The sequence below is a fragment of the Drosophila miranda genome, assembly GCF_003369915.1.
Source record: "Drosophila miranda strain MSH22 chromosome Y unlocalized genomic scaffold, D.miranda_PacBio2.1 Contig_Y1_pilon, whole genome shotgun sequence".
NCBI classification, from domain to species: domain Eukaryota; kingdom Metazoa; phylum Arthropoda; class Insecta; order Diptera; family Drosophilidae; genus Drosophila; species Drosophila miranda.
Window position 1 is genome coordinate 12153925 of NW_022881603.1, and position 69901 is coordinate 12223825.

General features: G+C 49.0%; 3 protein-coding genes, 6 long non-coding RNA genes and 2 pseudogenes across 12 annotated transcripts; 4 read left to right on the forward strand and 7 right to left on the reverse strand.

Annotated features, from left to right (window-relative positions):
* Window positions 1-2077, forward strand: part of LOC117191064 — a 2611-nt pseudogene extending 534 nt beyond the window's left edge.
* Window positions 2078-2100: 23 nt separating this feature from the next.
* Window positions 2101-3495, reverse strand: LOC117191065 (retinol dehydrogenase 13-like). Of its 4 annotated transcripts, none has more exons than XM_033396031.1 (4): window positions 3385-3495; window positions 2993-3256; window positions 2484-2936; window positions 2101-2437 (listed from the first exon to the last, which is right to left on the reverse strand). In XM_033396031.1, the coding sequence occupies exons 1-4, from the start codon at window positions 3462-3464 to the stop codon at window positions 2215-2217; spliced, it is 1020 nt and encodes a 339-aa protein (XP_033251922.1). In that variant the 5' UTR covers window positions 3465-3495; the 3' UTR covers window positions 2101-2214. The 4 variants fall into 4 exon arrangements, with proteins under 4 accessions (XP_033251922.1, XP_033251920.1, XP_033251919.1 ...); XM_033396029.1 differs by having other exon boundaries at window positions 2251-2437; window positions 2780-2936; XM_033396028.1 differs by having other exon boundaries at window positions 2251-2437; window positions 2489-2936.
* A 408-nt stretch (window positions 3496-3903) lies between these two features.
* On the forward strand, window positions 3904-6116 carry LOC117191419 (annotated as a pseudogene).
* A 25-nt stretch (window positions 6117-6141) lies between these two features.
* LOC117191420 (leukocyte elastase inhibitor-like) lies at window positions 6142-7179 on the forward strand (the record flags this gene model as incomplete). Its single annotated transcript, XM_033396292.1, is given in 2 exon segments — window positions 6142-6459; window positions 6834-7179. Coding segments are annotated over 2 exon segments (591 nt in total), but the record flags the coding sequence as incomplete, so codon positions are not given.
* Window positions 7180-32236: 25057 nt separating this feature from the next.
* LOC117190893 lies at window positions 32237-34197 on the reverse strand. Its single transcript, XR_004473869.1, has 2 exons — window positions 33946-34197; window positions 32237-33879 (listed from the first exon to the last, which is right to left on the reverse strand). It is a non-coding gene; the product is annotated as an uncharacterized LOC117190893 (long non-coding RNA).
* Window positions 34198-36588: 2391 nt separating this feature from the next.
* LOC117192032 lies at window positions 36589-37723 on the reverse strand. Its single transcript, XR_004474159.1, has 3 exons — window positions 37714-37723; window positions 36988-37354; window positions 36589-36931 (listed from the first exon to the last, which is right to left on the reverse strand). It is a non-coding gene; the product is annotated as an uncharacterized LOC117192032 (long non-coding RNA).
* Window positions 37724-38974: 1251 nt separating this feature from the next.
* Window positions 38975-39295, reverse strand: LOC117189331. The gene is made up of 3 exons (XR_004473353.1): window positions 39279-39295; window positions 39062-39219; window positions 38975-39010 (listed from the first exon to the last, which is right to left on the reverse strand). It is a non-coding gene; the product is annotated as an uncharacterized LOC117189331 (long non-coding RNA).
* Window positions 39296-39369: 74 nt separating this feature from the next.
* LOC117190780 lies at window positions 39370-41472 on the reverse strand. Its single transcript, XR_004473823.1, has 3 exons — window positions 41458-41472; window positions 39479-39828; window positions 39370-39407 (listed from the first exon to the last, which is right to left on the reverse strand). It is a non-coding gene; the product is annotated as an uncharacterized LOC117190780 (long non-coding RNA).
* A 1221-nt stretch (window positions 41473-42693) lies between these two features.
* On the reverse strand, window positions 42694-42979 carry LOC117190975. Its single transcript, XR_004473904.1, has 2 exons — window positions 42889-42979; window positions 42694-42760 (listed from the first exon to the last, which is right to left on the reverse strand). It is a non-coding gene; the product is annotated as an uncharacterized LOC117190975 (long non-coding RNA).
* A 932-nt stretch (window positions 42980-43911) lies between these two features.
* On the reverse strand, window positions 43912-44585 carry LOC117190781. Its single transcript, XR_004473824.1, has 3 exons — window positions 44548-44585; window positions 44033-44493; window positions 43912-43952 (listed from the first exon to the last, which is right to left on the reverse strand). It is a non-coding gene; the product is annotated as an uncharacterized LOC117190781 (long non-coding RNA).
* Window positions 44586-47361: 2776 nt separating this feature from the next.
* Window positions 47362-53316, forward strand: LOC117190392 (maternal effect protein staufen-like). Its single transcript, XM_033395467.1, has 6 exons — window positions 47362-47636; window positions 48348-48611; window positions 50084-52233; window positions 52288-52497; window positions 52561-52850; window positions 52916-53316. The coding sequence occupies exons 2-6, from the start codon at window positions 48421-48423 to the stop codon at window positions 53096-53098; spliced, it is 3024 nt and encodes a 1007-aa protein (XP_033251358.1). The 5' UTR covers window positions 47362-47636; window positions 48348-48420; the 3' UTR covers window positions 53099-53316.
* Window positions 53317-69901: the final 16585 nt, after the last annotated feature.

The window sequence follows — 69901 nt, forward strand, 5'->3', positions numbered from 1 at the left end:
CGATAGTACTGCAGGAGAAGCAGGAAAAGATGGAGTTTATGCGACGCAAAGCGCCCAAGCAGCACAAATACCCCAGCCTGACCGATCGCACTGGCCTCACGGTGTCCCTGATTCGTCGCCAGATCGGGTGGCACGAAAAAAGCATTCCCAAGACGAAGGCAATTAGCATCCCGCCGGCCGAGGTCACTGCAGATGTGGGTGGCCTTCCAGAGGACATCTTTACTGAACCTCTGAATCTTCGCAGCATAACAACGATTGCGCAGCGACACGGCCAGCCGGGAGATCAGCCGACTGCTGTCAGCAATCTTTATCCGCAACGACGTTCGCTCTGGATCAAGCGATCGCTGCGTTGCCGCCAGTTGTAGTGGCGCCTGTCCAACCAAAAATATCGATAACCTGTGAACGTCTGCTATATGTGAATTCAAAATTTTTCGCAAGTCGAAGCTGCATTAAAGATTCTATGCCTCGACCGTAAACTTCCCAGCCGTACTGTAACGCTGACCAATCCAAGTGTTCACGTGTTTGTTTTGTTCTGCTCTTTCGCAAGCCATGTAACTTTCTGCAATTCCGAAGCTATCGACAACCGAACTTATGATTGGGATTACCCCACAAGCAATTGCTGTGCACTTTAAAGATGCACCCATCCGTCCCTTGTTTTTGCATTTAAACTGAAAACCATTCGAATATATTTCTATTTGTGTAACGTAATTACCATTATTCCTGAATATACTCTTTATAATTAGTTGACTCTAGTCTAATAAGATCTTTCATCATGATCTTTTTATATATATATAATTAATCTTAATTGCAGCTTCTTTGAACATATTAACCTTATTACTTTAGTAGCCTTTATACATATATATCTACCCTCTTAGCGGCCATGAGAGCTTGTAGGAAAGTTTAATGAATAAACTGTTTGTAATGAATTTCCGTTAATTGTTGCCGTTATTAAGGATCATGTGGCGCCGAGATGACGTAACCTAGCAGAAGTAGAGCGTTTATTTTAGGGATCGTTACCCATTACTCAGCCTATTTGGACCGGTGCGATCAAGGAAGGGTGGGCATACCGAGTTGCAATGACACCGCAAGCAACTCCCGCTCGAATTAGTTCCGCTGACTCATCTCCCTACACTGTCATTTCTCTGTAAATTTCTTCCGTCTGAACCTTGAACCGCACGCGAAACTTATTTTTATTGTCTTTGCTCCTAATGCTCGACCTCGTGACGCGATCTCTCCCTACCCCACCCCCACTCTACCCGACTAACCATGAGACCGGCAGCAAGGTGTGTTTGGATCTCGATCATACCCTCCATCTGCTCGTCTACCGTTTCAGATCCTAGCCTCCTGCTTCGTTATCTGTTACACAGTGCGAGCATAATTTGATAAAGCCGGAGTATCATCCGACATCGATCAAGTACCGCATACAGCTGTTCGCCAGCTACCATGTTCCCGAGGTGCTAATGGTGCGTTGTGAGCAGCCGCTTCAGCCGGGCAAGAGCAATGCCATACTCTTGAAGTTCTCTAATCCGACTATGTACGACATGACCATACGAATTCTGAGAGCACTTCCCCCAGAGGAGGAACTTATTTCATCTGAGGCCTACCAGCAGGCCTGCAAAACTAACGAGGAAGCGGTCACATCGTCTCCACTGGTGCGGGCCATCGGACTAACTTTGTCCCGACAAAATTCGACCCGAGAAGTGAAGCGCGATGTGGAGGATGTGAGCAATGCTGAGATTGTGCCGCTCGAGAGCGAGTTTGTGCTCAGTCAACGCGACGATTCAAAGGAGTTCGACGAGGATGTGCAACGGCCCAAGTTTATCGTCTGGCGCAAGGGAAACAAGGTCTTGATTAGGCTGAAGTTCACACTGGCAGCTGAGCTACCACCGAACACTGACGTCGTGATGGGTTTCTTCATGCAGTACACGTATGTCAACACAGTGTCCAATGCGTCCGAAAAGAAGGAGCCCACAACAAACGCCCTCCACTCCAGGATATTTATCAATGCGGGCGCCACTGAAAAGGCAGACTGAAATTGCTTACAATATTTACATATATGGCATATTAATTGAACTTATCTGCACTAACACGCTTTAAGAATGCTGAGCAAATCTGTATTTATTGAACTAATATAATCGTTAGGAGAGCAACTAGTATTACAGTTGGAAAGTTTGAAAATACTGCGCGTGTCTGAATAAACTGCTTGTTCTAATCCTACTTAGACGACACTAGACCCGTCCATTTCTCGCTCTCTTTCCACAGGAATTTCGCAGTTTTGTCGTCTTTGCCAGCAGGGGCCACATCCTTTGGCTTACAGTCACTAAAGTACAGGCCAGTAACGCCATCCAAGTCACGGTCCAATGATGCATAAATAGAAGTCTGTGCTCCACTCTTGGGAGTCTTCAGGAGCGGCCATATTATATGCTTCAGGAAGTACCTAAAAGTAATTTTGATTAACGGCAGCCTTATTAATTAGTCAAGGCGTCACATAATTAACAAAATTGGTCTGAAGGAAGGCCCAGTTCCTCGCCAGCTCGGTATCCACAACACCAGGATGCAGGGAATTAACAGTGACTCCAGTTCCCTTCGAACGGCTGGCCAGCTCGCGGGTGAAAAGGACGTTGGCAAATTTGCTCTGGCTATCGGCATCGGCCTCACTGTACGACTTTTCGCTATTCAAGTCGTCTACGTTGATGGCACGTGTGTGCCAAGCTAGAAACGATGACAATGCGACTAGGGGCCGAGAAATCTTTGAGAAATCTATTGGACCCGTTAATACCTTCAGGACGTCCAGCAGCAAATTTGTGAGCAGAAAGTGGCCCATGTGATTCACGCCCAATTGCATTTCAAAGCCATCCTTCGTCAATGCTTTGGGACAGCGCATAACTCCGGCATTGTTGATGAGGACATGGAGTTTATCCTGCTCCTTCTTGAATCTAATGGGGAGGAGACTTATAAGACATCGTTTTGATTTGTTTCCAAATGAGCTCACCCAGCAACGAATTCCCGGACGGAGTCCAGCGAACTCAAATCTAACACTCTAGAGAAAATGTTCCTATTGTTGGTCTCCTTAACGATTTCCAGACGCGCCTGTTCGCATCTGTTCATATCCCGACATGCCATGTAAACCGTTCCCCCCCGCTTGGCTATCTCCCGCACCGTCTCCTTGCCGATGCCGGTATTGGCTCCTGTCACAATGAATACCTTGCCCGTCTCATCGGTGTCCTTCTTGAATTGCCCACCTTGCATGTAATCCCTGAAGGTCAAACATTATCAATATAAATCCAGACATATGGTATCAACAGGTGGCATTCCACACAGTCATAACCAAATTTCATAATTTCATGCAAACCTCTTGTGGGAAATGATAGTTGATGGACTTACTTTAGGAAATAGATGGCACCGCCGATTAGGGCCGCCCACAGTACACTTGGGCACAACAAACAATCTATGAGACAGCACATTTTGTTTTAATAATGAATTTTCTTGTGCTGTTAGCTGTGAAATAATTTGTAGAATGCGAGCAAAGCAGGAGAAACATATGTATACATATATACTGAGACATAAAACGCAAACTAACGATGATAATATTACGAATGTGCGAGAACGTCAAACACGCTATAAAACCCAAAGCCGAATTTTATATACCCTTAAATTTTTACGAGCAATAAGCCTATCGCCATCATCCACCCAGCACATCCTCTATAGTTCGTTACTATATTATATAATAGGCTGATCCGGTAATTAATCTGCGAATCTGTGCGTTACAAACAACTGACCTATTTTAATATACATATCGTCTGAAAGGGTATCAAAAGAAACGATGCGTGTACGCCCAGTGGTGGACCTTTTGAAATCGAATCGTACAAAGCTGTAGGATTGGGGACGTGTGTAGAAGAAGCAATGAATTTCGAAGTACGTGCTGCCATATTGCCATCTCTAGATTTTATTTCACGACAGAACAGCTGTTTATTTATTTATTTTCAATTTTACGGGCAAGGTATTCATTGTGACTGGAGCCAATACCGGCATCGGCAAGGAGACGGTGCGGGAGATAGCCAAGCGGGGGGGAACGGTTTACATGGCATGTCGGGATATGAACAGATGCGAACAGGCGCGTCTGGAAATCGTTAAGGAGACCAACAATAGGAACATTTTCTCTAGAGTGTTAGATTTGAGTTCGCTGGACTCCGTCCGGGAATTCGTTGCTGGGTGAGCTCATTTGGAAACAAATCAAAACGATGTCTTATAAGTCTCCTCCCCATTAGATTCAAGAAGGAGCAGGATAAACTCCATGTCCTCATCAACAATGCCGGAGTTATGCGCTGTCCCAAAGCATTGACGAAGGATGGCTTTGAAATGCAATTGGGCGTGAATCACATGGGCCACTTTCTGCTCACAAATTTGCTGCTGGACGTCCTGAAGGTATTAACGGGTCCAATAGATTTCTCAAAGATTTCTCGGCCCCTAGTTCTTTTTTCCTACAACCTGATGCATCCTATGCCAATGGTTTTTTTGGGGTTTCCTAAATTTCCTGGCCCTTATTTTAAGTTGGGCATTACTAAGGGCATCCGAAAAAAACAACCTTTAAATACAAAATGATCAACTAGTGGCAGGTGACGCCGCCGCCCCTTCAGTTATGATGCGGATTTTAGGCAGAGCCGGATGGCTGTTTGTTTTCACTTTTCTTGCGCCCCCAAACGGCTTTAATGGCATTCCAGTGTAGACAGCGGTAAGTGTTGGACGCAAACGTTGGAAGAGAAAACAAGTAGAAATAATCTATTTCGTGATTACGCAGCACGTACACCCACAAATAGACAGCAATCATTAGACAATATGTTCGACTTCATCAAGGCGGTTCGGCGGCCATCAAGGAGCACTACCACTCCGAGGCGGAGTCCATCAACTTTGCTCTCAGCGATGCAGCTGCTCAGGCCATTAACAGTTGGGTCAATGCCAAGACACAGGGCAAAATAACGGAGCTGGTTAACGCAGACAGTTTCTCGGACAATACACGCCTTGTTCTTCTGAACGCCCTCCAATTCAAGGGCAGCTGGACACACAAATTCAACGAGCAATGCACCGCGGAGGACGATTTCTTTGTGGGCGAAGAGGAGGCCGTTAAAGTCAATTACATGAATCAGAGGGCCAAATTCGGCTACGGCTTCTTTGAGGACTTGGGCTGCACAGCCTTGGATATGCCGTACAAGGACTGCGATTTGTCCATATTTGTGCTGTTGCCACAGGAACGCACTGGACTGAAGGCCTTGTCCGAAAAACTAAAGTAAGTGAAGCTGGTCGATTTGACCGACAAACTGGACGTCGAGGAGGTGCAAGTCAAGTTCCCAAAGTTCAAAGTTGACTACTCTCTCGAGCTGGGTGACAAGTTGAAAGAGGTGAGTGCAGAGGAAGTAAAGTAACTAAAATAGAACCTGCTTTATGACACGTTGCATACCATACCACCGCCCCCGATAAATGGAATACTTTTGAAGTATTGTATTTATGGGAGTCTTATCTCGAGAGAATATTTTTAGTAGCTTATCGGTCTAAAAACGTCGCAGATAACCTTCGATATTGTGGTGATCAATACATATTGACACAGCCTGCGGTTCGTGTCTAAGATCATGTATCATGACTCCATTCCACGGTTATATAATTAGATGTAGTTGCAATCGGTTGGGTCTATCTTAGCGATCGCATACCCTTAGCGGAAGATGACCTCATTTATTATTTATTCAACATATGCTTCATACTTCTCTGTACTTTTCAGCTTGGCATCAAGAAAATGTTTACGGAAAGCGCCGAGTTCAACAATTTGCTGGAATCTCCCGAAGGTGTGTTTGTGTCAAAGGTATTGCACAAGGCCACAATTGAAGTCAATGAGGAGGGCACGGAGGCTGCTGCAGCCACTGGAATGATCATGATGACTCGCATGATGACATTCCCATTGCAGTTCCAAGCTGATCGCCCGTTCCTGTACGTCATCTGGAACAAGAAGAACATCCTCTTCGCGGGTGCTTTTGTAAATGCACCAACTTCTTAGAACGTCATCTCTCATTATTAATTTATGTTTTTATATTGAAAGTATTTTTGAAATAAACGATTCGCACAACGACTGTTCAATGTTTTCAAATATACAACTGTTCGGAGCAGAACGATTTCTTTGTGGGCGAAGAGGAGGCCGTTAAAGTCAATTACATGAATCAGAAGGCCAAATTCGGCTACGGCTTCTTTGAGGACTTGGGCTGCACAGCCTTGGATATGCCGTACAAGGACTGCGATTTGTCCATATTTGTGCTGTTGCCACAGGAACGCACTGGACTGAAGGCCTTGGCCGAAAAACTAAAGTAAGTGAAGCTGGTCGATTTGGCCGACAAACTGGACGTCGAGGAGGTGCAAGTCAAGTTCCCAAAGTTCAAAGTTGACTACTCTCTCGAGCTGGGTGACAAGTTGAAAGAGGTGAGTGCAGAGGAAGTAAAGTAACTAAAATAGAAACTGCTTTATGACACGTTGCATACCATACCACCGCCCCCGATAAATGGAATACTTTTGAAGTATTGTATTTATGGGAGTCTTATCTCGAGAGAATATTTTTAGTAGCTTATCGGTCTAAAAACGTCGCAGATAACCTTCGATATTGTGGTGATCAATACATATTGACACAGCCTGCGGTTCGTGTCTAAGATCATGTATCATGACTCCATTCCACGGTTATATAATTAGATGTAGTTGCAATCGGTTGGGTCTATCTTAGCGATCGCATATCCTTAGCGGAAGATGACCTCATTTATTATTTATTCAACATAAGCTTCATACTTCTCTGTACTTTTCAGCTTGGCATCAAGAAAATGTTTACGGAAAGCGCCGAGTTCAACAATTTGCTGGAATCTCCCGAAGGAGTGTTTGTGTCAAAGGTATTGCACAAGGCCACAATTGAAGTCAATGAGGAGGGCACGGAGGCTGCTGCAGCCACTGGAATGATCATGATGACTCGCATGATGACATTCCCATTGCAGTTCCAAGCTGATCGCCCGTTCCTGTACGTCATCTGGAACAAGAAGAACATCTTCTTCGCGGGTGCTTTTGTAAATGCACCAACTTCTTAGAACGTCATCTCTCATTATTAATTTATGTTTTTATATTGAAAGTATTTTTGAAATAAACGATTCGCACAACGACTGTTCAATGTTTTCAAATATACAACTGTTCGGAGCAGAACCCAGCCGATTAGCTGCTTGCCAAATAGCACCTAATTCTTGGCCCTCAGCCGCTTATTTTGTTTGTTACTTATGTCTATGTCACTCATTTGTTTGTTAAAGCTCTGCTTGCCCTGCTAAACGCTCTCTGCCAGCTCGCTCTTCGCTATCTCCGCTTTGCGTCTGCCTACCGACGTCTGCCGAGCGAAGCTGCGCTTAGCGATCGGAGCGGCAATGTAAAGGGCAGGCAAGCCACACTTACAATTTGGATGTCACGCATTAAAGAACATTCTATCGCATTCTATCGTAATTTTATTTCTGCGCCGAGTTATATTTAATTCGAAATAATTAGTCGGCCGATTGGGGATAAAAAACATTATCTCCACATAAAATTTGGTGACCCCGACGTGATCTCTGAGTTGCAGTGTCAATTAATAATCATTCGCGATCGACATTCGCTAGCCCTAGCAAATTTTCGGCGGCTAAGCACAATTCGGTGCTAAAACACACTTACATACACCTACATACACGCATTGCTGGCTATTAATTTCTCTGTCGCGACAATTCGGTCAGTGCAGTGCGGTAGGCAGTGCAGCGAACTCACTAATACACACAAGCAGAGTACAAAGCGGAATCGGACAGCTCGCACAGCTAAAGGCATTAGCTGTAATCCCTTTGCTTTCGGTTCCCACGTTTATACGTACATATACAGCGTGTCTTTTTCGGTCGTGCTGAGTGACTCTTTTAAAACCTCAACATGGCAGCACCTGAGCCTACCAATGTCGCGAACGCAGCAATGCCGAGTGATGTAGATTTCTACAAGCACAAGGCCGAGTCCATCGCGCGCCAACTAAAGGCCATGGATCGCTTTCTCACCAAGGAAGAGCTTGCCGAGTTAGATGAGGCAGAACTTCAAGCTCGCCTAGAGCAAATCGAGCGAATGAATGCGGATTTCGATGCCGCTCAAACGAGCCTTGAAAGGCTGGATTTCCTGCAGTTAGCCCATGATGCCCGACTGGACTTTTCGAATGTTTATGTGAAGGTTAGGTCCAGGCTGTCGCGGGAGTTGATGGCTGCTCGCACGGTAAATGTTGCCAATTCAACGGCTCGGCATACTCTCGAGGGGAATTCGTCGTTGTTCTCGAATGCCCGAGTTGCAGCTTCCGCGATTCGGGGGGAACTACATGGATTGGCCAGAATTCCACTCGATGTTCTCGACAATGGTGCACAAAGACCATCGTATACCAATCATCGAAAAATTCCAATATCTTCGTGGATGTCTAGATGGTGCTGCGCTGGATACGATTCGTTCCTTGGAACTTTCTGAGGAGAATTACGACAAGGCGTTGAATTTACTAATGTTGCGATTCGATAATAAACTGTTACATTTTCAGGCACACGTCAAGGCTATTTTCGGGCTGCAAGGGGTGGAGAAGGGCTCAGCTATCGGCTTGCGCGCGCTCAGCGACAAAATCAATTCGCACTTGCGTGCACTTCAGACCTTGGCGACCCCGCAGGAGATTTCGGATGGGTTGCTGATCTTCATCATAGGCACGAAACTGGACCACAAAACAAAGGAGAAATAGGAAGAGAACTTGCCGACGTCAGGATTGCCTCGGTGGTCAAGCATGCCCTCATTTTTGGAAGCGAGATGTCGGATGCTGGAGAATTTGGGATCAGCCATGGCAACAATACCTAGTCAACAGGTGGGAGAAGACAAACCTGTCACCCTTATCACCTCCAGTAACGACCATCCTAACCCCATATGTAACCATTGCAATTCCTCCGAGCATTACATATCTAGATGTCAGGCATTCCTGAATCTCTCTGCGTTTGAACGATACAAAGAAGCAAAGAAGAGCCGCTTGTGTTTGAACTGCCTCAACAAAGGCCATGAATTGCAGAGGTGCAGGTCAGGACTTTGCAGGCATTGCCAGGCCAAACATCACACGCTACTCCACATTCCATCGGGAACTGGTGCTTCATCTTCCTCTTCACCGGCCGAGGAATCGATCCAGCAAGAGGCCGCGACTGTGCTTCTAGCAAGCGGGTGTTCTAGCCCTCCCCCCTCGATCCAGAAATTTCAGCCTAGCCAGAACGTGTTGCTACCTACTGCCCTCGTCCATGTAACAGATCGTTATGGAGCACTTATCCCATGTCGTGCCATTTTGGATTCTGCATCACAGGCAAACTTTGTAACATCTAGACTTGCTGATCAGTTGCAGTTGGATCATCGCTCGTCTTATGTTCACATCTCTGGAATCGGAGATTCCATTCTACCTTCGAGCAAGTCTGTACATATAGTTGTACAATCCCAGGACGCAAGCTATCGAGCTTCCTTCGCTGCAATTGTCACCAACTCAATTACGGAAATGCAGCCTAACTTCGGCGTAGACGCAAAGGATTGGCCAATGCCGAATAATCTAAAACTAGCTGATCCTAATTTCTCCAAGCCCCAACGTATCGATCTGTTGATAGGTTCTGGTTTGTTCTTCGATTTAATGTGCGTCGGACAGATTCGACTATCAGCCCAATTGCCAACATTGCAGGAGACAAAACTTGGTTGGATAGTATCAGGAAGCATTGTTAGCTCGGAGAATAAGCGTGCAGCTTTAACCGCTTTTGAAAATTCCTCGTGCATCTCTATTGACGATCTTCGACCCACAACGCTGGAAGGTGCAAGTGGAAAAACTGCGATCGGAGAATCAGGAACTGCAGCGCGAACTTTTCCATATATTAAAAACCTACATATCCACGCCAAATGAAATTCAACTTTCAACAGTTTCTACATTGCCAAATTTCCTGCCATTCTATGCAATTACAGAGGTTCCCGATGATCAAGACGTAATCACGACAAGCCGCCTTCGTAAAGAAGCGCCGATTGCTGCGTTCGACGATCATCCCAGCGTAGCCGCCAGCTGCGCCCAAGCAAGCATCTTCAAGAGGGCCGTTGGAAAAATAGCGGTTCTGCCCCTTCAGGATCGATCTGTTGAAAGCCTTTGCCTTCCAACGGGGGGTGAATGTTCGGAGCAGAACCCAGCCGATTAGCTGCTTGCCAAATAGCACCTAATTCTTGGTCCTCAGCCGCTTATTTTGTTTGTTACTTATGTCTATGTCACTCATTTGTTTGTTAAAGCTCTGCGCTTGCTTGCCCTGCTAAACGCTCTCTGCCAGCTCGCTCTTCGCTATCTCTGCTTTGCGTCTGCCTACCGACGTCGGCCGAGCGAAGCTGCGCTTAGCGATCGGAGCGGCAATGTAAAGGGCAGGCAAGCCACACTTGCAATTTGGATGTCACGCATTAAAGAACATATCGTAATTTTATTTCTGCGCCGAGTTTTATTTAATTCGAAATAATTAGTCGGCCGATTGGGGATAAAAAACATTATCTCCACAACAACTTTAAATCATACATACAATTTAAATCCACCACCAAATTCAAATTCCGTTTATCGCACGCAAATATCCATACCTAAAAAATATTTATCTATCGATAAGTGAGCTGCATGTCCCGCAACATGGCGCGGACTGAGCAACATTCTACATATCCTAGGGAAAAGAATATATGTTAGAATTGCGGAAATGTTTGTCATCAAAGGCGCCAATATATGCAGAAACTAGCCAGTCTTTGTTTTAAAGCTATCACAACGATATATTGCACTTTATTGTCTTCTTACGGAGACCAAGAATGAGTATCGCGATCAGCATTTATATACAGGAAACTAATCAAATGAATGAATACATCTAAAACATATCAATTTGAGAAAATTTCTTTATTAATAACGTTTTAAAAACATTTTCGAACAAATTATCTTCATTGTATATTAACGAAATAGAGTATACAAAGGCCATACTCCGGTTTATAAGCAACAAGTCTTCAAATACCTGCAACATTGAAGTGACAAGAATGCCATTTTTTTTTTGTTGAACGTTTTTTTTAAACCTAGTTTTAGCTAAAATACAAAAAACGAGAGTACTTAAAAGTGGTTAATCTTGTAGAAAATTTATTCATCAACGGGATAAAACAATGTGGGCAGAGCTGAGTGTCCTACTTAGCCAGTAATATTCAACGGAATTTCCAAATTTAGCATTAGAAACAATTACTCACCTTCGTTCTATTTGTTTAATCTTTTCGATAAAGCCTTTTTTAGACACAATCTAATAAAATAAGAGTATTTAAAACAAGTCAGTCAAGTAGAAATTTGATTAATTAATCGGATAAAATAATGTGGTGTTCCAGTCCCACCTGAACGATAGGTGGCCAGGGCTGAGGGCGACGTGCCATCTAGCGGAAGTCCAGGAAGGCTCGATGGTGTAGGGGGACATCGGGGGGAGCTGGAACCACTGGGGATATAAGTAATAGAATAGGATTAGTTATATGTATTAGTAAGGGAAAAAGGGGATAAATAGGAGTGAAAATATTAGAAAACGTGGATTGGATTATGGAAATCGTGGAGCGTGGACGGAAGAGTAACGTCGAAATTTGAAATTTTGTGCTTAAAACGGAAAGTTTGAAGTGAGTACAGAAAAAGCGGGCGAGAAAATAGGTTGTAATGCAGAAAATTTTACTCACAGCCGGCAAGGAATATAGCCACCAGAACCGGGCCAGAAGGTTTCCTGGAGAGGAACACTGGAGTTCGAGAAAGTCGACTGCAGAGAAGAAGGCTGTCCAACGGAACCTGAGTGAGTTCGTTCCAGTTGCGCGTGTGTGAGCCAAGTAGCGCGGGACGTGTGAAGGGGGAGGGTGAAAGAGGACGATTTAGCTGCCAGGGCGATTCTAGCCACACCGCACGATCGTTGCATCGCCTCCCAGTGCGTGCCACACGTTTGGTCTCATTCACCACGTAAAAACCCCGAAACCCTATTCACACACACACACGCGCACACGTATACACGGACCTATATAAATTTAGGGCTGACCGGCCACGGCCAGCGATCGCCCGCGTCGTTTGAACTTAAAGAAAAACGAGGGGGAACGTTGTGAGTTGCTGCGGAGACCGCAACTCTAAATTTATACCCGATACTAAGTCAGTACGGCTCTCCTCCGGCAGACGCCGCTAATATTAAACGACACGACAAAGAGTGCGTGCGAGAGAGACAGAAAATCAGTCTGAGCGTGACGTCGGGGGCTGCGTAGCCAGTGCAAATTGATTTGTTCCTTTTGGCTATAAAAATTATCTGATCTGATCCAGATTCAGCAATCTGATAGATATGGTCATTATCTATGATTCTGCGTTTTTAGTTTTATCGAATGTGCAATATTGTGGATGCAACAGATTTTCGTCCTTTGTGGGGGCGGAAGGGGGTGGGGCAAAATTCTGAGATATACGTTTTATAGTGAGATCTAACAGGAGTGCGGATACCAAATTTGGTTACTCTAGCCTAAATAGTCTCTGAGATTTGTGGATGCCCCAGAGTTTCGTCCTTTGCGGGGGCGGAAGGGGGTGTGGCGAAATTTGGACACGAAACGGTCAAGGTCCGATATCACAGGAGTGTGGATACCAAATTTGGTTGCTCTGGCTCTTATAGGTTCTGAGATCCTTGAACTCATATTTTGCAATTGACAAAACCGACCATGAAACCTGTGTGTTAGAGAAAGACAGAGCGAGAAAAAATGAAATTGTTTTCTTGATTCTGGCTATAATCATTATTCGATCTGGTTCAGATTTTGCACTGTAAAAGATATGGTCATCCTCACCGATTCTGCGTTTTTGGTTTTATCGTATCTTTAAAAATGTGGATGCCACAGATTTTCGTCCTTTGTGGGGGCGGAAGTGGGCGGGGCGAAGTTTTGAAATATTTTTGTAGCAGTGACATATCACAGAAGTCTGGATCCAAAACATCGTTGCTCTAGCTCTTATAGTCTTTGAGCACTAGGCGCTGAAGGGGACGGACGGACGGACGGACGGACGTACGGACGGACAGACGGACAGACAGACAGGGCTCAATCGACTCGGCTATTGATGCTGATCAAGAATATATATACTTTATGGGGTCGGAAACGATTCCTTCTGGACGTTACACACATCCACTTTTACCACAAATCTAATATCCCCCAATACTCATTTTGAGTATCGAGTATAAAAACATAACCCGCACTCCAAACACCGTTCCACATTAAATGTTATTTTGTTCTGTGTTGTCCTTTATTCAGTATTTAGTATTAGCTTAAACCGTTGTTATGATCCGCCTCTTTGCCACCCTGGCCTATCGTTCCCAGCTAGCTCACGGGGAAGTCAGGGGTGTTTCCGACCCGATAAGCCAGGGGACGGATTGAACAAAACAAAAAAACAAACAAAAACATAAAAAAAACGAGGTGGAACGTTGTGAGTTGCTGCGAACACCGCAACTCTACAGTTATACCCGATACTAAGTCAGTATGGCGCTCTCCGGCAGACGCCGCTAATATTGAACGACACGACAAAGAGTGCGTGCGAGAGAGACAGAAAATCAGTCTGAGCGTGACGTCGGGGGCTGCGTAGCCACTGCAAATTGATTTGTTTCTTTTGGCTACAAAAATGATCCGATCTGATCCATATTCAGCAATCTGATAGATATGGTGATTATCTATGATTCTGCGTTTTTAGTTTTCTCGAATGTGCAATATTGTGGATGCAACAGATTTTCGTTCTTTGTGTGGGCGGAAGGGGGTGGGGCGAAATTCTGAGATATACGTTTTGTAGTGAGATCTAACAGAAGTGCGGATATCAAATTTGGTTACTCTAGCCTTAATAGTCTCTGAGATTTGTGGATGCCCCAGATTTTCGTCCTTTGCGGGGGCGGAAGGGGGTGTGGCGAAATTTGGACACGAAACGGTCAAGGTCCGATATCACAGGAGTGTGGATACCAAATTTGGTTGCTCTGCCTCTTATAGGTTCTGAGGTCCTTGAACTCATATTTTGCAATTGACAAAACCGACTACAGAGCGAGAAAGAATGAAATTGTTTTCTTGATCCTGGCTATAATAATTATACGATCTGGTTGAGATTTTACACTCTAGAACATATAGTCATTCTCTACGATTCTGCTTTTTTGGTTTTATCGTATCTTTTAAAAATGTAGATGCCACAGATTTTCGTCCTTTGTGGGGGCGGAAGTGGGCGGGGCAAAGTTTTGAAATATTTTTGTAGCAGTGACATATCACAGATGTCTGGATCCAAAACATCGTTGCTCTAGCTCTTATAGTCTTTGAGCACTAGACGGACGGACGGACGGACGGACGGACGGACGGACGGACGGACAGACGGACAGACAGACAGGGCTCAATCGACTCGGCTATTGATGCTGATCAAGAATATATATACTTTATGGGGTCGGAAACGATTCCTTCTGGACGTTACACACATCCACTTTTACCACAAATCTAATATACCCCAATACTCATTTTGAGTATCGGGTATAAAAACAAATCTAATTTATACGACAGACTTGTCCTCGTTGGCACTTTCGTCAGCGGGGATAGTTGGTTTCGTTATCCCTAACAGGGTCCCACCCTTCCATGAGCGCCACCTTTTGAATTCGCTCCCTTTTCATATTCAGGGTCCCGCTCTTCTTCTCGCTCTCGTCCCACCCAACTACCGTTTTCTATTCACTCATGACTCTTTTCAAATTTTCCATTTTATATCCATTATATTTTCTTATTTATCTTGAACATTATTAATTAATAATCTAGGTTTATATAAAGGAAACAAATACTAACACAAAAATATTAACAACAAAATAAACCCTATTTCGGCCGAATTGGCAGCCCCCTTTGATAGAAGTTGTTGCTTCCTGATGCTTGCTGGTGTTTACGTTTAATCGTGGTGTTTTTTTATATGATCGTGATATATTGTTTAATTGTGGGTCGGACGGGTGTAGATGTGTGAAATGTGGTGATTTTATGTGATGTGTTATGAATGAGGGTATACATGCGTGGGTTGTGTGTGATGTGGGTGGATGAAGGTGGGTGTGTGTGAATCGTGTGTGTGTATTGCTGATTTGAAGTCCGGATTCTTTCCCCGGGGGGGGCTGGTGTGTGGGGACAGAAACGTGTCTCCAGTCGGTGCTCCGCTGACGGTTCCTTGGTGCCGGTGCTCCGCTGACGGTTCTCGCATCAGTTTCCCGGCCTGGCCAGTACCGGGCTGCTGCTGCCGATGTCCGCCGCTTCCGCTGATGTTGATGCCTGCCGCTGATGTCTTGGTGGGATCGTCGTCTCCACGATCACCAATTTTGTTTCCTTTTTTCTTTCAGGGCACGTGCGGCCTCCACTATTCTCCACCGGAAACTTATTTTTTTTTCTTCCTCATCCCGTTTCTTTTTCTCCCACGCAACTCTGCCACTCTTCCCAGGATCCACTATAGATGCCGCTGTCTCTTTCTTCTCCAGCCCTGATACCTATCGGCTCTCTCCAAAACCGCCCATAACACCACACTACCGTTTCCAGGATTACTCCGCCGAAACGGGAGTGCCAAGCAGGCGGGCTTTTTCAATTAAGGGGCCCCAAACGTAGGCCATCGCCCACACCCTGAGATTGAGAGTCTCTGGCTCCATCGACTGAGATGCCCGGGCTACTGCTTCAGATCTTTTGCGTGAAACACCCCAATACGTGAGCCTTGCAACGTCTCCAGCTCGTACAGACTGTTGCACATACTTCGGATCACTCGGCACTTGACATATTTTGGGCTGAGCTTTGCGTTGATGTTGGTTTTAAATTTGCTCAACACGAAATTCCGCTTATATACCTCCTGACCGGTGATTACCTAATTTCTCGAGCTTTTCGATTGTACCTGTTCTTCGCTCTGTTGTAGGCTTCATGAGAGTTTCCTCGGACCTCATCTCGGACTATTTCCATCTTGTCACTCCTCGCCAAGGGTGACATTTGTGCATCATTTAGGGCGCCCAGTCTGCGTGCCAATTTATAATCTCGGCCGCTAGTAAACAGGTGCTGCCCAAACAATACAAAGTATGGCGACGTCCCGATGCCCGTGTGTATAGCGCTCCTAGCCACACACTGGATCTCCGTCACCTTCTCGTCCCAGCGCGTGTGATCCTCACTAGCGTATGTCCTTATCGCCGCTAGTATTGTCTGGTTCACTCGTTCGGCCGCGCCAAACTGCGCGAAGACCTCTGCGTGCAAGAATCGGATCACGGCCGACGACGTCGCCTTAGGCAAAGCCTTCAACCAGACATATCTGGACATGTGATCGAGGACTATTAGTATGACTACATTGCCCCTTCGAGTCCTCGGATATGGACCCAGGAAATCCAGGTACAGTTTTTGAATCGGCCTCTCGGTTCTGGTTTCGGCCCCCATGAGTGGACGGTGAACCTGTGTTGAATGTTTTGTTTCTTTGCAGGTGTCACAATCAGCCACATATGCCTTCACCTGCACGGTCATCCGGGGCCAATAACAGAACTGTCGCAGCCGTCCCAGTGTCCTCGCGATTCCTCCATGCATTGCCACATCGCTGTCGTGAGCCTGTTGGATCAGTGTGCTCGTCAGGGCTTCCGGGATCCATAGCTTCCACGAAAACTCCTCTAATTCCGGCCGGCCAAATTGTGTGCGCTTAAACAGCAGTCCTTCCTCCACCTTCAGGTCTGGGAACTCATCCTCATCGCTCTGGACCGACTCGATTTTCATTCGGTATTCTTCATCCTCGAAGGCTGTGGTGTCGAACTCCAGGAAGTCGATAGCGTCAACGTCAAAGGGACGTGACAGCATATCGGCGACGATATTTTCCTTTCCTTTGCGGTGCTCAATTTCAAAGTCATAAGCCTGGAGAGCCAACGACCACCTGGCTAGCCTCCCATCCAGTGCTTTGAATCGCATGAGCCACTGCAAACTCGCGTGATCTGTTATCACCGTGAATGGCATCAGTTCCACGTATGCACGGAATTTCTCGATGGCTCTTACCGCCGCCAGACACTCCTTCTCCGGTACGCTATAATTGAGCTGTGCCCCTCTTAGCTTCGCCGAAAAGAATGCGATCGGGTGCTCTGCTCCTTCATCATCCCTCTGGAAGAGAACTGCTCCAATCCCCACGTGACTCGCATCACACTGGATAAAGAAGTGCTTCTTAAAGTCTGGGTGATGTAGCACGGGGGCGCTGGTAAGTGCTTTTTTGAGCTCCTCGAACGATTTTCCTGCCTCCTCCGTCAGCTTAAATTGCCCTTTTACTTTCAGACAGTCTGTCAGAGGAGCCGAGAGTGCCGAGAAATTTCGAATAAACCGCCGATACCAGCCAGCTGTCCCCAAAAATCTCCGGATTTGTCTCACGTTCCTTGGCATTGGTATTTGTGTGATCGCCTGTACTTTCTCCGGATCTGTCCTAAGTGCGCCGTCGCCTACGATGTACCCTAAATACTTTAAATATTTATAGCCGAATTTCGATTTTTTTCTTCCAATTGTCAGGTTTGCCTCCTTGAGACACTTGGCCACTTCCTCTAACAGGTGTATATGCTCCTCAAACGTCCGGGAAATAACTAGTAGATCGTCTAAGTATACAAAGACATGGCTTCGGAGTCGTTGTGGAATTACTCGATCCATCAACCGACACAGCCGTTGGGCTGCATTGCACAACCCGAAGGGCATCGATTTAAATTGATAGAGTGGTCTGCCTGGCACCGTGAATGCTGTGTACGTCCGTCTTTCTGCCAAAATCTGCCAAAATGCGTGCTTTAAATCGATGCTGCTGATGTACACCGTATCCTCTACGCGGCTCAAAATTGACTCGATGCTCTGCAGCGGGTAAGCATCCTTCACGGTTAATTTGTTTAGTTTCCGCGCATCCAGACACAATCGGTTCTTTCCCGGCCTCCGTACCAGCGTCGCGCGGTTGCTCCACGGGCTCTCGCTGGTTTCGATGACTCCGAGACGCAACATTTCGTCCACCTCAGCAAACAACAGCTCTTGCACCGCGGGAGATACCGGGTAGAATCGCTCCTTTACGGGTACGGCTCCCTCGATTAATTGAATTTCGTGCCTTTCGAGCGTCGTTCTTCCCAAACCATGCGTGTCGAATTCCCTGAAGTTGCTCTTCACCTGGTCCAGACGTGTCTGCTGCGTGTGCGTCAACTCGTGCGGTTCCGTTGGTCTACTCCTAGTCAGCACCTCAGCATCAATTTCGGCTAATTCCTTGTGTCGTTCTAGACCTACTATATGCGGAGCCAGACCAAACTTCCGCCAGAAATCGACCCCTAGGTACAGCGGTTGCTTCAGCGAGGGACACAGGAACAACTCCATGGTCTGCTTCTGGCCTCCATACGTCATTACCGTCGACACATGTCCCAGTATTTTATGAGGAGTGCCGCCTGATGTTTGTACTGAGAATTTCTTTATGTCTTGAAGTTTCAGCTCCAATTCTCCTATCAGTTCCAGGCCACCTTTACACAGGAGGCTCACCGATGCCCCTGTATCCCATCAACGTCCTCGGGCCCAACTTTATTCGTGCGAATGGCCTGCCATCCTGACGAATTGCCGAGTGGACTGCTGCACACACCTGGAGCCGCCTCCTCTTGCGCCTCTGAAACCTGTCCCGAGCCCGCTGTGCTCTGACTGCTCTCGTTCGGATACTCTCCGCGACTTCGTCCCCCATTATCCGATTCCGTGGAACTCGACTCCTCCAATTGCGTCGTGCTCCTTTTCGAGTTTCCCGGTCGACATTTAGGGCATTTTGGGAGGATGACCCCGGCCAGCCCGCACTTGTAGCAGAACAGGTTACGCACGGCCGACTCACACTCAAAATAGGTGTGACCCGGCTGAGCGCAATTCCAGCACCTCAGCTGGGCGCGATCGCCTCCGGGTTCCCTCGTCCTATGGACAGCATCCAATGCCTCGGTCTGTTCCTCCGGGTCGTGAGTGTTCGCATCCAATTCATGCACTTTGTGATCTTCCCTGCGCCTACTCCCCCCAAGGTCTGGACCGCTCCTTGTCCATCGCGTCGCCAGCAGTTTCTCGGCGTCCGCACACTCTTCTTGCAGCTTCTGTAGGTTTGGTATCTGCATTGGATAAATCACCCTCGAAATGGCATCCCTAATATTGATCTTTATGATCTTTATTAGATCATAATCTGAGAACGGATTCAGCAACCTCGACCTCAACACCAACATCTCCTGGATGTACTGGTCTGCCGACTCCCCGTGGCGTTGTCGGCGTTCCCTGAGCTCTTGCTCTCGCTCGAACTCTGTCCTACGAACTTGAAATTGCTGCTGGAGACCATATCTCAGATTCGGCCAGTCCGGCATTCCTACCGTCCGAACATGCATCCAGCACCAATTCCTTGCGTGGCCACTGACCAATGTGTGAAAGGCTTTCAACACCTCCGCCCACGGTACCTGATACGACGTCTGTAGGTGCTCCACCCGGAATATGAATTCCGCCACGGGCATCCCCTTTGGATCGCCGTCGAAGCTGAGTCCCCATCTTCGTATTTGCACTTGCTCCTGCCTAGCCTCTCCGAAACTTGGTCGATTCCGGTTAGGGTTTGCTTCTGCGCCCATCCCGTTGAACAGCCACTCCTCCACGGGTCTCTGATCGGCTTGGGTCCTCTGATCGGCCTCCAATGTTCGGTTGTCCACGAACAAGTGCGTTGGATGTGCTCGCTGGTTCGCGGGTGCTTCCTGTTGACCTCCTCCCAGACTGGTTGCATTCGATCCCCGATTCCTTCAATTCGCATCACTCGACGTTCGCTCCGCTTTTAACGAACCCACCACAGCGTTGATCTCTCGCATGAACTCTAGCATGTCCGCTTTCATTGACGATCTCAGCGCTTCCATTTGCTGCCCGAGCGACGCTCGGTAGGTCTCCTGTGCTTGGGCTAACGCTGCGTTCACGGCTGAGCTTAACTCGGACGGTAACACCAGGTCCTTACGGGTTCGCTGTTGACCTCCTACCGCTCCGGCCTCTGGGTCCTCCTGGTACAACCCCGCATGTACGTTTTCCGCCAATTGCGACGGCCCGTCCGGCCTACTGCCGGCTTTACCGTCCTGGGACCGAGTCGTCGGCATGTTGTACGGCTGGTACCTGCGCTGTGCCTCTGGGCTACGCCTTGTCTTTCCCGACCCTTTAAAAATCTCCGGGTCACTCATCAACCAATTTTCGTAACGTACTCCTTTCCTTTGTCTATTCTCTATTTACTTAACTATCTTGGTGATAAATAAATTGGATTGTTTATTATCCGACTACCCTACTCCCCTAAACACCTAGTTCCTGGCTAAATAATCTTTAATACTTTCAATCGTAACGAGAAAACAAATAAATAAATAGTGCAATAAATAAATAAGCGAATAATTAATTCAATGTTTAGATAACCAAATAAATAGATTCAAATACATAAATCGGTTAATTTAATTCAATAAATTGATAAATCTAAATATCTAAATTGATTCAATCAAATAAATAAACACCTACATCTACAATTAATCGCCTAATTAAATACAACACTAAATAACTAAATACTTCCTCTCCCAAACAAAAACTCTTTTTCCGATGACTTGCCTAATGCCTACTTCTAAAATTGCTTCCAAACAATGCTAGCGAGGATTGTCAGTCCTCAAAAAAAAGATGATTTCCTTTTGGGTTTTCTTGCTTCGGCTTTCCAATAGTCTGCTAAATCCCTAACAAAAACGAGGTGGAACGTTGTGAGTTGCTGCGGACACCGCAACTCTACAGTTATACCCGATACTAAGTCAGTATGGCTCTCCTGCGGCAGACGCCGCTAATATTGAACCACACGACAAAGAGTGCGTGCGAGAGAGACAGAAAATCAGTCTGAGCGTGACGTCGGGCGCTGCGTAGCCACTGAAAATTGATTTCTTGCTTTTGGCTACAAAAATGATCCGATCTGATGCAGATTCAGCAATCTGATAGATATGGTAATTATCTATGATTCTGCGTTTTTAGTTTTCTCGAATGTGCAATATTGTGGATGCAACAGATTTTCGTCTTTTGTGGGGGCGGAAGGGGGTGGGGCTATATTCTGAGATATACGTTTTATAGTGAGATCTAACAGAAGTGCGGATATCAAATTTGGTTACTCTAGCTTTAATAGTCTCTGAGATTTGTGGATGCCCCAGATTTTCGTCCTTTGCGGGGGCGGAAGGGGGTGTGGCGAAATTTGGACACGAAACGGTCAAGGTCCGATATCACAGGAGTGTGGATACCAAATTTGGTTGCTCTGGCTCTTCTAGGTTCTGAGATCCTTGGACTCATATTTTGCAATTGACAAAACCGACCATGAAACCTGTGTGTTAGAGAGAGACAGAGCGAGAAAGAATGAAATTGTTTTCTTGCTTCTGGCTATAATCATTATACGATCTGGTTCAGATTTTGCACTGTAGAAGATATGGTCATCCTCACCGATTCTGCGTTTTTGGTTTTATCGTATCTTTAAAAATGTGGATGCCACAGATTTTCGTTCTTTGTGGGCGGGGCGAAGTTTTGAAATATTTTTGTAGCAGTGACATATCACAGAAGTCTGGATCCAAAACATCGTTGCTCTAGCTCTTATAGTCTTTGAGCACTAGGCGCTGAAGGGGACGGACGGACGGACGGACGGACGGACGGACGGACGGACGGACGGACGTACGGACGGACAGACGGACAGACAGACAGGGCTCAATCGACTCGGCTATTGATGCTGATCAAGAATATATATACTTTATGGGGTCGGAAACGATTCCTTCTGGACGTTACACACATCCACTTTTACCACAAATCTAATATACCCCAATACTCATTTTGAGTATCGGGTATAAAAACATAATCCGCACTCCAAACACCGTTCCACATTAAATGTTATTTTGTTCTGTGTTGTCCTTTATTCAGTATTTAGTATTAGCTTAAACCGTTGTTATGATCCGCCTCTTTGCCACCCTGGCCTATCGTTCCCAGCTAGCTCACGGGGAAGTCAGGGGTGTTTCCGACCCGATAAGCCAGGGGACGGATTGAACAAAACAAAAAAACAAACAAAAACATAAAAAAAACGAGGTGGAACGTTGTGAGTTGCTGCGAACACCGCAACTCTACAGTTATACCCGATACTAAGTCAGTATGGCGCTCTCCGGCAGACGCCGCTAATATTGAACGACACGACAAAGAGTGCGTGCGAGAGAGACAGAAAATCAGTCTGAGCGTGACGTCGGGGGCTGCGTAGCCACTGCAAATTGATTTGTTTCTTTTGGCTACAAAAATGATCCGATCTGATCCATATTCAGCAATCTGATAGATATGGTGATTATCTATGATTCTGCGTTTTTAGTTTTCTCGAATGTGCAATATTGTGGATGCAACAGATTTTCGTTCTTTGTGTGGGCGGAAGGGGGTGGGGCGAAATTCTGAGATATACGTTTTGTAGTGAGATCTAACAGAAGTGCGGATATCAAATTTGGTTACTCTAGCCTTAATAGTCTCTGAGATTTGTGGATGCCCCAGATTTTCGTCCTTTGCGGGGGCGGAAGGGGGTGTGGCGAAATTTGGACACGAAACGGTCAAGGTCCGATATGACAGGAGTGTGGATACCAAATTTGGTTGCTCTGCCTCTTATAGGTTCTGAGATCCTTGAACTCATATTTTGCAATTGACAAAACCGACTATGAAACCTGTGTGTTAGAGAGAGACAGAGCGAGAAAGAATGAAATTGTTTTCTTGATCCTGGCTATAATAATTATACGATCTGGTTGAGATTTTACACTCTAGAACATATAGTCATCCTCTACGATTCTGCTTTTTTGGTTTTATCGTATCTTTTAAAAATGTAGATGCCACAGATTTTCGTCCTTTGTGGGGGCGGAAGTGGGCGGGGCAAAGTTTTGAAATATTTTTGTAGCAGTGACATATCACAGATGTCTGGATCCAAAACATCGTTGCTCTAGCTCTTATAGTCTTTGAGCACTAGACGGACGGACGGACGGACGGACGGACGGACGGACGGACGGACAGACGGACAGACAGACAGGGCTCAATCGACTCGGCTATTGATGCTGATCAAGAATATATATACTTTATGGGGTCGGAAACGATTCCTTCTGGACGTTACACACATCCACTTTTACCACAAATCTAATATACCCCAATACTCATTTTGAGTATCGGGTATAAAAACAAATCTAATTTATACGACAGACTTGTCCTCGTTGGCACTTTCGTCAGCGGGGATAGTTGGTTTCGTTATCCCTAACAGGGTCCCACCCTTCCATGAGCGCCACCTTTTGAATTCGCTCCCTTTTCATATTCAGGGTCCCGCTCTTCTTCTCGCTCTCGTCCCACCCAACTACCGTTTTCTATTCACTCATGACTCTTTTCAAATTTTCCATTTTATATCCATTATATTTTCTTATTTATCTTGAACATTATTAATTAATAATCTAGGTTTATATAAAGGAAACAAATACTAACACAAAAATATTAACAACAAAATAAACCCTATTTCGGCCGAATTGGCAGCCCCCTTTGATAGAAGTTGTTGCTTCCTGATGCTTGCTGGTGTTTACGTTTAATCGTGGTGTTTTTTTATATGATCGTGATATATTGTTTAATTGTGGGTCGGACGGGTGTAGATGTGTGAAATGTGGTGATTTTATGTGATGTGTTATGAATGAGGGTATACATGCGTGGGTTGTGTGTGATGTGGGTGGATGAAGGTGGGTGTGTGTGAATCGTGTGTGTGTATTGCTGATTTGAAGTCCGGATTCTTTCCCCGGGGGGGCTGGTGTGTGGGGACAGAAACGTGTCTCCAGTCGGTGCTCCGCTGACGGTTCCTTGGTGCCGGTGCTCCGCTGACGGTTCTCGCATCAGTTTCCCGGCCTGGCCAGTACCGGGCTGCTGCTGCCGATGTCCGCCGCTTCCGCTGATGTTGATGCCTGCCGCTGATGTCTTGGTGGGATCGTCGTCTCCACGATCACCAATTTTGTTTCCTTTTTTCTTTCAGGGCACGTGCGGCCTCCACTATTCTCCACCGGAAACTTATTTTTTTTTCTTCCTCATCCCGTTTCTTTTTCTCCCACGCAACTCTGCCACTCTTCCCAGGATCCACTATAGATGCCGCTGTCTCTTTCTTCTCCAGCCCTGATACCTATCGGCTCTCTCCAAAACCGCCCATAACACCACACTACCGTTTCCAGGATTACTCCGCCGAAACGGGAGTGCCAAGCAGGCGGGCTTTTTCAATTAAGGGGCCCCAAACGTAGGCCATCGCCCACACCCTGAGATTGAGAGTCTCTGGCTCCATCGACTGAGATGCCCGGGCTACTGCTTCAGATCTTTTGCGTGAAACACCCCAATACGTGAGCCTTGCAACGTCTCCAGCTCGTACAGACTGTTGCACATACTTCGGATCACTCGGCACTTGACATATTTTGGGCTGAGCTTTGCGTTGATGTTGGTTTTAAATTTGCTCAACACGAAATTCCGCTTATATACCTCCTGACCGGTGATTACCTAATTTCTCGAGCTTTTCGATTGTACCTGTTCTTCGCTCTGTTGTAGGCTTCATGAGAGTTTCCTCGGACCTCATCTCGGACTATTTCCATCTTGTCACTCCTCGCCAAGGGTGACATTTGTGCATCATTTAGGGCGCCCAGTCTGCGTGCCAATTTATAATCTCGGCCGCTAGTAAACAGGTGCTGCCCAAACAACACAAAGTATGGCGACGTCCCGATGCCCGTGTGTATAGCGCTCCTAGCCACACACTGGATCTCCGTCACCTTCTCGTCCCAGCGCGTGTGATCCTCACTAGCGTATGTCCTTATCGCCGCCAGTATTGTCTGGTTCACTCGTTCGGCCGCGTTCGCCTGTGGTGCATAGTTCCCCGACTTCAGGTGCGTTATGCTTCTCCTGTCCAAGAATTGCGATAATTCAGCTGACACAAACTGCTTTCCATTATCGGTGTGTACTATTTCAGGCACGCCAAACTGCGCGAAGACCTCTGCGTGCAAGAATCGGATCACGGCCGACGACGTCGCCTTAGGCAAAGCCTTCAACCAGACATATCTGGACATGTGATCGAGGACTATTAGTATGACTACATTGCCACTTCGAGTCCTCGGATATGGACCCAGGAAGTCCAGGTACAGTTTTTGAATCGGCCTCTCGGTTCTGGTTTCGGCCCCCATGAGTGGACGGTGAACCTGTGTTGAATGTTTTGTTTCTTTGCAGGTGTCACAATCAGCCACATATGCCTTCACCTGCACGGTCATCCGGGGCCAATAACAGAACTGTCGCAGCCGTCCCAGTGTCCTCGCGATTCCTCCATGCATTGCCACATCGCTGTCGTGAGCCTGTTGGATCAGTGTGCTCGTCAGGGCTTCCGGGATCCATAGCTTCCACGAAAACTCCTCTAATTCCGGCCGGCCAAATTGTGTGCGCTTAAACAGCAGTCCTTCCTCCACCTTCAGGTCTGGGAACTCATCCTCATCGCTCTGGACCGACTCGATTTTCATTCGGTATTCTTCATCCTCGAAGGCTGTGGTGTCGAACTCCAGGAAGTCGATAGCGTCAACGTCAAAGGGACGTGACAGCATATCGGCGACGATATTTTCCTTTCCTTTGCGGTGCTCAATTTCAAAGTCATAAGCCTGGAGAGCCAACGACCACCTGGCTAGCCTCCCATCCAGTGCTTTGAATCGCATGAGCCACTGCAAACTCGCGTGATCTGTTATCACCGTGAATGGCATCAGTTCCACGTATGCACGGAATTTCTCGATGGCTCTTACCGCCGCCAGACACTCCTTCTCCGGTACGCTATAATTGAGCTGTGCCCCTCTTAGCTTCGCCGAAAAGAATGCGATCGGGTGCTCTGCTCCTTCATCATCCCTCTGGAAGAGAACTGCTCCAATCCCCACGTGACTCGCATCACACTGGATAAAGAAGTGCTTCTTAAAGTCTGGGTGATGTAGCACGGGGGCGCTGGTAAGTGCTTTTTTGAGCTCCTCGAACGATTTTCCTGCCTCCTCCGTCAGCTTAAATTGCCCTTTTACTTTCAGACAGTCTGTCAGAGGAGCCGAGAGTGCCGAGAAATTTCGAATAAACCGCCGATACCAGCCAGCTGTCCCCAAAAATCTCCGGATTTGTCTCACGTTCCTTGGCATTGGTATTTGTGTGATCGCCTGTACTTTCTCCGGATCTGTCCTAAGTGCGCCGTCGCCTACGATGTACCCTAAATACTTTAAATATTTATAGCCGAATTTCGATTTTTTTCTTCCAATTGTCAGGTTTGCCTCCTTGAGACACTTGGCCACTTCCTCTAACAGGTGTATATGCTCCTCAAACGTCCGGGAAATAACTAGTAGATCGTCTAAGTATACAAAGACATGGCTTCGGAGTCGTTGTGGAATTACTCGATCCATCAACCGACACAGCCGTTGGGCTGCATTGCACAACCCGAAGGGCATCGATTTAAATTGATAGAGTGGTCTGCCTGGCACCGTGAATGCTGTGTACGTCCGTCTTTCTGCCAAAATCTGCCAAAATGCGTGCTTTAAATCGATGCTGCTGATGTACACCGTATCCTCTACGCGGCTCAAAATTGACTCGATGCTCTGCAGCGGGTAAGCATCCTTCACGGTTAATTTGTTTAGTTTCCGCGCATCCAGACACAATCGGTTCTTTCCCGGCTTCCGTACCAGCGTCACGCGGTTGCTCCACGGGCTCTCGCTGGTTTCGATGACTCCGAGACGCAACATTTCGTCCACCTCAGCAAACAACAGCTCTTGCACCGCGGGAGATACCGGGTAGAATCGCTCCTTTACGGGTACGGCTCCCTCGATTAATTGAATTTCGTGCCTTTCGAGCGTCGTTCTTCCCAAACCATGCGTGTCGAATTCCCTGAAGTTGCTCTTCACCTGGTCCAGACGTGTCTGCTGCGTGTGCGTCAACTCGTGCGGTTCCGTTGGTCTACTCCTAGTCAGCACCTCAGCATCAATTTCGGCTAATTCCTTGTGTCGTTCTAGACCTACTATATGCGGAGCCAGACCAAACTTCCGCCAGAAATCGACCCCTAGGTACAGCGGTTGCTTCAGCGAGGGACACAGGAACAACTCCATGGTCTGCTTCTGGCCTCCATACGTCATTACCGTCGACACATGTCCCAGTATTTTATGAGGAGTGCCGCCTGATGTTTGTACTGAGAATTTCTTTATGTCTTGAAGTTTCAGCTCCAATTCTCCTATCAGTTCCAGGCCACCTTTACACAGGAGGCTCACCGATGCCCCTGTATCCCATCAACGTCCTCGGGCCCAACTTTATTCGTGCGAATGGCCTGCCATCCTGACGAATTGCCGAGTGGACTGCTGCACACACCTGGAGCCGCCTCCTCTTGCGCCTCTGAAACCTGTCCCGAGCCCGCTGTGCTCTGACTGCTCTCGTTCGGATACTCTCCGCGACTTCGTCCCCCATTATCCGATTCCGTGGAACTCGACTCCTCCAATTGCGTCGTGCTCCTTTTCGAGTTTCCCGGTCGACATTTAGGGCATTTTGGGAGGATGACCCCGGCCAGCCCGCACTTGTAGCAGAACAGGTTACGCACGGCCGACTCACACTCAAAATAGGTGTGACCCGGCTGAGCGCAATTCCAGCACCTCAGCTGGGCGCGATCGCCTCCGGGTTCCCTCGTCCTATGGACAGCATCCAATGCCTCGGTCTGTTCCTCCGGGTCGTGAGTGTTCGCATCCAATTCATGCACTTTGTGATCTTCCCTGCGCCTACTCCCCCCAAGGTCTGGACCGCTCCTTGTCCATCGCGTCGCCAGCAGTTTCTCGGCGTCCGCACACTCTTCTTGCAGCTTCTGTAGGTTTGGTATCTGCATTGGATAAATCACCCTCGAAATGGCATCCCTAATATTGATCTTTATGATCTTTATTAGATCATAATCTGAGAACGGATTCAGCAACCTCGACCTCAACACCAACATCTCCTGGATGTACTGGTCTGCCGACTCCCCGTGGCGTTGTCGGCGTTCCCTGAGCTCTTGCTCTCGCTCGAACTCTGTCCTACGAACTTGAAATTGCTGCTGGAGACCATATCTCAGATTCGGCCAGTCCGGCATTCCTACCGTCCGAACATGCATCCAGCACCAATCCCTTGCGTGGCCACTGACCAATGTGTGAAAGGCTTTCAACACCTCCGCCCACGGTACCTGATACGACGTCTGTAGGTGCTCCACCTGGAATATGAATTCCGCCACGGGCATCCCCTTTGGATCGCCGTCGAAGCTGAGTCCCCATCTTCGTATTTGCACTTGCTCCTGCCTAGCCTCTCCGAAACTTGGTCGATTCCGGTTAGGGTTTGCTTCTGCGCCCATCCCGTTGAACAGCCACTCCTCCACGGGTCTCTGATCGGCTTGGGTCCTCTGATCGGCCTCCAATGTTCGGTTGTCCACGAACAAGTGCGTTGGATGTGCTCGCTGGTTCGCGGGTGCTTCCTGTTGACCTCCTCCCAGACTGGTTGCATTCGATCCCCGATTCCTTCAATTCGCATCACTCGCCGTTCGCTCCGCTTTTAACGAACCCACCACAGCGTTGATCTCTCGCATGAACTCTAGCATGTCCGCTTTCATTGACGATCTCAGCGCTTCCATTTGCTGCCCGAGCGACGCTCGGTAGGTCTCCTGTGCTTGGGCTAACGCTGCGTTCACGGCTGAGCTTAACTCGGACGGTAACACCAGGTCCTTACGGGTTCGCTGTTGACCTCCTACCGCTCCGGCCTCTGGGTCCTCCTGGTACAACCCCGCATGTACGTTTTCCGCCACTTGCGACGGCCCTTCCGGCCTACTACCGGCTTTACAGTCCTGGGACCGAGCCGTCGGCATGTTGTACGGCTGGTACCTGCGCTGTGCCTCTGGGCTACGCCTTGTCTTTCCCGACCCTTTAAAAATCTCCGGGTCACTCATCAACCAATTTTCGTAACGTACTCCTTTCCTTTGTCTATTCTCTATTTACTTAACTATCTTGGTGATAAATAAATTGGATTGTTTATTATCCGACTACCCTACTCCCTAAACACCTAGTTCCTGGCTAAATAATCTTTAATACTTTCAATCGTAACGAGAAAACAAATAAATAAATAGTACAATAAATAAATAAGCGAATAATTAATTCAATGTTTAGATAACCAAATAAATAGATTCAAATACATAGATCGGTTAATTTAATTCAATAAATTGATAAATCTAAATATCTAAATTGATTCAATCAAATAAATAAACACCTACATCTACAATTAATCGCCTAATTAAATACAACACTAAATAACTAAATACTTCCTCTCCCAAACAAAAACTCTTTTTCCGATGACTTGCCTAATGCCTACTTCTAAAATTGCTTCCAAACAATGCTAGCGAGGATTGTCAGTCCTCAAAAAAAAGATGATTTCCTTTTGGGTTTTCTTGCTTCGGCTTTCCAATAGTCGGCTAAATCCCTAACAAAATCGAGGTGGAACGTTTTGACTTGCTGCGGACACCGCAACTCTACAGTTATACCCGATACTAAGTCAGTATGGCTCTCCTGCGGCAGACGCCGCTAATATTGAACCACACGACAAAGAGTGCGTGCGAGAGAGACAGAAAATCAGTCTGAGCGTGACGTCGGGCGCTGCGTAGCCACTGAAAATTGATTTCTTGCTTTTGGCTACAAAAATGATCCGATCTGATGCAGATTCAGCAATCTGATAGATATGGTAATTATCTATGATTCTGCGTTTTTAGTTTTCTCGAATGTGCAATATTGTGGATGCAACAGATTTTCGTCTTTTGTGGGGGCGGAAGGGGGTGGGGCGATATTCTGAGATATACGTTTTATAGTGAGATCTAACAGAAGTGCGGATATCAAATTTGGTTACTCTAGCTTTAATAGTCTCTGAGATTTGTGGATGCCCCAGATTTTCGTCCTTTGCGGGGGCGGAAGGGGGTGTGGCGAAATTTGGACACGAAACGGTCAAGGTCCGATATCACAGGAGTGTGGATACCAAATTTGGTTGCTCTGGCTCTTCTAGGTTCTGAGATCCTTGAACTCATATTTTGCAATTGACAAAACCGACCATGAAACCTGTGTGTTAGAGAGAGACAGAGCGAGAAAGAATGAAATTGTTTTCTTGCTTCTGGCTATAATCATTATACGATCTGGTTCAGATTTTGCACTGTAGAAGATATGGTCATCCTCACCGATTCTGCGTTTTTGGTTTTATCGTATCTTTAAAAATGTGGATGCCACAGATTTTCGTTCTTTGTGGGCGGGGCGAAGTTTTGAAATATTTTTGTAGCAGTGACATATCACAGAAGTCTGGATCCAAAACATCGTTGCTCTAGCTCTTATAGTCTTTGAGCACTAGGCGCTGAAGGGGACGGACGGACGGACGGACGGACGGACGGACGGACGGACGGACAGACGGACAGACACACATGGCTCAATCGACTCGGCTATTGATGCCGATCAAGAATATATTTACTTTATGGGGTCGGAAACGATTCCTTCTGGACGTTACACACATCCACTTTTACCACAAATCTAATATACCCCAATACTCATTTTGAGTATCGGGTATAAAAAATGAGTATTGGGGTATATTAGATTTGTGGTAAAAGTGGATGTGTGTAACGTCCAGAAGGAATCGTTTCCGACCCCATAAAGTATATATATTCTTGATCAGCATCAATAGCCGAGTCGATTGAGCCCTGTCTGTCTGTCCGTCCGTCTGTCCGTCCCCTTCAGCGCCTAGTGCTCAAAGACTATAAGAGCTAGAGCAACGATGTTTAGGATCCAGACTTCTGTGATATGTCACTGCTACAAAAATATTTCAAAACTTCGCCCCGCCCACTTCCGCCCCACAAAGGACGAAAATCTGTGGCATCTACATTTTTAAAGATAGTATAAAACTAAAAACGCAGAATCGTAGAGGATGACTATATGTTTTAGAATGTAAGATCTCAACCAGATCGTATAATTATTATAGCCAGAATCAAGAAAACAATTTCATTCATTCTCGCTCTGTCTCTCTCTAACACACAGGTTTCATGGTCGGTTTTGCCAATTGCAAAATATGAGTTCAAGGATCTCAGAACCTATAAGAGCCAGAGCAACCAAATTTGGTATCCACACTCCTGTGATATCGGACCTTGACCGTTTCGTGTCCAAATTTCGCCACACCCCCTTCCGCCCCCGCAAAGGACGAAAATCTGGGGCATCCACAAATCTCAGATACTATTAAAGCTAGAGTAAACAAATTTGATATCCGCACTTCTGTTAGATCTCACAATAAAACGAAAATCTCAGAATATCGCCCCACCCCCTTCCGCCCCCACAAAAGACGAAAATCTGTTGCATCCACAATATTGCACATTCGAGAAAACTAAAAACGCAGAATCATAGATAATTACCATATCTATCAGATTGCTGAATCTGGATCAGATCGGATCATTTTTGTAGCCAAAAGCAAGAAATCAATTTTCAGTGGCTACGCAGCGCACGACGTCACGCTCAGACTGATTTTCTGTCTCTCTCGCACGCACTCTTTGTCGTGTGGTTCAATATTAGCGGCGTCTGCCGCAGGAGAGCCATACTGACTTAGTATCGGGTATAACTGTAGAGTTGCGGTGTCCGCAGCAACTCACAACGTTCCACCTCGTTTTTGTTAGGTATTTAGCAGACTATTGGAAAGCCGAAGCAAGAAAACCAAAAAGGAAATCATCTTTTTTTTTGAGGACTGACAATCCTCGCTAGCATTGTTTGGAAGCAATTTTAGAAGTAGGCATTAGGCAAGTCATCGGAAAAAGAGTTTTTGTTTGGGAGAGGAAGTATTTAGTTATTTAGTGTTGTATTTAATTAGGCGATTAATTGTAGATGTAGGTGTTTATTTATTTGATTGAATCAATTTAGATATTTAGATTTATCAATTTATTGATTTAAATTAACCGATTTATGTATTTGAATTTATTTATTTGGTTATCTAAACATTGAATTAATTATTCGCTTATTTATTTATTGCACTATTTATTTATTTGTTTTCTCGTTACGATTGAAAGTATTAAAGATTATTTAGCCAGGAACTAGGTGTTTAGGGGAGTAGGGTAGTCGGATAATAAACAATCCAATTTATTTATCACCAAGATAGTTAAGTAAATAGAGAATAGACAAAGGAAAGGAGTACGTTACGAAAATTGGTTGATGAGTGACCCGGAGATTTTTAAAGGGTCGGGAAAGACAAGGCGTAGCCCAGAGGCACAGCGCAGGTACCAGCCGTACAACATGCCGACGACTCGGTCCCAGGACGGTAAAGCCGGCAGTAGGCCGGAAGGGCCGTCGCAAGTGGCGGAAAACGTACATGCGGGGTTGTACCAGGAGGACCCAGAGGCCGGAGCGGTAGGAGGTCAACAGCGAACCCGTAAGGACCTGGTGTTACCGTCCGAGTTAAGCTCAGCCGTGAACGCAGCGTTAGCCCAAGCACAGGAGACCTACCGAGCGTCGCTCGGGCAGCAAATGGAAGCGCTGAGATCGTCAATGAAAGCGGACATGCTAGAGTTCATGCGAGAGATCAACGCTGTGGTGGGTTCGTTAAAAGCGGAGCGAACGGCGAGTGATGCGAATTGAAGGAATCGGGGATCGAATGCAACCAGTCTGGGAGGTCAACAGGAAGCACCCGCGAACCAGCGAGCACATCCAACGCACTTGTTCGTGGACAACCGAACATTGGAGGCCGATCAGAGGACCCAAGCCGATCAGAGACCCGTGGAGGAGTGGCTGTTCAACGGGATGGGCGCAGAAGCAAACCCTAACCGGAATCGACCAAGTTTCGGAGAGGCTAGGCAGGAGCAAGTGCAAATACGAAGATGGGGACTCAGCTTCGAAGGCGATCCAAAGGGGATGCCCGTGGCGGAATTCATATTCCGGGTGGAGCACCTACAGACGTCGTATCAGGTACTGTGGGCGGAGGTGTTGAAAGCCTTTCACACATTGGTCAGTGGCCACTGGATTGGATTGGTACTGGATGCATGTTCGGACGGTAGGAATGCCGGACTGGCCGAATCTGAGATATGGTCTCCAGCAGCAACTTCAAGTTCGTCGGACAGAGTTCGAGCGAGAGCAAGAGCTCAGGGAACGCCGACAACGCCACGGGGAGTCGGCAGACCAGTACATCCAGGAGATGTTGGTGTTGAGGTCGAGGTTGCTGAATCCGTTCTCAGATTATGATCTAATAAAGATCATAAAGATCAATATTAGGGATGCCATTTCGAGGGTGATTTATCCAATGCAGATACCAAACCTACAGAAGCTGCAAGAAGAGTGTGCGGACGCCGAGAAACTGCTGGCGACGCGATGGACAAGGAGCGGTCCAGACCTTGGGGGGAGTTGGCGCAGGGAAGATCACAAAGTGCATGAATTGGATGCGAACACTCACGACCCAGAGGAACAGACCGAGGCATTGGATGCTGTCCATAGGACGAGGGAACCCGGGGGCGATCGCGCCCAGCTGAGGTGCTGGAATTGCGCCCAGCTGAGGTGCTGGAATTGCGCTCAGCCGGGTCACACCTATTTTGAGTGTGAGTCGGCCGTGCGTAACCTGTTCTGCTACAAGTGCGGGCTGGCCGGGGTCATCCTCCCAAAATGCCCTAAATGTCGACCGGGAAACTCGAAAAGGAGCACGACGCAATTGGAGGAGTCGAGTTCCACGTCGCCGCGAAGCAGCCAATAGATAGGTCCTCCAACGTTAAATTAGATACCCCTAAGGAAAGAAGTAGCAATAAGAATATTTACACTACCATATATAAGGTTAACCAAGCTGTATTACCCGAAGCTAGATGGTCCGAGCGCAAGCCGATAAAGGAAAGGCAGCGTCAGTACGAGCAGGCTAGGAATCGGATAATGGGGGACGAAGTCGCGGAGAGTATCCGAACGAGAGCAGTCAGAGCACAGCGGGCTCGGGACAGGTTTCAGAGGCGCAAGAGGAGGCGGCTCCAGGTGTGTGCAGCAGTCCACTCGGCAATTCGTCAGGATGACAGGCCATTCGCACGAATAAAGTTGGGCCCGAGGACGTTGATGGGATACAGGGCATCGGTGAGCCTCCTGGGTAAAGGTGGCCTGGAACTGATAGGAGAATTGGAGCTGAAACTTCAAGACATAAAGAAATTCTCAGTACAAACATCAGGCGGCACTCCTCATAAAATACTGGGACATGTGTCGACGGTAATGACGTATGGAGGCCAGAAGCAGACCATGGAGTTGTTCCTGTGTCCCTCGCTGAAGCAACCGCTGTACCTAGGGGTCGATTTCTGGCGGAAGTTTGGTCTGGCTCCGCATATAGTAGGTCTAGAACGACACAAGGAATTAGCCGAAATTGATGCTGAGGTGCTGACTAGGAGTAGACCAACGGAACCGCACGAGTTGACGCACACGCAGCAGACACGTCTGGACCAGGTGAAGAGCAACTTCAGGGAATTCGACACGCATGGTTTGGGAAGAACGACGCTCGAAAGGCACGAAATTCAATTAATCGAGGGAGCCGTACCCGTAAAGGAGCGATTCTACCCGGTATCTCCCGCGGTGCAAGAGCTGTTGTTTGCTGAGGTGGACGAAATGTTGCGTCTCGGAGTCATCGAGACCAGCGAGAGCCCGTGGAGCAACCGCGTGACGCTGGTACGGAAGCCGGGAAAGAACCGATTGTGTCTGGATGCGCGGAAACTAAACAAATTAACCGTGAAGGATGCTTACCCGCTGCAGAGCATCGAGTCAATTTTGAGCCGCGTAGAGGATACGGTGTACATCAGCAGCATCGATTTAAAGCACGCATTTTGGCAGATAGAGCTGGAGCCTGAAAGTCGGACGTACACAGCATTCACGGTGCCAGGCAGACCACTCTATCAATTTAAATCGATGCCCTTCGGGTTGTGCAATGCAGCCCAACGGCTGTGTCGGTTGATGGATCGAGTAATTCCACAACGACTCCGAAGCCTTGTCTTTGTATACTTAGACGATCTACTAGTTATTTCCCGGACGTTTGAGGAGCATATACAACTGTTAGAGGAAGTGGCCAAGTGTCTCAAGGAGGCAAACCTGACAATTGGAAGAAAAAAATCGAAATTCGGCTATAAATATTTAAAGTATTTAGGGTACATCGTAGGCGACGGCGCACTTAGGACAGATCCGGAGAAAGTACAGGCGATGACACAAATACCAATGCCAAGGAACGTGAGACAAATCCGGAGATTTTTGGGGACAGCTGGCTGGTATCGGCGGTTTATTCGAAATTTCTCGGCACTCTCGGCTCCTCTGACAGACTGTCTGAAAGGAAAAGGGCAATTTAAGCTGACGGAGGAGGCAGGAAAATCGTTCGAGGAGCTCAAAAAAGCACTTACCAGCGCCCCCGTGCTACATCACCCAGACTTTAAGAAGCACTTCTTTATCCAGTGTGATGCGAGTCACGTGGGGATTGGAGCAGTTCTCTTCCAGAGGGATGATGAAGGAGCAGAGCACCCGATCGCATTCTTTTCGGCGAAGCTAAGAGGGGCACAGCTCAATTATAGCGTACCGGAGAAGGAGTGTCTGGCGGCGGTAAGAGCCATCGAGAAATTCCGTGCATACGTGGAACTGATGCCATTCACGGTGATAACAGATCACGCGAGTTTGCAGTGGCTCATGCGATTCAAAGCACTGGATGGGAGGCTAGCCAGGTGGTCGTTGGCTCTCCAGGCTTATGACTTTGAAATTGAGCACCGCAAAGGAAAGGAAAATATCGTCGCCGATATGCTGTCACGTCCCTTTGACGTTGACGCTATCGACTTCCTGGAGTTCGACACCACAGCCTTCGAGGATGAAGAATACCGAATGAAAATCGAGTCGGTCCAGAGCGATGAGGATGAGTTCCCAGACCTGAAGGTGGAGGAAGGACTGCTGTTTAAGCGCACACAATTTGGCCGGCCGGAATTAGAGGAGTTTTCGTGGAAGCTATGGATCCCGGAAGCCCTGACGAGCACACTGATCCAACAGGCTCACGACAGCGATGTGGCAATGCATGGAGGAATCGCGAGGACACTGGGACGGCTGCGACAGTTCTGTTATTGGCCCCGGATGACCGTGCAGGTGAAGGCATATGTGGCTGATTGTGACTTGTGCAAAGAAACAAAACATTCAACACAGGTTCACCGTCCACTCATGGGGGCCGAAACCAGAACCGAGAGGCCGATTCAAAAACTGTACCTGGATTTCCTGGGTCCATATCCGAGGACTCGAAGTGGCAATGTAGTCATACTAATAGTCCTCGATCACATGTCCAGATATGTCTGGTTGAAGGCTTTGCCTAAGGCGACGTCGTCGGCCGTGATCCGATTCTTGCACGCAGAGGTCTTCGCGCAGTTTTGCGTGCCTGAAATAGTACACACCGATAATGGAAAGCAGTTTGTGTCAGCTGAATTATCGCAATTCTTGGACAGGAGAAGCATAACGCACCTGAAGTCGGGGAACTATGCACCACAGGCGAACGCGGCCGAACGAGTGAACCAGACAATACTGGCGGCGATAAGGACATACGCTAGTGAGGATCACACGCGCTGGGACGAGAAGGTGACGGAGATCCAGTGTGTGGCTAGGAGCGCTATACACACGGGCATCGGGACGTCACCATACTTTGTGTTGTTTGGGCAGCACCTGTTTACTAGCGGCCGAGATTATAAATTGGCACGCAGACTGGGCGCCCTAAATGATGCACAAATGTCACCCTTGGCGAGGAGTGACAAGATGGAAATAGTCCGAGATGAGGTCCGAGGAAACTCTCATGAAGCCTACAACAGAGCGAAGAACAGGTACAATCGAAAAGCTCGAGAAATTAGGTAATCACCGGGTCAGGAGGTATATAAGCGGAATTTCGTGTTGAGCAAATTTAAAACCAACATCAACGCAAAGCTCAGCCCAAAATATGTCAAGTGCCGAGTGATCCGAAGTATGTGCAACAGTCTGTACGAGCTGGAGACGTTGCAAGGCTGACGTATTGGGGTGTTTCACGCAAAAGATCTGAAGCAGTAGCCCGGGCATCTCAGTCGATGGAGCCAGAGACTCTCAATCTCAGGGTGTGGGCGATGGCCTACGTTTGGGGCCTCTTAATTGAAAAAGCCCGCCTGCTTGGCACTCCCGTTTCGGCGGAGTAATCCTGGAAACGGTAGTGTGGTGTTATGGGCGGTTTTGGAGAGAGCCGATAGGTATCAGGGCTGGAGAAGAAAGACAGCGGCATCTATAGTGGATCCTGGAAAGCAGTGGCAGAGTTGCGTGGGAGAAAAGGAAACGGGGCGAAGAAGAAAAAAAATTGGTGATCGTGGAGACGACGATCCCACCAAGACATCAGCGGCAGGCATCAACATCAGCGGAAGCGGCGGACATCGGCAGCAGCAGCCCGGTACTGGCCAGGCCGGAAAACTGGTGCGAGACCCGTCAGCGGAGCACCGGCACCAAGGAACCGTCAGCGGAGCACCGACTGGAGACACGTTTCTGTCCCCACACACCAGCCCCCCAGGGGAAAGAATCCGGACTTCAAAGCAGAAATACACACACACGACTCACACACACCCACCTTCATCCACACACCTCCTCACACAACTCACACATGTATACCCTCATTCATAACACATCACATAACATCACCACATTTCACACATCTACACCCGTCCGACCCACAATTAAACAAAATATCACGATCATAAAACACCACGATTAAACGTAAACACCAGCAAGCATCAGGAAGCAACAACTTCTATCAAAGGGGGCTGCCAATTCGGCCGAAATAGGGTTTATTTTGTTGTTAGTATTTTTGTGTTAGTATTTGTTTCCTTTATATAAACCTAGATTATTAATTAATAATGTTCAAGATAAATAAGAAAATATAATGGATATAAAATGGAAAATTTGAAAAGAGTCATGAGTGAATAGAAAACGGTAGTTGGGTGGGACGAGAGCGAGAAGAAGAGCGGGACCCTGAATATGAAAAGGGAGCGAATTCAAAAGGTGGCGCTCATGGAATGGTGGGACCCTGCTAGGGATAACGAAACCAACTATCCCCGCTGACGAAAGTGCCAACGAGGACAAGTCTGTCCTATAAATTAGATTTGTTTTTTTTTGTATGTTTTTGTTTGTTTTTTTGTTTTGTTCAATCCGTCCCCTGGCTTATCGGGTCGGAAACACCCCTGACTTCCCCGTGAGCTAGCTGGGAACAATAGGCCAGGGTTAAACACCGTTTAACGTAAAATCTTGGTCATTGAAAAAAATATGTAAAAACACCAACACCTTTCACGAACCGAAATCTGCGATCAGCTGTTCAGTGCCAGATGATTAACCCTTAGTGGGTGACGCGGGGGTCCCATCAGTCCACCGTATTTGGTCGAGCGATTTGTGGAAAAATATTGTTTATTGGTATGTCCCGGGAACCCTTAAGGTTAAGTCTCCGTAGGGGCCCGAGTTAATTTAACTCCCGTAAAACTGGATCCACTCATCTACACATATTCCATTACGTATGGGTGAGGGTATCCCTGTTGATTGAACGAAATTTCAGCAGTTATTTCCGTGTTTGCCTTTGTGTCGAACGCTTTGGTGTTTCTTTTTGGTTAGTGATAATTTGGAGTATTTATTTATGAGAAAGATGAAATTGTCAATTTATGATTATTAAAGCTTGGATATATACTGAAGCATGATGCAGTAAATTTAAAATAGAGGGAGGGCGCGTGGCGTAAGCCATGGATTAGGCCAGCCGTTACCGTTCCAGCAGAGGGTGGCCAAAATGAACGTTGTGTTTGGTCACAGGTAGGGCGGGCGCGCGAAGTGATAACACCCAAGCTTCACCCACTTGATAGCCGTCTGTTTATGATTTTCTTTGTCTTTAGGTTGTTGTTAGTTTTGATGTCCCGAGAAGTAGTATGTCTTCTTACCTGTCGCTCGGGCTGGTAAAGGCAGATGCGGGGAATGAAAAAAATAATAAATTTAGACGACAGCTTGCGAAGTGCAGTTTAGCTGTCCCGGCAGAAGTCGCTGCTGCAGGCTTAAGGTGAGCGTAAAGCTGGTCCTTAATGGCGCGGGGTGATTGATGCTAGGGATGGATAGACGGAGGCAGTTAACGGAAATATAAAATATGTGATAGGGACTTACGAATTACAGTTGAACATTTTGTCGCTATTCGATGTCGCAAGTGAACGTAAGTCACTGCCGTTCAACAAAAAAATGGACAGGGAGTTTGCGACGGACACATTGCCTGGTGGACTGTGATATCGAATTAATCTGTGATGGAATGTTATATTGGAATAAGTTAGAGTAAGTCATGTAGGTAAATGTTCATTGTAGTTTCGCACCTTCTTGGTTAAAACAAAGCCGCTTTCGTGTTTTTGAACCTGTTGTCTGTCTGCCGAGAGGTGGTGAGGAGTAGGTGGCCCGGGAGTCGTAAAGACAACCCGCGATGCATCTGTTGTCATGGCAGATCGGTATGATGGATGACAGGAACAAATCACAAGCAAAGTGAGCTCATGCACCGTGAGGCTTCTCGCTTATCAGGCATCGCTTAGAGCGATGACTAGAGTAGATGACAGGCCACACAAAGGTGGTGGTCGTAATTGTAGGATATCCGTAGGGCGACTGTCAAGTGGAGCGCAGAAACTGGAGCGGTTACTGGTCCGACTAGTCACGTGTCCCCCTCTTAATGAATCTTGTAAGAAGAAGAATAACTGTTAGGAATTTTTATACCCGATACTCAAAATGAGTATTGGGGTATATTAGATTTGTGGTAAAAGTGGATGTGTGTAACGTCCAGAAGGAATCGTTTCCGACCCCATAAAGTATATATATTCTTGATCGGCATCAATAGCCGAGTCGATTGAGCCATGTCTGTCTGTCCGTCTGTCCGTCTGTCCGTCCGTCCGTCTGTCCGTCTGTCCGTCTGTCCGTCCGTCCGTCTGTCCGTCCTAGTGCTCAAAGACTATAAGAGCTAGAGCAACGATGTTTTGGATCCAGACTTCTGTGATATGTCACTGCTACAAAAATATTTCAAAACTTCGCCCCTCCCACTTCCGCCCCCACAAAGGACGAAAATCTGTGGCATCCACATTTTTAAAGATACGATAAAACCAAAAACGCAGAATCGTAGAGGATGACTATATGTTCTAGAGTGTAAAATCTCAACGAGATCTTCTAATTATTATAGCCAGAATCAAGAAAACAATTTCATTCTTTCTCGCTCTGTCTCTCTCTAACACACAGGTTTCATGGTCGGCTTTGCCAATTGCAAAATATGAGTTCAAGGATCTCAGAACCTATAAGAGCCAGAGCAACCAAATTTGGTATCCACACTCCTGTGATATCGGACCTTGACCGTTTCGTGTCCAAATTTCGCCACGTATTCGAAAATCTCAGAGACTATTAAGGCTAGAGTAACCAAATTTGGTATCCGCACTCCTGTTAGATCTTACTATAAAACGTGTATCTCAAAATTCGAGAAAACTAAAAACGCAGAATCATAGATAATGACCATATCTATCAGATTGCTGAATCTGGATCAGATCAGATCATTTTTATAGCCAATAGGAACAAATCAATTTGCAGTGGCTACGCAGCGCCCGACGTGACGCTCAGACTGATTTTCTGTCTCTCTCGCACGCTCTCTTTGTCGTGTCGTTTAATATTAGCGGCGTCTGCCGGAGGAGAGCCATACTGACTTAGTATCGGGTATAACCGTAGAGTTGCGGTGTCCGCAGCAACTCACAACGTTCCCCCTCGTTTTTTGTAATATTGGTGTTGCTCGGTGCAGATGCCACAAGAAGGGGGTAGTCGACAGTATCATACGCGATCACGCGTAAACAAAACAGTGGACCAGATAGGAGAAGTGTCAGGGGCGATGTTTGATCAAGATCGGGAGGAACTTGGAGCTGTGGGTGGGTTGCCAAGAACACCGGTCCAGGCCAGGTCAGAAGAATGGCCAATGTCCGATCCTACACCCACGCTTGCTTCCGAACTGGCATCAGCAGTCAACGTATCGTTGGCCCAGGCTCATGCGACACACAGGGCAGCGAACACTGACTCGATTAGTCGGGTGTTGCAGGAGGAGTTGCGTAAGGGGATTATCGAGATGATGCACCAACTCAACGACAGACAGACAGCTGCAGCAGCAGAAGGAACCGCAGCGGGAGGAGGTTCACCACGAGCAGGAGTATCGAGTAGCAATCCCGAAAAGGAAGCTGTCTAGCACGACTGATGCGCCGATTCCGCCACCAAAACCATTTTTGGCTCGCTCGGGGCGAGGTGGTATTGGTCCGGAATCGTCTTCAGGAGTAGGACCTACCGCATCCAGTGAGCAGCATCAACGGGGTAGGCATCAAGCGCGAAATTGGTGAAACCCGATAGCACTCAGACACTCGGGTCAGGGTCGTGGCGAGGGTAGGAGAGCTGGTGGGATTCCTCGAGAAGATCCGCATCCAAATCCCCCGGGTTATAGACCTTGGCCACGGTGGGGCCGAGTCGAAAAATGGGACGTGACGTTCGACGGAGACAGCAACAAAATGACAGTCGAGGATTTTGTGTTCCGAATTGAATTCCTACAAGCCCAATGCCGCTGTCCGTGGGATGAAGTTCTAAAGGGATTTCATCACCTGGTTGCAGGAAACGCGCGGGAATGGTACTGGCAGTACATCCGTGATCATGGCGGTGGTGTTTGGCAGGAACTAAGGGGCGACTTAATTGCTCGTTTCCGAGGCACGGCGTCCGAGTTCGACCGCATGAGAGAACTGCGAGAAAGAATGCAGCGGTCAAACGAGAGTGTGGAAGACTTTTTCCATGTCATGAGAAAGCTCGCGTCGAGGTTGGAGATGCCACCACCTGAAAAGGAGATGGTAAAAATCGTCAAAAAGGTACTCACAGATGAGAAAGCGAGTTTCGTCTACGGCTTACGGGTTTATTCCTTAGACCAACTGCGGGATGAGTGCGTGGAAATAGAGGAAGGCTCGATCTTCGTGGCGAGGAGCACCCAAAGCCACAAACTATGGTCGCGGGTCGAATGCGAACGTCAGCGAGGTCGCGCAGGATCGGTCGATTGGCGATGAAGAGGCAGAGGTCATTGAGGAAGCGCAAGTGACACAGCGTGTTCCACAGAAGTTGATTTGCTGGAACTACGGGCAGACCGATCATGGCTTTAGGGACTGTATGGCATCGGAGAGGCGAATTTTCTGCTACCGGTGTGGAAAGCCCGATGCATATTGTCCAACCTGTCCGAATTACGCGGGAAAATGAATTAGATAGACGTAAATTGCATGCTAGGTTAAGGAACTTATCATATGAAGAGCGCTTAAGAAATTATTTAGAAACCAGAAATAGAATATTTTCTGAGCTACGAGTGGATGGTATGCGAGCACTGTCGGTGCGGGTGAGAAAGGCGAGATCCCGGTTTAAGCAAAGGCGAGCTATGAGGAGGCAGGTGATTGCTTCAGTAAAGCGTTGTTGCAAGAAAGACTCGAAAGTTTTCGCAGAAATCTCTATAATGGGCCAGTCCGTGCGAGGCCTGTTGGATTCAGGCGCTACACACAGCATGCTAGGGTGTAATGGTCAGGAATTCCTGGAGAAGCTGGGCGTGGAGGCTCGTCGATATTCTTCTATAGTGAAGGTAGCGAATAGGGAAGATCGCGAAATCGTTGGCCGAGTAGAATTACCGGTGAAATACAAGGGGGAGGTAAAAAGATTAACGTTTTTCGTATTCCCTTTCTTGGAACAGGAAATTTACTTGGGGGTAGACTTTTGGCGGGTATTCTCATTGGCTCCTGAGGTGATGGGAGAAGGTCCAGTAGGGGCATCTCACAGATTAGTGGAAGAAGTGTTGGCTGATCAAGTCGCTCACTATGTGGAAGGCCCGGAGAAGGAGATAGTGCAGGAAGAATGGGAGTTGTCAGAAGAGCAAAAGGCAGCCTTGGATCAGGTGAAGGCAGAGTTTCTGACTTTCGAAGCCGTAGGCCTGGGGAGGACGTCGAGAGAGACTCACAAAATTCAGTTGGTGGAGAAGGCCGAGCCTGTGAAGGATCGACATTACCCGCTGTCGCCAGCGATGCAGGAAGTAGTGTGTGGTGAGGTGGACAAAATGTTGGCTTTGGGAGTCATCGAGTACAGTGATAGTCCGTGGAGCAACCGTACCACCGTGGTGCGAAGGCCGGGCAAAAATCGTTTCTGTCTCGATGCCCGAAAGCTCAACAAAGTAACCATCAAGGACGCTTACCCACTTCCTAGCATCGAGGGGATTTTGTCGCGTCTCGATCAGACGATATATATCTCCACTTAAAGTCTCTCGACTTAAAATTCGCTTTTTGGCAAATCGAGCTGGACGAGCAGAGTCGACCATATACGGCGTTCACGGTGCCGGGACGGCCTCTGTACCAGTTCCGTATGATGCCCTTTGGCCTCTGCAACGCCGTACAACGCCTATGTAGACTGGTCGATAAGGTGATTCCGGTTGAGATGCGTTCAAACGTCTATGCGTATCTCGACGACTTGCTGATTATAGCTGGCGACTTCCAAACGCACGTGAAGATTCTGCGACAGGTTGCCGAGCGTCTACGAGAAGCGAATTTAACGAGAGGGCTGAGCAAATCTCATTTTTGCTATAAAAACATTAAATACCTGGGATATAGAGTGGGAGGAGGAGCGCTGAAGATGGATCCGGATCGTGTGTCGGCCATTTTGCGCATTCCCGAGCCGCGATCTGTTCGAGAATTGCGTAGTTTCCTGGGAACTGCGGGCTGGTACCGTCGCTTTATGAAAAACTATGCTGAGATGGCCGGTCCGCTCACAGACGCCCTGAAAAAGTCGGGAAATGGAAAGTTTAAATTGACGGAGGAGGCAAAAGGAGCCATGGGGGAGCTAAAAGCTGTACTCACCTCGGCACCAGTCCTGGTACACGCGGATTTCAAGCGGCACTTCTACATACAGTGCGACGCCTCACATTATGGGGTAGGAGCCGTACTCTTCCAACGGGATGACGAGCAGAACGAGAGGCCCATAGCGTTTTTCTCTGCCAAACTGAATTGCAACCAAAAAAAACTACTCGGTGACAGAGAAGGAGTGTTTGGCAGCCCTCATGGCGATCCTTAAGTTCCGTCCGTACGTAGAGCTTATGCCGTTTACAGTCATAACTGACCACGCCAGTCTCAAATGGCTCATGACCATGAAGAACCTGGATGGTCGCTTAGCTCGTTGGTCCCTTCAACTTCGGTTCGGTTCGGCATAGAACACCGGAAAGGAGCGGACAATGTAGTGGCAGGTACATTGTCGCGCAGTATTGAAGAGCTGGAAGTGGATCCGAGTAGTATCCTGGGTTTTAAAACGGTGGAGTTTGAATCTGGAGAATATCAGGAGTTAAGGAAGGAAATAACAGAGAACCAAGACCGCTTACCTGATCTCCAGATTGTTGACGGCATGATATTCAAGCGCATGCGCTTTGAGCGATTGGATGATCAACTGGAGGGCGCCGTCTGGAAATTGTGGGTTCCGAGTTCGCTGACGGCCGCGTTGATAGACAAAGCACATTCGGAAGAGAAGACAGCGCACGGAGGAATCGTGAAAACCTTGCACTTATTGCGTAGGCAGTTTTACTGGCCGAACATGGTGATAGAGGTGCGGGATTATATCCGACGGTGCACCGTGTGCAAGGAGTCGAAAGCGCCGAATTATCGGATGCAGGTCGGGATGGGGCAAGAAGTGGTCACTGAGCGCCCGTTCCAAAAACTTTATATTGGTTTTTTGGGCAAATATCCGCTGTCAAAGAACGGTCAGGCGTGGATATTTATTGTAGTTGACCAGTTCTCTAAGTTCACATTCCTAAAGACCATGACCAAGGCCACAGCAAAGGAAGTTGTAAGATTCCTCGTTCACGAGGTGTTTTACAAGTTTGGAGTGCCGGAGATGATTCACTCGGACAATGGGGCTCAGTTCGTCTCGAAAACTTTTAAGGAGATGACCGATGCATTCGAAGTCACTCATATGAGGACGCCAGTGTATTCTCCGCAGAGTAACGCAGCCGAACGCGTGAATCGCACAGTACTCAGCGCGATTCGGGCGTATCTGGAAGACGATCACCGGGACTGGGATGTGCATCTGCCGGAGATAGAACTGGCTATTAGAAACTCGGTTCACGAGGCGACAGGCGTAACACCATTCTTTGCAGTCTTCGGGCAGCAAATGTATTTGAATGGGTCATGCTACAAGCTGGCAAAGCGACTGCGGTCAATCGGCGAGCATGACATATCGCTGCTGGAGGGTCAGGACAAGCGACAACTCATCCAAGAGAGGATTCGCTCTAGTTTACATCAGGCATACGAGCGTAGTAGGGTAAGGTACAACCAGCGAGCTCGGGTGTTTTACGCGAGGCCGGGAGAAGAGGTATTCCGCCGAAATTTTGTCCTTAGTGACTTCGGAAAAGGCTTTAATGCCAAGTTCGCGCGCAAATTCATCCGATGCCGGGTAGGGAAGCCAGTAGGAGAGAACGCGTATGCTCTGTAGGACCTTAACGGCCGTCCCATAGGAGTGTACCACGCCAAAGACCTGAGAATGTAGTGAGGTGTGAGTGTGGCCTACGTTGGGCGCGGCAGAAGAATGCAGGGCACGCCGGCGTGTGCTTAATAGTGTTCCGGAATCCGGTGGGCATGCCCACGCGTATGTTGTCCCTCCTGGGACTGACGACATACTCGTGGTGGTGTTCCAGTCCCACCTGAACGATAGGTGGCCAGGGCTGAGGGCGACGCGCCATCTAGCGGAAGTCCAGGGAGGCTCGATGGTGTAGGGGGATATCGGGGGAAGCTGGAACCACTGGGGATATAAGTAATAGAATAGGATTAGTTATATGTATTAGTAAGGGAAAAAGGGGATAAATAGGAGTGAAAATATTAGAAAACGTGGATTGGATTATGGAAATCGTGGAGCGTGGACGGAAGAGTAACGTCGAAATTTGAAATTTTGTGCTTAAAACAGAAAGTTTGTAGTGAGTACAAAAAAAGCGGGCGAGAAAATAGGTTGTAATGCAGAAACTTTTACTCACAGCCGGCAAGGAATATAGCCACCAGAACCGGGCCAGAAGGTTTCCTGGAGAGGAACACTGGAGTTCGAGAAAGTCGACTGCAGAGAAGAAGGCTGTCCAACATTAAATGTTATACGGGGGTCCCATCAGTCCACCGTATTTGGTCGAGCGATTTGTGGAAAAATATTGTTTATTGTTATGTCCCGGGGACCCTTAACAAAAGCTCTTGGTAGGTTAAGTCTCCGTAGGGGCCCGAGTTAATTTAACTCCCGTAAAACTGGATCCACTCATCTACACATATTCCATTACGTATGGGTGAGGGTATCCCTGTTGATTGAACGAAATTTCAGCAGTTATTTCCGTGTTTGCCTTTGTGTCGAACGCTTTGGTGTTTCTTTTTGGTTAGTGATAATTTGGAGTATTTATTTATGAGAAAGATGAAATTGTCAATTTATGATTATTAAAGCTTGGATATATACTGAAGCATGATGCAGTAAATTTAAAATAGAGGGAGGGCGCGTGGCGTAAGCCATGGATTAGGCCAGCCGTTACCGTTCCAGCAGAGGGTGGCCAAAATGAACGTTGTGTTTGGTCACAGGTAGGGCGGGCGCGCGAAGTGATAACACCCAAGCTTCACCCACTTGATAGCCGTCTGTTTATGATTTTCTTTGTCTTTAGGTTGTTGTTAGTTTTGATGTCCCGAGAAGTAGTATGTCTCCATCTTTGTCTACATTTGGCGGGCAAGGGGAACTACCCAGCCCTGGGGTCGACAGCTAGCCGGCATTGCCCTCTGGGAAACAAGCCAAGTGTAACAGTGGGCAGGACTGAGAGATCCGTCTGCTAGGCTAGTAATATTTGACGGAATATCAAAAACGAGAACACAATAGAACTTGAATAATTCGTCAGTTAGGCTAGTAATAATAATAATAATAATAATAGTAATAATAATAATAATAATAATTCGTCAGCTAGGCTAGTAATAATAATAATAATAATAATAATAATAATAATAATTCGTCAGCTAGGCTAGTAATATTTGACGGAATATCAAAAACGAGAACACAATAGAACTTGAATAATTCGTCAGTATATTTACCTAAAATGTTGAAAATGAGACGGTATATTTTGGTATATTTCTGAGGGTCATACTGTATATTTTATCCGAATATCCGCGGTCACACTGATGGCATTATTTTTCGAGTTTCATCCGCAGCCCAAGTGCAAAATAGGTTTATCAATTTAATTTAAGTGTTAAAGTAGTTCTAAAGTGTTTTTTTAAGTTGTGAATGAAAACAGCTTAACTGGGGCCAGTAGCAACCGTAGTCCGCGTCGTTAATCTTAATAATTCCCCCGATATAGCTCTCCAATCGATTGGAGGAGTGTTTGTGCTCAATAAAGTGCGTTCGTGTTTGCCTTTTGCAGACGGGGAGTAAAGTACAAAAATACATCATTGCCCGCTGCGACAGAAGGTATGTTGTGGTTGTAGTTTATCGTTCTCGGCAGCAGAACTATGCGCGCAGAATGCGAATGCAAATTGTTATGCCATATGATCAGCGGCGTCTGCATTCGATCAGCAGAGGGGGTTCGTTCAGTCTGTCGTTCGTCCGAATCCGATTCCGAATACGATTCGAATTCCAACTTCGAAATTAGCAGTTCAATGCACGTTGAAAAGGAAGTGATCCTGCCTGGAACCTGATTTCGAATCGAATTCCAAAATGCAGCTGCATTTTATCCAATTTCTACAGCAACAGAACTACCACAAAACTAGAAAAGTGCAACAAAGTCGGCAAGATTGCTGCACGTACATCGATCAATGGGCAGAAAGGCTGGCAGGCAGGCGAGCAGCTACGAATGCTCTTATGTTTAAGAAACGGTGGTTGCTTGGCAGCGCCTCAACCACTGCCGCTACCAACGTCTCCACCCCTAGCCCGACCCCGACCCCGAGCTCGAGTCCTAGCCGTAGCCTGTCACAATTTGAATTAGGCAAATCGCCGCCGTCGTTTTGGTGTCGTGGCTGCCGCTGCATTTGCATGCATGCAGTGTCAATGCAGCTACAGGCAGCACGTTGTTTTCCATTCTTGCTGAAGGTCTGCACAATTGCCAAACAAAGAGACACCTCTCCCCTATAAAAAATTGCTTTGTCCCTGCGTATCTGATAAATAATGTTACCTCTATTGCAGCTGCACTCGCTCATCCCGCTAGAATCGCTAGCATCGCTCTCTGAGGAGCTCCCGACGGAAGCCCAGCCCCAACATGCAGCACAATGTGCACACCGCCAGACCGGCGCCCCACATACGCGCCCATCACCACACTCACGGCCACACTCACATGCAGATGCATCCAAGCTTGGAGCAGCATCTGGCAGCCGCGGCATCAATGGCCGGCGCTCCCCAGGTGCAGCAACAACAGCAGCCGGCTCCACACCGCGATCACCATCATCCACGGTAAACATTCTGAGCTAGAGTTCAAGTTGGAACTATCTGAGATCCAACCCTTGATGGGCCCCAGCAGCGTTGCTGCTTGCCTTGCCTCGGCTCGCCTCGCATCGCCTTGCCGGCAATTCTAGGCTTTATGCGATGCGGCAATTATGTTAATTCCTGTCACTGACAATCGGTGTGAGACTCATCATCCCATTTTCTCAACTCATAAATTATAATTTCAGTGTCTCTTTGTTCTTTCGTGCTCAGCATGACTTCCGCTTGATAACGGGTTTGAGCAGGAGCAGGAGCAGCAGCGACTGGGCTGCAATTATCCTTGACGTTCGTGAGGATCGTTCGGATTTCTCGGATCGCTTTCTGGTCTCCCTTCGTCTTTGTATTCTTACCGATCATATGTTTTGCCTCAACTTCAACTGAACTTTTCGTCCTTTCCTCAGTTGCGTTTTGCCTGACACTCGGATCGCTCGCTCATGAATTTACGGGAAACAGCGCGTTAACGGTCACAGTTCTTAGCGTACATTTCAGTACGTCGTGAAATTCGCAAGTCCATGTCGAGTAAGAGGTGAAAACACTAGAAAAAGATCTTCTCAATTGAAGTTCTGTTAAGCCAAAATGCCACTGTCTAACGCAACAGTTGGTTTTGGTTTTGATACTGTGAAAGTGGCAAGGTTTCCCTGAATAAGTGATTTCCCGATACTTCAATCCCGATACATATATCCTTTAATACATTTTAAAGATCGAATTAGTACCTATTTGTGAGTGGTTTCAAAAGATTCCAGATGAATTCCGTTTAAGGATCATCTGCTGGATCTCAGTACAGCCGATCTTTATCTCTAATTGTCCATATCAATGTTAATTTGAAGGCTTTTTCGTACCGAACTGATTTAGTGATTAAAAATTGTCCGTGTCTTGTGTGAAACTGATCAGCATTGTGTCTGTGCCTGTGTCAGTGTGGCAGTTAGGCACATGATTTGTGATGCTAAGGCAGAGGCAGAGGCTGAGGCTATGGCCGTCCCTGATGGCCCCTCAAATGCCCAATTGCGAAAGGATGTCAGGGTGTCGCGGTAGGTGCGTCTCAATTGAAACTGACAGTTGGCGAAAAATGACACGATGCGTAAAAGAGAATGCGGCTTTTGTGCTTTGTTAGGATTTCGCCTATTGTTCTGCCTTACCGCTGTTGACTGTTGTCCTCTGCAGCAGCAGCACCACCAACAACAACAGTGCAAAAGGGGCAGGACTTGAACTGGGGTGAGGATGCAGCATCAGAAAAGGACGGACTGCGTGTTGGTGTTTTAGTTTTTCCCAGATGTCAGTCGATGTACTTTTGTCCATCAGCATTCTTCATTGCCTCTCTAATCCTTTTGCCATGCATTGTTTGATGACTTAACCGCAAAGCCATCGCGTTCCATGCCCGCCAGGGCTTCAGCTAGCTTCCATTCGTTCGATTAACCGCTCTTCGATTTCTTTCTCGATTGCAGACTGAACCATCACCATCTACACGCACAGCAGCAGCAGACGTCGTCGAATCCTGCCGCCGTTGCCGTGGCGGCTGGACCTGCCTATCACCACAACAGCAACATCAGCAGCAGCAGCAACAACAACCAAATGCAAAAGATCCGACAGCAGCATCAGCATCTCAGCACCACTAACGGGCACGTGGGTAAATGCAACCAGCCTCTGCCGCAGGCCTACAACCCTCTGGCTGGCAATCCGGCTGCTCTCTCGTACAATCCGCTGCCGCCTCCTCCGCCGCCGCCGCACCACATGGCCACCCACATCGGCAGCTATGCAACCTATTCGCCCCACTACTACCAAATGAGCCAGCCCAAGCCGCCCTCCAAGTACAACAACAACAGTGGCGGCCACTACATCCCCAACAGTGGCACCAGCAACGGCTATGCCCCCAAGGCCATACTACAGACAACATATCGCAATGCCAAAGTCGCACCAGTCATGGCCCCAGCAATGGTCCCCGAGGCAGTGGTAGAAGCAGCAGTACCAGCACCAACAGCAGAGCTTCCAGAAGGTGTGAATAGCAGCATCCTACCGGGAGCTACGGAATCCACATTTTTGGAGGAGTTGCCGCAGCTGGAGCAGCCGAATGTGGAGCAAAGCACAACGGAGACGGGAGCGCCAACAGTAAATAACTTCAGCAGCACAGAGCACATCGATGCGGCGGGCACGCTGCCCAACGAGGACAGCAGCTCGGGACGCAGTGGCAAGGACAAGACGCCCATGTGCCTGGTCAACGAACTGGCCAGATACAACAAGATTACCCACCAGTACCGGCTGACGGGCGAACGGGGACCGGCCCACTGCAAGACATTCACGGTCACCTTGAAGTTGGGCGATGAGGAGTATTCGGCGGACGGGTTCAAGATAAAGAAGGCCCAGCACATGGCCGCCTCCAGGGCCATCGAGGAGACCAAGTACAAGCATCCGCCTCCGAAGATACGCCGCAGCGAAGCAGCCAGCACCACACGCACCAACATCACACCCACCGTTGAGCTGAATGCGCTGGCCATGAAGCTGGGGCAGCGCACCTACTACCTGCTGGACCCCACACAGATGCAGCCCACCGATCTGCTAATGCCGTCGGAGTTCGGAGGGGGCTCGCTTTTGCCCACACCACCGCCAGGGATGCAGCAGCCCATGCCTCAGCCACTGCCACCTCCCTTCGCCCTGCGCCCTGCACGACATGGCCACAGTTTCGTGCCCATTCCTTCCCCGCCCATGCATCCACATGGTTTTTATAATCCCCAGCGGTCTTATGGGCCCAAATATGCGTCACGGTATACGATGGTACCGCCGCTAGGCCCTCACATGATCCACGGGACAAATACGCCCTACGCCCCGATTCCACCCACGCTCAGCAAGATCACCTTGTACGTGGGAAAGCAGAAATTCGTGGGGATCGGGCGCACGCTGCAGCAGGCCAAGCACGATGCGGCGGCAAGGGCTCTGCAGGTGCTCAAGACGCAGGCCAGCTCAGCGTCAGAGGAGGCGCTCGACGACTCTATGGACGAGGGCGACAAAAAGTCGCCCATCTCTCAGGTGCACGAGATCGGCATCAAGCGCAACATGACTGTTCACTTCAAGGTGCTGCGTGAGGATGGACCGGCCCACATGAAGAACTTCATCACGGCCTGCGTCGTGGGTAGCATCGTCACCGAGGGAGAGGGCAACGGCAAGAAGGTGTCGAAGAAGCGATCCGCCGAAAAGATGCTCACAGAACTGCAAAAGCTGCCGCCACTCACGCCCACCAAGCAGACGCCAGTAAGGCGCATCAAGGTGAAGACGCCTGGCAAAAATGGGTCGGTGAACGGCAATGGAGGTGGCACAACCATTTCGCTATCGGACGTGGTCTCCATGGCAAAGCCGGAACGGCGGAAGCGACTCAATGTTGCCATCAGGCCTGTGGAGCTGGACGATGCCGAGAACCCCATAACGAAGCTCATCCAGCTGCAGCAGACGCGCAAGGAGAAGGAGCCCATTTTCGAACTGATAGCGAAGAACGGCATCGAAGCCTCCAGGCGGCGCGAGTTCGTCATGGAGGTGTCGGCCAGCGGAACCACAGCCCGAGGAACGGGCAACAGCAAGAAGCTGGCCAAGCGCAGTGCAGCGCAGGGTATGTTCATGATTGTCTCCTTCTACCATCAATGTAACTGAATTCTGTTTGCAGCCCTGTTAGAATTACTGGAATCGGATGAGCATAGGAACGCAGTCCAGGAGTCACAGGAGTCCACAATCGATAGCAATCCAACAGAAATAGCAACTGCCACAGCGACATCAGCGCCAGTAATTGAAACCATTGCAGAAACGGATATTCCGATGGTCTCAACGCCAGTGGGCCCCATGCCAGGCATCCTGATTCTGCGTCAGCACAAGAGACGTGAGTGCATTCCCCCTGTTTCCTCCTGGCAGCATAGATTCAGCCCTTCTTCTTTCCCAATAGCACCCAAAAGGAAAGTGGATCCAATGATTATTGTCAAGGACAGCGAAGATACCAAGGAGGAGGAAGAGGAAGCCAACAAGGAGACAACGACCACAAGGACAGACGACAACAGCAGCAGCGAGCCACAACCCAATGAGGCAGCCGCCGAAAGTACGCTGAATACATCGACGGCGAGCAACACGAGTGGCGTGAGCAGCAATAGCAGCAATACCGCTGCCAGCAGTAGTGCATCCGCAGCCGTACACATGAAGGAGCAGCTTCTGTACCTAAGCAAATTATTTGAATTTGAGGTATGAATACTATCAATAGACCATTCGGGAAATCGTAACGCAAATATTCATTATTGATTTTGCAGGTTAATTTCTCGGACTATCCCAAGGGAAACCACAACGAGTTCCTCACGATTGTGACGCTCTCGACGAACCCGCCGCAGATCTGCCATGGCGTTGGCAAGAGCTCCGACGAGTCGCAGAACGACGCTGCGCGCAATGCCTTAAAAATCCTCAGCGAACTAGGCCTCAACAATGCCAAAAAGTAACTCTAATCAATTTAAATTCCCTTTTAACTGCAATTTTTGTTGTTGCACATATGCAAGGAGAGAAGCAAAAGCAAGAGCAAAAAAACAAAAGAAATACCCGTCCACAAAGCAAACCTAAACAAAATCCAAAAACCAAGCTGTGTGCAAATTCAAAAAAACAAAAAAAAATGAGGAAAACGAGAAACAATGCACGAAACCCTACCTTTTGAAATAGCAAATTATTAGTTAATACCTATTTATTTATTTATGTGCAACTTTTGCAACCAAACTGGTGTTATTATTTTGAACTGATAGTAACGAACTCGAACAGATACACTGAGCAGACCAGAACGGATAGTCGTCCATGTCTATCCTCCGAGTTGAGAATTGAACAATAACTAGCCTTAAAGAGACCCGACCCCCACTAAATATTGTATGCACCTGCTTACAGTATATAAACTTAAGGTTAAAGGTGATGTTGAAGCCCATTTACCACTTGAATTGAATTGATGAACAACGGTTTATAGATACCCGTTCGCTGCATGCGGCAGACGCTTTTAAAAATAAATTCAAAATGAGAGAACTAGAAGAATTTCCATGAAGAAAGAGTTGCGGAAATCAGAGAGAAGTTTTGATTTATTTTTCGAAGCACTCCATATACGTACCGCTTGTGGTCAGACGCTTGATGAAACTCGTCCAATAATGAATCTATTATACATTATATATCATAGTTAAGTAGTAGTACTAAGCATCGATAAATGGAATGTCACATCCCCTATGCTTGTCAGCAATGTTAACAAATTTCAGGCAAACATTTAAACTTGCCAAATGCCAAATCGAACGGAATGGAGAGATTTTGCAAATTGAATGCTAGATTGCTTGGAATTTGATGCTGGCAGCATATGATGTGGACAGGATGGACGTTTGCGTTCAATCTTATCAAATAAAATACAATTTACATAATCGTTATAATTATAATTCTAAATGTTTAAATGGCCATTTTTGTAAATGTTCAGTTTTTGTTACATTCGAGCATATGTGCGAACCAAAAGCTGAACATCTTTATGAATAATGAATAGTGTTTGTTAGCCTCATATATGTTTTTTCCCCCACTATTCTTTGCTTATCTTTGTATCCGTTTTTACATAGGAATATACCGATTCTCTTTACACAAACGCCCCCCTCACATAGATGGAAATTTTGATTACCATAGTCTTAGTCACTATCCTCCTTTGTGTCCCTGTCACTTGTCCTTGTATCGTAAACAGCACCGGATTATTAAGCGTTAAGTTGCATTATGTAAAATGTATTTTGTCTAAGCAACCGCGAACCTAACATAAGCGTAAGCGAATTGTAACCATGTGAAAGGAAGCGTCGAACCCAGTATTAAATGTATAGATAAACGATCAGTACACACTATCAGACAGCAAGAGACATTGTGCTCCTCCATAAATACACACACCAATTGTTCATTTTGTTGGAAGACTTTGCAAAACAACATCACAAATGATGAATATCATTGGAATGGAATCCGCTTTGCAAAGTCTTCACAAAATTGATTAGAATTATTAACTTTAAAGAGAGGTATATTTAACTTTAACAACAACGAGTAAAGACCTGTTCATTAGCACCAAATAAAGTAATCGAATGCGAATATGGAGAGAATACACATTTATTAGTCCTAAGCCTGCCCCCACACACAAACACACACACACACTCCGACAGAGAAATTTTTAGCCGAGTCTTCTATTTGTAACGTGAGCGTACTTCTACATACAACCATGTTAAAGCATACAAACAACAATGAAACTATGTAAATTTAATTTCTTGAATAAACCTTGATATAAAGTTGGAACATACTCTTTGATGGAACGAATCGAATCGATCAGAGGTTGCAAAAAGAAAGTCTGTTCCATCCCATAAGCTATGTGTGTACATTCTTGTTCAAGAGTGGCTTTAAGGAGCTGACCGTTGGTTTTAAAAACCAATACGATCGGCTCCTAGCCATGGAGGCTCAGTTTAGCGGTTTAAAACTGCTGAATGAGTCTCCGAGGCGCAAAAAGGTCACTCCGCGGGATCTGCAATTGACTGCGACCACTCCAAGTGTGCAGCAGTTGATCTCGTTTGCCACTCCAAGGGCAACGACAGCTGCTGGCGATGCAGATTCGGTAGCCGAATTCATCGCCTCGGAGAATGTGCAGCCAAGTACGTCTGCAGCGTCCGTGTCCGTGGTGTCCGCAAGTTCGCTAGTTGTCCCGTCTATCCCGATCCCACCAGTAAATAGACGTTCCGGACCTCCGGATATTGCCACCACAGGTACTAGGCCTGTGGTGACTAAACCACTGGTGGGAGTCCCACCAAAACGACAAGTTTTTGTTTCACGGCTGCCCCTGACATCACATCTAATGATGTAATTGCTTTTATTCAAAGCAAAATAAAAGCCGTGGGTTTAAAGGTGGAGAAATTTAACTTCTCTTATGCCAGGGAGATAGCCTCGTTTAAGATAAGCATCTCCCCAACTCAATTTGACACCATTTGCTCCGCCAAATTTTGGCCGGAGCATTTGGTGGTGAAGGAGTTTAAGGCTAAGAAGAAGAATAGGCCCCCCATATCCCTTCCAAATCTTTCCAGTGTGCCACCCTCAACCTCAACTTCCCGTCTTGCTTCCACCTTTCCAAAAAACTAACTTCTCTTTTAGTAACCTATCAGAATGTAAGAGGCTTGCGTAGTAAGCTCAGCATTCTTTTCCGGGATAGTGTTGCATTTGCTTCCCACGTTATTGTGTTTACTGAAACCTGGTTAAAGCCGGACATTCTTAGTTCCGAGGTTTTGGCAGGTCGATACACAACTTTTAGAAAGGACCGTTCGTCTCGACGTGCAGGGGGGGGACTCTTACTTCACGTCGGAACACTTCACAGTCCAAGTTCAACAGGAACTGGAATTCCTGTGTGTAAAACTGGTTCTTCCCGCTTTCGCTATATTCATTACTTGCTCGTATATCCCACCTTCTTCGGATATTTCAATTTATGAGCAGCACTTGTCCGCTTTAACCGCTGTTTCTTCCTCGCTATCTGATAATTCGTATGATAGTTCTTGGTGACTTCAACTTGCCAGGAACTGTTTGGTCTTCGGTAAACGAGTCTAGTATCCTAGTGCCCATGTCACGACATGACTTTGTTGACGGCTTGCTTGACCTATCCCTGTCTCAAGTCAACCATGTGAAAAATTACTTGGGTCGATTGCTTGATCTGTGCTTTGTATCGGATCCGACCATAGTGTTGTTAACCCGAGCCCTTCCGCTCACTATACCTGAAGACGCCTACCACCCTACTTTCGAGGTGTCGCTAGATATAGGACCAACTGTATTGGATCGGTCGAGTAGGCTGCCCGAAAGTGTCCGCTGCTTTCGTAAAGCCGAGCTTGCGAAGCTTAATAACCTCATTAGGGGTTTTGATTGGTCCGCTTTGTACTTGTGCACTGATATCATAAAAGGCACAAACATTTTTATACCCGATACTCAAAATGAGTATTGGGGTATATTAGATTTGTGGTAAAAGTGGATGTGTGTAACGTCCAGAAGGAATCGTTTCCGACCCCATAAAGTATATATATTCTTGATCAGCATCAATAGCCGAGTCGATTGAGCCATGTCTGTCTGTCCGTCTGTCCGTCCGTCCGTCTGTCCGTCTGTCCGTCTCCTTCAGCGCCTAGTGCTCAAAGACTATAAGAGCTAGAGCAACGATGTTTTGGACACAGACTTCTGTGATATGTCACTGCTACAAAAATATTTCAAAACTTCGCCCCGCCCACTTCCGCCCCCACAAAGAACGAAAATCTGTGGCATCCACAATTTTAAAGATATGAGAAAACCAAAAACGCAGAATCGTAGAGAATGACCATATCTTTTAGACTGCAGAATTTGAATTGGATCGTATTATTATTATAGCCAGCATCAAGAAAACAATTTCATTTTTTCTCGCCCTGTCTCTCTCTAACACACACGTAGCATAGCCGGCTTTGCTTAGAGTAAAACATTAGCGCCTAGATCTCAGAGACTACAAAAGCTAGAGCAACCAAATTTGGTATCCACACTCCTAATATATCGGACCGAGACGAGTTTGTTTCAAAATTTCGCCACACCCCCTTCCGCCCCCGCAAAGGACGAAAATCTGGGGATATTCAAAAATCTCAGAGACTATTAAGGCTAGAGTAACCAAATTTGGGATCCGCACTCCTGTTAGATCTTACTATAAAACGTGTATCTCAAAATTTCATCCCACCCCCTTCCGCCCACACAAAGAACGAAAATCTGTTGCATCCACAATATTGCACATTCGAGAAAACTAAAATCGCAGAATCATAGATAATGACCATATCTATCAGATTGCTGAATCTGGATCAGATCAGATAATTTTTGTAGCCAATAGGAACAAATCAATTTGCAGTGGCTACGCAGCGCCCGACGTCACGCTCAGACTGATTTTCTGTCTCTCTCGCACGCACTCTTTGTCGTGTCGTTTAATATTAGCGGCGTCTGCCGGAGGAGAGCCATACTGACTGTAGGTTAGGTTAGGTTAAGGCGGTAGCCGGGAGGGGGGGGGTAAGAGCCTCCCGCCCCCAAGCTCACTTGGACCTATAAAAGGTCCGTTGTGTTGCCGCATGGGCATGTGCCCCTTCGCGTTGCCCGAACCGTGAGAGCATACTACTGCAGGTTAAGGGCAGTCCCATCCGGTGGCTTGGATGTATTTGGACAAGGTCCCTGGTTTGATTACGGACAGGTCCGAAATGTCCGTGAGGAAAGCGGCCCCGAGAATTCGAAGACGACGATTTCCAAGGGCTGGGCAGTGGCAGAAGAAGTGGGGGACCGAGTCCTCCTCCCCCTCGTCGCGACAACTCCTGCAGAAGTCGTTATGAGGGATTGACAGTCTAGAGGCGTGAGTGCCGATCTGCCAGTGTCCCGTAATGGCTCTAGTAACTGCAGAGCACTGTGCTCTGCTGAGTTTATACAGCTCTGCTGAGCGCTTCTTCGATCGATATGGCCATATCAATCTTGAGACTTTACAGGAAACGGTTTGCTGCCATCTCCTATTGGCATTTTGCTCGAACAATTCGTGCGTTAGGAGCCTGCACGTAGCCAAGGGCATCGCTACTTGCTCCCTCTCCGGTAGGAGAGGAATCGTAGTACCCTGCCTGGCTAGCTCGTCGGCGGCGTCATTCCCCTCGATGTCCCTGTGGCCGGGGACCCATATAAGGAAGAGATCTAACTGCTCTGCGATCTCGTGCAGAGACCTGCGGCAGTCATTTACAGTCGCTGAGTTCGACGATATTGAGCCTAGAGCTTTGATAGCTGCTTGGCTGTCCGAGAAGACGCACACTAAGTGCGTATCTAGAAGTAATTTGGAGACGATCGAAATGGCCTCCTTGATGGCTTCAACCTCCGCTTGGAACACACTACAGTGATCCGGGAGCCTGAAGCAATGACTGATGTTCAGCTCGCTGCAGTAGACTCCGCCTCCCACGCGGCCGTCTAGCTTTGAGCCATCAGTGTAGAAGTGGACCGCATTTGCAGGTTCGCCCATCTCCCTGTCCTCCCTAGATGGGATTGATACCTGGAAGGGCGTCGAGAGGTGATCACTGGGGATACAGTAATCTGTCCTCTCTGGTAATTGCGGGAGTCTCATCAGGATTCCCGAGTGCCCAACCGCGGATGCTTTCCACAGTCTGGCTTCTCTCATTCTGAGGGCGGAAAGTGTTGCCACCTTCTTTCCCATGAGATCCACAGGGAGGAGGTCCAGCACAGTATCCAGGGCTTCCCCTGGAGTAGTGCGTAGCCCGCCAGTTATGCATAGCTCTGCCATGCGTTGAACTCTGCTGAGTTTATTGAGGCATGTCCTTCTGTCCAAGGCTGGCCACCATACCACCACTCCATAGAGCATGATTGGTCGTATGATGGCGGTGTAGAGCCACCGAACTATATAGGGGGTCATTCCCCATTTTAGTCCGATGGCTTTCCTGCAAGTATAGAGGGCCACTGTGGCCTTCTTTACTCTATCCTCTATGCTCAATTTCCAATCGAGCTTTCTATCGAGGATTAGGCCAAGATACTTGGCGTTGTTGCTGAAGACTAGCGTTTCCCCACATAGTCTTGGGGGAATCAGTACCGGAACTTTGTACTTCCTAGTGAAAAGCACCAGTTCCGTTTTAGACGGGTTGACGCCTAACCCGCATTTGTCTGCCCATTTCGACATTTTCGTGAGAGTACTTGTCATGCACTCACACAATGTATGCGGAAATTTTCCGGAGAATGCTATGGCAACATCGTCCGCGTACGCCACCACACGGCAGCCACCCCCCTCTATCTCCCGCAGCAGTGTGTTCACTGCCACGTTCCATAGGAGGGGCGAGAGGACTCCGCCCTGCGGTGTGCCTCTGCTGACAAACCGTCCTGCATTGTAGCATCTGATCGATCAGGCTCACCGTCCTGGAGTCAACGCCCAGATCCGTCAGTGCGCCCGTGATGGCGGTCGGAAGGATGTTGTTAAAGGCGCCTTCTATGTCGAGGAAGGCTACTAGGGTGTACTCCTTAAAATTAAGGGATGCTTCGATGATCGATGTGATCGAGTGTAGGGCCGTTTCGGTGGATCTTCCCTTCCGATAGGCATGCTGGGAGTCTGAGATCAGACTGGACGGAATGCACGCCGTTAGATGCAGCCCCAGGAGCCGCTCCATCGCCTTTAGAAGAAAAGACGATAGACTTATGGGTCTGAAATCTTTTGGGGCAGTGTGCGAGGGCTTGCCTGCCTTGGGTATGAATACGACTTTAGTCTGAAGCCAGGTGTCAGGAATGCACCCGTGGGAGAAGATTCCCTCGTAAATTATTTTGAGCCAGTTAATGGCTTTATGTCCCGCGTGAATCAGTTGGGCAGGGAAAATGCCGTCTGGCCCCGCGGACTTGTAGGGTTTAAAGCTTCTGATCGCCCAGGAAATGTTCTCCTGGCTTAGCAGTCCCAAGATGGCATTTGAGGCGACAGAAGGAGGCGCGAGGTAGTTGGGTCTGTTTTCATCGCAGCCAGGGAAGTGGGTATTTAGGAGAAGATTTAGCGACTCCTCGCTGGACGTAGTCCACGACTGGTCGGTGTTCTTCAAGTAGCCCAGGGTGGGTGTTGTCTTCGAGAGAACTCTGCGCAAGCGTGAGGCTTCTGAGTTACTCTCGATTTCGCTGCAGAACTTACGCCAGGAGGCGCGTTTGGCTTTTCTAAGTTCTTTGTTGTAGGTTGACAGACTGGCCTTGTATTCGGCCCAGTTTTGCTCAACGTTTTCAGCCTTAGCTTTATTGAAGAGTCTCCGGGAGGCTTTCCGGAGTTCACCCAGTTTCGGATTCCACCATTCAGGTTTCTTCCGGCCTCTGTTCTTGCCAGAGGGGCATGCTTTGTCGAGCGCCTTATTGCAGGCGTCGGTAAAGATCTTAAGAAGACGAGTCGTGGCCTCCGTGGAGAACTCCTCCTCAGATGTGGGCTCAGGGAGAACACGACAGAGGTAATCAGAGTACCGAGTCCAGTTTGTCCGCCTGATGTTTCGGAATCGGACTGGCTTCGGTACTGAGAAGGAGAAGACAGTTTCCACGTACCTGTGGTCCGAGAAGGAGTGCTCTTCCAGGACCCTCCAGGATACAATGTTACGCTGTATCTCATGAGAGGCAAGCGTGAGGTCCAGGACCTCCTTGCGGTTTTTAATGATAAAGGTGGGATCACTACCCCGGTTTAGTAAGACCATCTGAGTGGTCAGTAAGTAACTGAAAAGGTACTCACCCCTTTCGTTTGTGTCAGTGCTTCCCCACTGACAGTGATGTGCATTGGCATCGCACCCCACAATTAGGCCGATGTCCTTGGCCGAGCAGTCTGCGATTAGAGCCCGGAGAGGCGCGTGTGGAGGGGGGTCTGGTTGTTCATGCCCCATGTATGCGGAGCAGATCCTCAGTGAGCGCTCCTGGCCTTCGAGGCTCACTGCGGTGTGGTCTTCATTGCTGAAATTTGGGAGCAAAAATAGGTGCAACTCTCTTTTTGCAAGAATGCAGGTACGAATTTTACCTGCGGTTTCAGCTACATATAGCTTGTAGTCAGAAGTCCTCAGAACGGAGACCCTGTTTCCGAGGATCCAGGGCTCCTGAATGAGGACTATGTCGGCTCCACCCTTGGCCAGGTGGAGCAGTAGAGCAGCGCATGCTGCCTTACAATGGTGGAGGTTTATCTGCAGGAGCGTCAACGACATTCCTGAGGCTCGCCTCCACCATTGTTGCTTCTAGATCGCTGTCAGGGGACTCCGGCTCCTCCCCGACAACGATGTGGCTGAGACCTCTGGCTAGGTCGCTCTCGTCGAACGCGTAGTCGTCCAAGATATCGTCCGACATCATGGACGCCGCATCCGACGCCGGGTTGTCTTCCTCGCACGAGGCCCCCTCTTTTGGGATCTCCGGCAGCTCCGGGTCTGGCTCGACCTCCGCTTGCCTGCCCTTGCGATCGGACTTGTAAGTGGATATGGTGACCTTCTTGTAGCCATAATCCACTACACCGTCCGACTTTGCGAGGAGATCAATGGATTCCTCATTTAGGACGAGGATAATCTGGCGCCTCTGCTCTTGGATATCCTCCACCTTTGCCACCTTCCAATCGGCTGTAGGAAGGTGGGGGTTGCAGACCTGCAGTAACCTGAGGATCTTCTCAGGCTCTGCAGGCTTAGCCGAGACCCTCTGGCTCTCGGGCGACTAGGGACATCTTCCCACTTCATGGCCTCCAGTTTCGCCCCTGGATAGACCTCTTTTAGGGCCGCCACCGCCTTCATGTAGAGAGCCGCAGAGCGAGCGTCTTGGCAGGCGATGGCTTTCACCTTGCCTTGATGCCACCCTGCGTCCTCACACTTTGGCGGTGGTCCGCCGTTCTCCTCCAGTTCCAGTAGGAACCGGTCCTGGAGCTCGTTCTCCACCAGGTGCCACTTATCGCGAGGGACATGGCCGTCCTCGGCGCCCCTGTCCAGGACACCGATCAGGGTCCTGCCCCTCGCCACCTCAGCGAACGACCGGTTCGTGAGGTGGGTCTTCACCCGCTTGGCTTGCTGGGCTTGGCCTGGCTGATTTGCGGGGTCCTCCGCTGAGCGTTGCCGCTTGTTGGCGGCCTTGGCTGCGCCCTTTCCGGCTTTGGCTGGCTGGAACAGTGGAAGGATTGAGCAGGCCCACAGCCTCTGCTCCTTTCCTTCGGCTGACGCCTTGAAGTTCGGGTCTTCGTTGGACAGGATGAAAGCCGCTCGTCTCCTGTCCTGGTACGACGGCTTTCCACCCCGTGGTGCAGAGACGCTGCCCGCCGGGGCTCCCATGGGTTCTTCGGTCCCGGTGCGCTTACCAGCCGCGATTACGCTCTGCTTGGCAGCCACCCCGGTATCCGCTTCGCCCTTGGAGCCACCCGACTTGGAAGGACCCGATTGGCTTTTCGGGCCCCCCCTCGCTGCGGCTGCTGCCTCAAGACGGTGGACCGACTCAGTCTCCTTCCCCGTCTTCTTTGGACCCGGGTTCCCAGGCGCTGGTGCAGAGGGATTGGCTTGTCCCTCCGGGACTTTAAGAGGAGTACCGAGCTCCTTTGCGGTGTTTTTATTTGGTATTTTTGATATGTTTGGCATTTTTGTTCCCACGAGTAGGCGGGAAGGGGTTGGTCACCCGAGGCATAGCCCGCTTGGCCCGGGAAGCCTGATTTAAACTGGAGGTCGGCAGGTATCCAGAGTCCGCATATTAGCGACCGGGCACCCCCCCGGCCATGCATCCCTCGGCATATAACAGTGTCACCTTGGATTGGGGTAATTTCACTGAGAGTTTTCTTCTCTCCGCCCGACTACCATTCGCCAGCATCCTAGCAGAGACATGACCGTGCTAGGACCGGTTTCCAGCCGCCCTCACGGGGAGAGTATAGTCGCACTTCCACCGGTGTGCACAGTTACGGCGGGTGACGGTTCGCTCGCAACCCTCTGTGACCTAGGGGGGGGTGTGAGACGCAGACCGCACCGGGTATTACTAACCGGAGCGGCTGCGCCTGCGCCGAGTTCACAGTTGTGCGAGCCGACCCGTCATCCGTTTGTCCCCCTGTAGCACCCAATGGCTGACGGCCGCCCACTTCCGCCCCCACAAAGAACGAAAATCTGTGGCATCCACAATTTTAAAGATATGAGAAAACCAAAAACGCAGAATCGTAGAGAATGACCATATCTTTTAGACTGCAGAATTTGAATTGGATCGTATTATTATTATAGCCAGCATCAAGAAAACAATTTCATTTTTTCTCGCCCTGTCTCTCTCTAACACACACGTAGCATAGCCGGCTTTGCTTAGAGTAAAACATTAGCGCCTAGATCTCAGAGACTACAAAAGCTAGAGCAACCAAATTTGGTATCCACACTCCTAATATATCGGACCGAGACGAGTTTGTTTCAAAATTTCGCCACACCCCCTTCCGCCCCCGCAAAGGACAAAAATCTGGGGATATTCAAAAATCTCAGAGACTATTAAGGCTAGAGTAACCAAATTTGGTATCCGCACTCCTGTTAGATCTTACTATAAAACGTGTATCTCAAAATTTCGCCTTACCCCTTTCCGCCCCCACAAAGAACGAAAATCTGTTGCATCCACAATATTGCACATTCGAGAAAACTAAAAACGCAGAATCATACATAATAACCATATCTATCAGATTGCTGAATCTGGATCAGATCAGATCATTTTTATAGCCAATAGGAACAAATCAATTTGCAGTGGCTACGCAGCGCCCGACGTCACGCTCAGACTGATTTTCTGTCTCTCTCGCACGCACTCTTTGTCGTGTCGTTTAATATTAGCGGCGTCTGCCGGAGGAGAGCCATACTGACTGTAACGGACCTGCTTCTTGGTTCGCTTGAGTTTGCTGGGCTCGCTCAGCGGTCGGCCGATTCGTCGCAACGTATTTTTATTGTTGCCCCCAACGACAAATGATTAGACCTTCCTTTTCTTTAATCGAATCTCTTTTTATTCGTACTTATATTAGTACTTAGGGCTAGATGCTACAATTCAGCTTATCTATGGATCTCCACCACGCGTGGGCTCTCGTCGGGTGTGGCAGCGTTGAGGCTGTTGATTGGGGCAGTTTGACCTCCGCTATTGCTTTGGCCCGCCACGCAAATCCGCACTCTACGTCTCGCACTCCCCTCTTAGCTTCCGCCGGCAACTGTGGATCACCTCTTAACTTAGACTCAATCTGGGGGCAGGCGGGGCCTGTCTTCCTGTTGCTATTCACTTCACTGCACTTCTTCGAACCTTACCGGGTATTACTCTCACGTTTCGGCGGGGTTTCAACGTGCGCGCGCGATCACTTCTCCACGGAAAAAGAGACCCGCTTCGTTGCCGCAGCCTCCTTTTATAGCCCCTTGACGGGCCCCGGCTCGGCGGTGGTAGTTTTCCATCGCCGTCTCCTGGTTTCCACGGCCTTCGTAACGGGGCCTGGCCGGTGGCGTGATCCCATGCCCCTATTTGGTCATGCGTCGGATCGCTGCCGGCCCGCCCCCGCCGTCTCCTCTGCCTCTCGCGTTTCTCTTGCTCCGAGAGCGGGACACTTCTCCTCTCGGGGCCCTTGGCCTCTTCGCCGCATCCGGCTATCCGTGGGTATTTGGGCTGACCTTAGCCTTATCCAGCCAGCCATCAGCCTTTATCCGACCGTCCCACCGCCTTTATCCGGCTATGCTTTGGTCGAATTCGGCCTGTGGGAACCACGGTTCCTCACACCCCCCTCTTTCTTCCCGCAGCGGAATACTCCCGTTTTCCGCGACCTTGCGACGGAGTGTGCTTTCCTCATTCAAACGGCCCCATTTTACGCGCGCTCCTTACGGCATCTGGGATCACGGGCGCCCTGGCGCCCTCTGGCGCCTTTGCTCGGGCGGCGCTGCCAGCCCTTGCAATTTTCTGGCTGGGGCCGAATCCCCACCTGTCGATAAGGTGTAGGGGCGCTTAGGCGATCCACTCGATATCTCTCCCCCGTAAGTATTCCACTTTTCTCTTTTTGTTCTCTCTTTATTCATTTTCTTCCCGCGTGTTTCGCCCTTGCTTTTTTCTTTCTTTTTTTTTCTTTTGCTCTTTTTTTTTTCTTTCCCTTTTTTTTCTTACTTTTGCTCGCGGAACACCTCCGTGCGTGTGGCCGACATCGCAATGCGGTACCGGGTACCCCGCTCGCTCACCAGCTTCTTCACCCTCCTACCCACGAGGCGAATCTGGGTCTGCGCGCGGACCACCGCCGCCGGCCACTCCTCCCGCGGGATCGCCGTCCAGTGGACCGTGGCTGCTGGTGCCGAGCTCTGCCGTTGCAGGGCCGGTCGCTTCGGTCCTGCACAGGGCTCCGGGCAGGAGGCCTGCCGCTTCAGAGCCGGGCGCTCGGCCGCCGTCGACCTCTCCGGTGCGGGCCACACCCACGGTCCGCGCTCCCACGCCTCGAGTTCCACCTCCGTCGGTGCTGTCGCCGCCGTCGCCGTTTCCGCGGCCCGCGTCTCGGCTTCTGCCGCTGCCTCGGCCGTCGCCGTCTGGGCCGCCGTCGCCGTTTCCGCGGTCTGCGTCTCTGCTGCCGCCGTCGCCGCCTCTGCCGCTGTCTCGGCCGTCGCTGTCTGGACCGCCGTCGCCGTTTCCGCGGTATGCGTCCCTGCTGCCGTCGTCGCCTCCACTGCCGTTCGCATCGCCGCCTCCGCCGTCGCCGCGGCTGCCGCTGCTTCGGCCGTCGCCGTCGGGACCGCCGTCGCCGGCTGGGCCGCCGTCGCCATTTCCGCGGCCTGCGTCTCTGCTGTCACCTTCGCCGCTTCTGCAGTCCGCATCGCTGCCTCCGCCGTCGCCATTGCTGCCGCTGAGGTCGTGGGGGCGGGTCCGGGGTCCCTCCTCCGCGGGTCCCTGTTGTTGCTGCCGCGTGGACTCTCCTCCCACACCCGGGCGCCGGCCTCTGGCTGAGCTTCGCTCGGGGCGGGCCCCGAGGCCCACGTGATGTGCAGGGTCTGGTGGTGCCACACCATCCCCTGGCGCACGGCGGTCCGCACCTCCTGCGATACATACGGACCCATTACGGCCGCCTCCGGTCCCCTCCAGTGTGGTTGCTGCTGCCACTGCTCCTGCCCCTGCTGCTGGTGATGCGCCTGCTGGTGCTGCTGGTGCTGCTGCTGCTGTTGCTGCTGCTGGTGCTGCTGCTGCTGGTGCTGCCGTTGCTGCTGCTGCTGGTGCTGCTGCTGCTGGTGCTGCTACTGCCGGTGCTGGTGCTGGTGCTGCTACTGCCGGTGCTGGTGCTGGTGCTGCTAGTGCTGCTCCTCCTCGGCCTGCGGCTGCCGCCTCTCGGAGCCCTCGTCATCCTCGGCCGGTGGCGTAGGTTGCCACAGCTCGCCTTCCTCCTCCTCGGCCTGCTGCAGCCGCCGCTGCCACTCGGCCTGTTCGTAGCCCGCTTGCCCGTGGCCTGGGGCGGCGTTCCCTCGGTCTCCGCCTCGTCGGTCCGGGGCTGCATCGGCGGCAGCACCACCCGGAATGGTGGGGGTGGCGGCGCCTCGTCGCTCTCTTGGCCGTGCTCCTCCGTACTGGCGGCTCTTTCCGCCTGTCGCCGCCGCGCCTCCCTCCGCTCGTCCCTCCGCCGCCTGATCGCCCGCGCCCTCTCCAGCACTTGGTGCATCCGGCGCTTCTCCTCCGGCGTCGCCTCCTGAAACCTCCGCCTCACCGCCTCAATTTTGTCGCGCAGGGTCAGCGGCCTTCCACTCCTCGTCTCCGGCTCCGCCCTTTGCTGCCGTCTCCATCTGGCCTTCTCCTGAGCGGTTGGCGCGCGCGGGCCGTCGGTGCATATGACCTCGTCGTCGTCGTCCTCCTCCTCCTCATCCGATGACACCGTTGGCGACACCGAGTCGTGCCCCGATGGCGCCGGTGACACCAACGGCGAGGCCAGCAGTTGAAGGAACTGGGAGCCATCGCACCAATCCTCCTCGTCGCTACGCGAGAGCAGAGACGCCCGTCGCTGACGAGAAGTACCGGCGCGATAGCCCCCTCCTCCCACGATCGCCTGTTGCTCCTCCAGGAAGGCCCTCATATCATCCATCTTCTTCCTGCCATCCTCGTGGTTGAGCCCGCGTTTCATCTCCATTTTTTTTCTTGCTGCTTTTCTTGCGTTCTTTCTGGTGATAATTACCTTCAAGTGTTCGATGTTCCGTTTTCCACCCGCCTATATACACGCGTTGCATTGCCAATCGTTCCCTCTACCGGTGCCGGTGCTCCGTGTCTCGGTCTCTCCCGCCTGGTTCTAACGGTTGTTGCGTTTGTACTCATGGCCCTCAGCCTCGTCTCTCTGACGGCCGCGCTCTCTAACGGCATCTTTCCCCTGGTTGTGCGAGCCGCCGCGCTCTCCGCTCTCTATCCGATTTCGCCTTATCCCTTTTTTTTGGATACTGTTGTGTTCTCGCCGCGTTTCTCTGTTGGCTCATGGATAAAACTTTTCCATCTTTGATGGACCCACCCCCTTCCCGTTCATGATTATTTTGCTTTTTATTCCCCCATTTTATTTTTGCTTATTCACAACTTTTATTTAGCCCTTTATTCTTGTTTATTTTAATTGCTATTTAATGGATTGATGGATTGCTAATTATTTACTTTTAATTGTTATAAAAAAAATTGCTATTTATTCTTACATGCCACCGCCGACCTGTCTTCTTCATCCCGTGCTGCTCGGACCCTCCTTGGCCTGGGTGAGTTCTCCCGACCCGGATGACTTTTACTCCATCCTTTCTCCCTTTCCAGCTCGCCCTCTGCCCTCAATGCGGGCCGCTTGCCGCGATTCTTGGGCTCACATCCCAGGGCAACTCCTATGCGCCACCGGCCGGACTCTTTTGACAGGTGTCTCCCTCACACAGTGGCTCGGACCCGAGGATAATCCGACTCCTCGTCCGGTGGTCCACGCATGAGCGGCACCCGTCGTTCCGGCCCGACGCTCGTAGTTGCCCCGTGAGTCCGCGTTGAGGCGTGAACCTGGCCCCTGGTTTTTTCTGGTCATCCGCTGTCTGAGATTACACTCCCCGACCCTGGATTCGCCTCCCAGCTTTGGGTGACGCGTTTCCTGTTCAGGTTTGCTGAGCTTTTCCTCTTCTCGTTTTATTTTCCTTTCTTTTTACTAATTTTCGCTTTTTTTCAGATTTCTCCAACCACAGTCTTCCTGTTCGCCTTTTTTTTTTTTTTTTTTTTAATCTAAGTGCACAAGTCCATTACCCTGCGTGCTGACGAGTCTCGTGCGTGTCCTGCGCGGCACCCTTCCCCAGTGTCCTGCGTGGCACTCTACCGTTCCTGGTCCTGCGTGACCCTTTAGGGCGACCTATTACAGCCATTCTCCTTCACCCCTGTGTCTCTCGCTCCTCGGGTTGGGGTTTCAGATCTCGTATGTGTGCCGTTCTCTTCTTCCTGTCGCCCTCCTTTCTTAGGTTGCAGATAACCGGGGATATAAAGTCCTCTATCTGGTATGGCCCATCGTACCTTGGTGCCAGCTTCGCGTCGAATCCCTCCGCTGCATTGGAAAGGTGGTGCTGTTTGGCCCACACGACCTCTCCCACTTTGGGTCTCCACGGTCTTCTTCTCAGGTTGTAATGCCTGGCCTGATCCTGGGCTGCCCTTTCCAAGTTGCGTCGAACCAACTGAAACAGCTCCTTTAATTTCTTCGCATTTTCATCCGGCGTCTCTGTGCCTTGTCCCGTGCCTACCGTCTCCTCGTCATATAGGGCCTTTGGCAGCCGGGGTTCCCTTCCTTGCACCACGAACGCCGGTGAATATCCCGTTGTATCCGACACTCCCGAATTCATGGCCAGCATCAGCTCCGGCCATTTTTCATCCCAACACCTTTGATCACCCTCGGTAAACTGGGCTATCATGGTCTTTACCGTTCTGTTCGTTCGCTCTGTCGGATTCTCTTGCGGCGTGTATGGCGCCGTAAACTGGTGACGAACTCCTAGCTGCTCCAGGAATCTTGTAAATGCCCTGCTTGCAAACTGCACCCCATTGTCCGTAATGAAGACTTTGGGCGTGCCAAAACGGGCTATTATGCGCTCCCGACATGCCTTTATTAGTGCCTCTGCTGTGGCCTTCCTCAGCGGCACCAACTCGGTCCACTTGGAGAATCGATCCACCAGCACCAACAACATCGAGTTCCCATGTTTCGACCTCGGCAGAGGACCCACAAAGTCCGCGCATACCGTTGCCCATGGTTCTTCCGGCACCTGTGTCAACATTTCTCCTGCCGCTTGTAGCTGACTTGGCTTATAGCGAAGACATAGTTCGCACTTCGGCACGTAGGCCCTCACGTCCCTGTACATCCCTGGCCAGTAATATCTTGCCGCCACCCGTGCCGCGGTTCTCCTTCCGCCGGCGTGGCCCGCTTCCGGACTATCGTGGCTTTCCTTTAAGACCCTTTCTCGGGCATATTTCGGCACACATAACTTCCACGAGGCGACTTCTTCGCTCCCTGCCCGGTGAGGAATGTGCCGGTACAAGTTTCCCCCCTTCTCCACATAGTCGGGGTACTTCGGGGATTCTTTTCTGATCTTTTCTACCATGCCCTCTAACCACTTGCAGGGCGGCTCGCCTACTGGTTGTGTTCCCTCCTCACTTCTTATCCGACGACCTCGCTCCTCCACCGGTTGTCGGGAGAGTGCGTCGGCTACCACGTTGAGCTGTCCTTTCCTGTACGCGACTTCAAAGTCGTACTGCTCTAGCTCTAATGCCCATCTCGCCACTCTTCCCGACGGACTTTCTATGCTATTTAGCCATTT

Bases quoted from the DNA above. Each gene is read 5' to 3' on its own strand.
- LOC117190392 (XM_033395467.1), top strand. From the start codon at position 48,421: ATGCAGCACAATGTGCACACCGCCAGACCGGCGCCCCACATACGCGCC. The intron at 52,498-52,560 runs GTGAGTGCATTC...CTTTCCCAATAG, and splicing joins TCTGCGTCAGCACAAGAGAC to CACCCAAAAGGAAAGTGGAT. The intron at 52,851-52,915 runs GTATGAATACTA...TTGATTTTGCAG, and splicing joins GCAAATTATTTGAATTTGAG to GTTAATTTCTCGGACTATCC.
- LOC117191065 (XM_033396031.1), bottom strand. From the start codon at position 3,464: ATGTGCTGTCTCATAGATTGTTTGTTGTGCCCAAGTGTACTGTGGGCG. The intron at 2,937-2,992 runs GTGAGCTCATTT...CCTCCCCATTAG, and splicing joins GTCCGGGAATTCGTTGCTGG to ATTCAAGAAGGAGCAGGATA. The intron at 2,438-2,483 runs GCCTTGACTAAT...AATTACTTTTAG, and splicing joins AATTTTGTTAATTATGTGAC to GTACTTCCTGAAGCATATAA.